At 35.8% G+C, this 72,089-nt stretch overlaps 4 protein-coding genes, 1 non-coding gene and 1 pseudogene across 6 annotated transcripts; 4 read left to right on the top strand and 2 right to left on the bottom strand.

The window, feature by feature from the left end:
• Positions 1-18,138: 18,138 nt before the first annotated feature.
• On the top strand, positions 18,139-19,898 carry LOC141676549 (plasmodesmata-located protein 2-like). 2 transcript variants are annotated; one of them, XM_074482219.1, is made up of 3 exons: positions 18,146-19,171; positions 19,322-19,435; positions 19,519-19,898. In XM_074482219.1, the coding sequence occupies exons 1-3, from the start codon at positions 18,376-18,378 to the stop codon at positions 19,524-19,526; spliced, it is 918 nt and encodes a 305-aa protein (XP_074338320.1). In that variant the 5' UTR covers positions 18,146-18,375; the 3' UTR covers positions 19,527-19,898. The 2 variants fall into 2 exon arrangements, with proteins under 2 accessions (XP_074338321.1, XP_074338320.1); XM_074482220.1 differs by lacking the exon at positions 19,519-19,898 and having other exon boundaries at positions 18,139-19,171; positions 19,287-19,418.
• Positions 19,899-24,780: 4,882 nt separating this feature from the next.
• On the bottom strand, positions 24,781-27,150 carry LOC141680247 (protein FAR1-RELATED SEQUENCE 5-like). The gene is made up of 3 exons (XM_074486526.1): positions 25,933-27,150; positions 25,508-25,616; positions 24,781-24,854 (listed from the first exon to the last, which is right to left on the bottom strand). Exons 1-3 carry the CDS (start codon positions 27,148-27,150, stop codon positions 24,781-24,783), a joined length of 1,401 nt encoding a protein of 466 aa, XP_074342627.1.
• A 324-nt stretch (positions 27,151-27,474) lies between these two features.
• On the bottom strand, positions 27,475-27,972 carry LOC141680245 (protein FAR1-RELATED SEQUENCE 5-like). The gene has a single exon (XM_074486525.1). The coding sequence runs from the start codon at positions 27,970-27,972 to the stop codon at positions 27,475-27,477; it is 498 nt and encodes a 165-aa protein (XP_074342626.1).
• Positions 27,973-43,125: 15,153 nt separating this feature from the next.
• LOC141680244 (dynamin-related protein 4C-like) lies at positions 43,126-45,345 on the top strand. The gene is made up of 2 exons (XM_074486524.1): positions 43,126-43,594; positions 43,853-45,345. Exons 1-2 carry the CDS (start codon positions 43,126-43,128, stop codon positions 45,343-45,345), a joined length of 1,962 nt encoding a protein of 653 aa, XP_074342625.1.
• Positions 45,346-46,541: 1,196 nt separating this feature from the next.
• Positions 46,542-46,622, top strand: TRNAS-AGA (transfer RNA serine (anticodon AGA)). Its single transcript has one exon. It is a non-coding gene; the product is annotated as a tRNA-Ser (tRNA).
• Positions 46,623-47,042: 420 nt separating this feature from the next.
• LOC141680243 (dynamin-related protein 4C-like) lies at positions 47,043-48,805 on the top strand (annotated as a pseudogene).
• The last annotated feature ends 23,284 nt before the right edge of the window (positions 48,806-72,089 follow it).

Genomic DNA, 72,089 nt, shown 5'->3' with positions numbered 1-72,089 from the left:
TAATATATCATATTCTTAAAGGTCCCTAGTCGAGTATTATTATATAGGACAATAATAATACATAGATAGACTAGTATGTTGTTTGACAAGATAACCACATCTCATTGGTTATAAGTATGGGGATACTGAAGTCAATACATAGGTACATGTGAGAGTACATGGTACTGGACAGACCCACAGTGAGATTCTTCATGTTTAATAAAGTCATAAGAAAGACTCACAGTGATAATGGTGTAACGATCCTTTGACTTGAAATCATTATATTTCTATACGAGGATTAATATACTTTGACTACATTAAAAGTTACTTTTGATCGGGTGATGATAAAAGTGGACATCGGGTATATCATGAGTCGTATGAGAAATATGAATGATAGATAAAGGATTTAACCCTCCTATAATTAGGAGAGATATTATTGGCCTCTTGATTGAGTGAGATTATAAAAGCATGGCCATGCTCAAATAATGATTTGTTTCAATAATCTACTCATGCATCAAGTAAACCCAGATTAAATGTTGAAGAGGATGACTAAATACATGCCTCGAGTTTAATCTATAATATGTATGGTTAAAGGGATTATATTACACGGAAAAACATTAATCACGAAAGGTTTTATCTAATCACGATTTAATTATTGTTTAATTGGGTAACAATGATGTATTACTAGATACCGCTCATTGTTTATAATTTTATTAGAGAATAAAATTATTGCCAATTAAATAATAGCCTATAGGGTCGCACAAATAGAGCACTTAATGGAATAGTTAATTTAAATTATGGATTTAAATTAATTGATGATTATTTGAATTTTATTATAATTAAGTAAGACTTAATTGAGATAATATAAATTCGAATTAAAAGGAATGTTTTTGCCCATAATAATTAAGTATGACTTAGTTATTAATTAAATAATAGAAATTCGTTTTTATTATTTAATCCAATACCTACTAGGGTTGGGCTTTGCTATTATGGGCCTTTTTAATCAGTCATTATAAATAGATAATGAGAGGTTAAAGAGGCTTGAACGTTTTTTAAGAAAACCCTAGCAGCAAAGAGAGGCAGAGGCAATTCAGATCGTCAAGAAGGAGGCTAGTACATCCATTCCGTAGTCAAGTTCGTGAGACGTTCTTGAAGGTGCTCGTGTGGATACCATAGAGGTGTTTCTCCGAGAGGTAGACACAAAGCGTGATAGCTAGGATCTCCGTTGAGTTCGTAAAAGTTAATCTCTTGAAAGGTATGATTCGTTATCTCCATAATCTGCCCATAATTATACATGGATCCTGTTTTTGGGTTTCGAATTTTTGTTTTATTTACGTTTATCCGCTGCGTTTTATGCCTTCGGAACCCAACAATGGCATCAGAGCTACGTGTATAAGGGGCTGATTTGGTTACGTGTTTACTGTATTTTTACAAGTATGCATGTGTGATGAGTCTGCCATGATAACAGTTATGTTATATGAGTCTGCCATGATAACAGTTATGTTATATGAATGATATGATGAATCTGTTAATGATCTATATGATGATACTAGTATGTTTAAGATCTGCCACAACTCATATGTATGCGATCTCTTAAAATATGTATACTGATACACGTTTTTGGTAACTGGGATATGGATCGTGTGTATACTGATACATGCTTCTGGAATAGTATTCTGATACATGTTTTTCTAGTATTCTGATACTTGATTTTGCAAAATTTCCGCCATCGGGGGGCTCGCTGCCCCCCCGAACCCCCCCAGCGACCTCACCGCGGAGGTCGAACCGCGTGGTTAGGGTTTCGTTTTTAATTTGTGCTTATGACATATGCTTTACTTATTTATTATTCTTGATTGGATCATGATAAGTGATAAATAGTATGTCATCTTTATATGATCTATCATGTTCTTTAATGGTTACTGAGCATGGTGCATAGTTATGGCCTTAAGACCTTAGTTGTAATGGTTTATTCTTTTGGTTTGTAATAAATACGACTTGCATGTCGTTTTCTATTTGTAGTTGTTTTATCTCGAATGTAACTCGAGTTCTTTTGTAAGTTCATTAGTATAATTCTTAATGTAACATCCTAGAAGGACAAGGGAAAGAGGAGGCATCCTATGGAGGCCAAGGAGACAATGGAAGCAATAGAGAAGACATATGTAATAGTTATTTTTACACCATAGATTGACCTTGATCTTTTCATTAGCCTGAAAAGATCACATAGGATTGGGCCATAACTATTGCACGTTTACTTTACGTACTTTTCATATGATGTATAAATAGTATGTGTAGAGTAGAAAAATGCATGTTTTAATTAGATTAATGATGTATGTATGTATTAGATACATCACCCATGCCATGCCTTTAAACAAGATAAAATCTGTAACGACTCAAGATTTAAAATTAACAAACGATCATGAGATTCTCGTGTTTATGAAACACGGAATAAAATACGAATTTTCTTTATTTCTGACATGGGGCGATTTTGTCAACAACGGGTTCATAGAACTTGTAAGGCTGTGGGTTTTAAGCGAGACCGATGTGACTCCTCCACTACCTGGAAATCAAACCATTGACGAGTATTGATTTGAAGTATTTTATTCAAGGAAAAATTGGGAATCTCTTTATGATGGGATCATGATCGTTCTAAATTAAAATCCCTAAGTAAAAATATTAAGTTTTAATCAGATGCTTTCCAATGAATGAACACTCATTAAATCCTAGATCGATAAGGGGAAGGGCTGTCAGTGGCAGGGGACTCCTATCTATCATGGTGAAATGCGACGAATATAAACGGTTATATTCGGACGTTGTATCATTGGGTCTAACTTAACTGAGTCATCATAATAAGGTGAATATAAACGGTTATATTCAACTATTATGAACTTAGAAGCATAGAGTTTGGTTAAAAATCTATTAGATAGATAAGATCAATTGTTGTTCACCAAATTATCCAAGAATTATATATGATATAATTGACAACTGTTGTCTACCTAAATAATCATGTTTTAAGGATACCAGTGGTTGACTTAGAACATGACGAAATATGGATCTTGGCTCACTAGAAAGATTTATGGGATATACTTTCCGAATTAATAGTTAGGGCTATTAATTTGATAAAAAAAAATAGTGGGAGATATATTACGAATATATCATAATCATATGAACATAAAATTTTAACTCAGACAATCTAATGTTTATTTTGCGCTTTTATTATTGTAGATACTGAGTAATGGCAAACAACACAAACACACTATCCGTACGTTCAGTCCTTGAGAAGGACAAGCTGACAGGAGGAAACAACTTCCTAGACTGGCAGAGGAATTTGAGGATTGTCCTCAGGCAGGAGCGCAAGCTTCATGTCATTGATATTCCTCCTCCAGGCCCCCTTCCTGAGGGTGCTACTGCTGATGAACGAGCAGCACGCACAAAGGATGAGAATGATGCAAATGATGTTGCATGTCTTATGTTGGCAACTATGAGTGCTGAGCTTCAAAGACAACATGTGCATATGGATGCATATACTATCAATGAGCACTTGCAAAGCATGTTTGCAAGCCAAACTCGTCAAGAAAGGTTCAACACGAGTAAGTCACTTTTTAATTGCAAACAAGGGGCAAGTGAACCAGTTGGCCCACATGTTCTGAAGATGATTGGTTACATTGAGTACCTTGAAACTTTGGGTTTCCCGATTGGTCCGGAAACTGGTATTGACCTAATCATGAATTCTTTGAACAACAAATTCACTCAGTTTGTTGTGAACTACAATATGAATGAATTTGACAAAACACCTACTGAATTGTTGCATATGTTGAGAACATATGAGACCAACATGAAGACAGCTGAACCTGCTCCCATACTGATGGTGGGAAATAAAGGTAAGGCCAAAGGGAAGGGAAAATGGAAGGGTAAGAAGAAGATTGGATCTGATTCTACAACCAAGCCAAAGTCAGGTCCCAAACAGGCTTTAAAGCCTAAAGGTGGTGTGGCCAAGGGTGAATGTCACTACTGTAAGAAAGATGGTCACTGGAAGAGAAACTGTCCAATTTACTTGGAGGATCTGAAGAAAAAGAAAGCAGTTCAGATTTCTGGATCAGGTATTTATGTTATAGAAGTCAATTTGTCTATTTCTACATCCTGGGTATTTGATACTGGATGTGCTTCTCACATTTGTATAAATGTGCAGGGCCTGCAGAGAAGTAGAACTCTGGCTAAGGGAGAAGTGGACCTAAGAGTAGGCAATGGAGCAAAAGTTGCTGCTTTAGCTGTAGGGACTTATTATTTATCTATGCCCTCTGGGCTTGTTTTAGAACTAGAAGACTGTTTTTACGTGCCTGCGATTCGCAGAAACATTATTTCTGTTTCTTGTTTGGACAAGAAAGGTTTTTCGTTTACAATAAAGAACAACAGTTGCTCTTTTGCTTTGAATGATTTAACCTATGGTGTTGCGCGTTTATTTAATGGTTTATATGTTCTTGATTTAGATAACCCTGTCTGTAATATAGAAAACAAACGACTTAAAATAAATGACTCAAATCAAACATACCTCTGGCATTGTCGTCTAGGCCACATAAATGAGAAACGCATATCCAAATTACATAAGGATGGATACTTGGATAAGTTTGATTTTGAATCATACCAAGAATGCGAATCTTGTTTGCTTGGTAAGATGACTAAAGCCCCTTTCACTGGTAAGGGTCAAAGGGCCACTAAACGTCTGGAGCTAATACATAGTGATGTATGTGGCCCAATGCGTGTAATGGCTAGAGGAGGCTACTACTACTTCATAACATTTACTGATGATTTTAGTAGATATGGATATGTATATCTTATGAAGAACAAATCCGATTCTTTTGAAAAATTTAAAGAATACAAGGTTGAAGTAGAGAAGCAAATTGGCGGAGATGCAAGTATTAAGATCTTACGATCCGATCGTGGGGGTGAATACTTAAGCACCGAATTTAGAAAGTATTTGAAAGAGTGTGGTATTGTATCGCAACTCACTCCGCCAGGAACACCTCAATGGAATGGAGTTTCAGAGAGGAGAAATCGCACCTTGTTGGACATGGTGCGATCGATGATGAGTCATGCAGATCTTCCAATTAGTTTCTGGGGTTACGCTCTAGAAACAGCGGCTTTCACACTTAACCGTGTTCCTACTAAGAAGGTTCAAAAGACTCCATATGAGATATGGAAAGAGAAACGGTCAGGCATGAACTTTATGAAAGTTTGGGGATGTAAGGCATTTGTGAAACGTCAAGAATCTGACAAGCTTGGACCTAAATCCGAAGAGTGCATTTTTGTAGGATACCCTAATGAAACAAAGGCGTATTATTTTTATAGTCCTTCTGAGCAGAAAGTGTTTATTGCTCGAGATGTTGTCTTCATGGAAAGAGATTTTGTTTCCAAAAGAAACAGTGGGAGAACTATAGATCTCGATGAAGATCGAGAACCGCAAAATAGCATTGAACCTGAAGTGGAACAAGAGCAGAATAATGATAATGCTCAACAAACACAGGTTGTTCGTAGATCTGGTAGATTTCGCCATGAGCCAGAGAGATATGGATTTCTCATGACTCAGTGTGGTGATTTGATGCTCATAGATGAAGATGAGCCTCTCACATACCAAGATGCTATGAACAGTCCAGACTCTAAGAGATGGCTTGAAGCCATGAAATCCGAGATAGATTCCATGTACGAAAACCAAGTATGGACTTTGGTTGATCCACCTGAAGGGGTAAAACCCATAGGGTGCAAATGGGTTTTTAAGAAGAAAAAGGGCATGGATGGAAATGTTCAGACCTATAAAGCTAGGCTGGTTGCAAAAGGTTTCAAACAAATTCATGGTATTGACTATGATGAAACTTTCTCACCAGTGGCTATGGTCAAGTCTATAAGGATTTTACTTGCCATTGCAGCATTCCATGATTATGAAATCTGGCAAATGGATGTCAAAACAGCCTTCCTTAATGGAAGCCTTGAAGAGGATGTGTACATGACACAACCTGAGGGTTTTGTCGATCCAAGGAATGCTGGCAAGGTATGTAAATTGCGTCGATCCATTTATGGATTGAAGCAATCCTCTAGGAGATGGAATATCCGTTTTGATGAAATAGTCATAGAGTATGGCTTTGTTCAAAACGAAGATGAACCGTGTGTTTACAAGAAGGTTAATGGGAGCTATGTGGCATTCATAGTACTATATGTTGATGATATACTACTAATGGGGAATGACATACCTTCTCTAAAGGCTGTTAAGACGTGGTTAGGGAGCAATTTCTCCATTAAAGACTTAGGAGAGGCATCCTACATTCTAGGAATGAGGATCTATAGAGAAAGATCTAGAAGGATGATCGGTCTAAGTCAGAGCACATACATTGATAAGGTTTTGCATCGTTTTGGAATGCAAAATGCAAAAAGGGGATATGTCCCTGTGTCTCAAGGGATAACGATCTCTAAGGACCAATGTCCGAAATCATTGGATGAGAAGGACCACATGAATAAAGTTCCATATGCTTCAGCAATTGGATCTATCATGTATGCAATGGTATGTACTCGCCCAGATGTCTCGTATGCTTTGAGCATGACGAGCAGATACCAGTCTAATCCGGGTGAAGGTCACTGGACGGCAGTTAAGAATATTCTTAAGTACCTGAAAAGAACTAAAGATTCATTCTTGGTGTATGGAGGAGAAGAGAAACTCGTTGTAAAAGGTTACACCGATGCAAGTTTCCAAACAGACAGAGATGATACTGTATCACAGTCTGGTTTTGTGTTTTGTCTAAACGGAGGTGCTGTAAGCTGGAAGAGTTCAAAGCAAGAAACAGTAGTTGATTCTACAATGGAGGCTGAGTACATTGCAGCTTGTGAAGCAGCTAAGGAGGCCGTTTGGATTCGAAAGTTCATTTCTATTTTGGGAGTGGTTCCATCGATCGCAGATCCCATTGATCTATACTGCGATAATAATGGAGCCATTGCACAGGCTAAAGAACCTAGATCACACTCCCGGGCTAAACATATACTCAGGAGATTTCACCTTATTCGAGAGATTAATGAAAGGGGTGATATACACATATGTAAAGTGCACACAAATGATAACATTGCAGACCCACTGACCAAAGGCTTGTCGCAGCAGAAGCACGATGGTCACACTAGTTCCATGGGTATTAGATATATGGGTGATTGGCTCTAGTGCAAGTGGGAGATTGTTAGTGTAGGTGCCCTAGAGGCAATACATTATTCTTTTATCTTTATGTCAGTTGATCATTCAATAAATGTATTTATTATGACCTTAATTACTGCGATATTTTGTTAGCATAATAAATGTCCTTAGAATCATGATACAAATTGTATAGTTTAAGTACATGACTTGAACTTGAGATTATATAATATATCATATTCTTAAAGGTCCCTAGTCGAGTATTATTATATAGGACAATAATAATACATAGATAGACTAGTATGTTGTTTGACAAGATAACCACATCTCATTGGTTATAAGTATGGGGATACTGAAGTCAATACATAGGTACATGTGAGAGTACATGGTACTGGACAGACCCACAGTGAGATTCTTCATGTTTAATAAAGTCATAAGAAAGACTCACAGTGATAATGGTGTAACGATCCTTTGACTTGAAATCATTATATTTCTATACGAGGATTAATATACTTTGACTACATTAAAAGTTACTTTTGATCGGGTGATGATAAAAGTGGACATCGGGTATATCATGAGTCGTATGAGAAATATGAATGATAGATAAAGGATTTAACCCTCCTATAATTAGGAGAGATATTATTGGCCTCTTGATTGAGTGAGATTATAAAAGCATGGCCATGCTCAAATAATGATTTGTTTCAATAATCTACTCATGCATCAAGTAAACCCAGATTAAATGTTGAAGAGGATGACTAAATACATGCCTCGAGTTTAATCTATAATATGTATGGTTAAAGGGATTATATTACACGGAAAAACATTAATCACGAAAGGTTTTATCTAATCACGATTTAATTATTGTTTAATTGGGTAACAATGATGTATTACTAGATACCGCTCATTGTTTATAATTTTATTAGAGAATAAAATTATTGCCAATTAAATAATAGCCTATAGGGTCGCACAAATAGAGCACTTAATGGAATAGTTAATTTAAATTATGGATTTAAATTAATTGATGATTATTTGAATTTTATTATAATTAAGTAAGACTTAATTGAGATAATATAAATTCGAATTAAAAGGAATGTTTTTGCCCATAATAATTAAGTATGACTTAGTTATTAATTAAATAATAGAAATTCGTTTTTATTATTTAATCCAATACCTACTAGGGTTGGGCTTTGCTATTATGGGCCTTTTTAATCAGTCATTATAAATAGATAATGAGAGGTTAAAGAGGCTTGAACGTTTTTTAAGAAAACCCTAGCAGCAAAGAGAGGCAGAGGCAATTCAGATCGTCAAGAAGGAGGCTAGTACATCCATTCCGTAGTCAAGTTCGTGAGACGTTCTTGAAGGTGCTCGTGTGGATACCATAGAGGTGTTTCTCCGAGAGGTAGACACAAAGCGTGATAGCTAGGATCTCCGTTGAGTTCGTAAAAGTTAATCTCTTGAAAGGTATGATTCGTTATCTTCATAATCTGCCCATAATTATACATGGATCCTGTTTTTGGGTTTCGAATTTTTGTTTTATTTACGTTTATCCGCTGCGTTTTATGCCTTCGGAACCCAACAGCTTATGATATGATTGAACTGATGGATGCTAATGAATATCAGTATCCAACCCAGAGATATCCACAGGGAAAGGTAGCAGGAGTTCTTGAAGTGGATACAGCTACGGCTATCACTGCTCAACTAAAGGCGTTGTCTATGAAGATCGATTCTCTGGCTAACTATGGTGTTAAGCAGATAATTAGTGTTTGTGAGCTGTGTGCAGGTCCGCATGCGACAGAACAATGCGCTATATCTAGCGACTCAGCTCAGTTTGTGAGCAACTTTCAGAGATCGCAACAACCAGTTCCAGACACTTATCATCCTGACAACTGGAATCATCCTAACTTCAGCGGGAGCAACAATCAGAATGTGATGCAACAGCCATTCCAGCCGTTTGGAAATAAGCTGTTCAACTCTCTTGGTTTTCAGCAACAACTCCAACTTCAACAACAAACTAATGATGCAGGTTTATCTTCAAATGAAAAATCTGAATTGGAGGAGTTGAGGCTTATGTGCAAAAACCAGGCTCTTATATGCCAAAGCCAGGCTGTTTCTATCCAGAATCTGGAGAACCAAATAGGGCAAATTGCTAATGCCTTATTGAATCGACCACCAGGAACGCTTCCTAGTGATACAGAAGCCAATCCAGGAAAGAGGGAAGTTGAAGAACATGTGAACGCCATCACCTTAAGGTCTGGAAAGGTCGCAAGCCCCCAAATTCAGCAAGACGAAGAGCCTGAAAAATCTCAAGATTCAGAAAATGCAGTTGTGGCTGAAGAAGATGTGCAGAAGGGAGTAGAGGTGGAACCAAGGAAGACTACTGTGGAACACACTCCTCCTGAGGGTAATACAGGGGAGAAACAGATCTATCCTCCACCTCCTTTTCCTAAAAGGCTGCAGAAAAAAAAGCTGGATAAGCAGTTTGAGAAGTTTCTGGAGGTGTTCAAGAAACTTCATATCAACATACCTTTCGCTGAAGCTCTTGAACAGATGCCTAGCTATGCGAGGTTTATGAAAGGTATTATCTCTCGGAAAGTGAAGCTCGATGACTTAGAGACCGTTGCTCTAACGGAGGAATGCAGTGCTGTGCTGCAACAGAAGTTGCCTCCGAAGCTTAAAGATCCTGGAAGCTTCACTATTCCTTGCACCATCGGAAACTTGTCGTTCGACAAGTGTTTATGTGATTTAGGAGCTAGCATCAATCTGATGCCCTTATCTATCTTCAAGAAGCTTGGTCTGCCTGAGCCGAAACCAACATACATGTCATTGCAACTAGCTGACCGTTCCATCGCTTATCCACGAGGTATAGTGGAGGATGTCTTGGTCAAGGTGGATAAACTCTTCTTCCCTGCTGACTTTGTAATTCTTGATTTCGAGGAAGATAAGAAGATTCCCATTATCTTGGGAAGACCATTCTTGGCTACAGGCTGAACTATGATCGATGTGCAAAAAGGAGAGCTTTCGATGAAGGTTTACGATCAAAAGGTCACTTTTAATGTGTTCAAGGCAATAAAGTTACCCACAAAAAAAGAAGAGTGCTTTAAAATAGAGCGGGTCGACTCAGTTTTTGAAGATGAAGGAGTAGTGGAGCAACTGCAGGTTTTGAATGCACCTCCGTGGAAGAGGAAGTTGGATATGCCATTCGATTCTCTTGGGTTAGCAGAGCTGAAAATTTCTCAGGAGCGTTTTGAACCATTTACTCAAGAAGCTCCCACACTTGAGCTCAACCCACTACCAGATCACTTGAGTTATTCATTCTTAGGTGCACCCCCTGACAAGGGGTTGGGATATATCTTTGATGTTGTAGAGGGTAGCCGAACGGATCCTCCAGTGCTTATAGAGGGTTCTTCTCATGTGCAGTAGGTAGTTGATAGGATTGGTGTTGGTGATGAGCAGTACAGGCGAGTAACTAGGCGTATGGAGGCCATGCATGACATTCACCGTCATTTTACGGCATATTTGACACATGCTTTCGGTACTGTTGTTCGAGACACTGGTGGCGAGGTTGATTGGCCACCTGATCCTCCACCCGAAGAGGGTGATCTGTTCGACGACTAGGTATGCCTGAAATCCTTATTATTACCTTCAATGAGGACATTGAAAATTTTAAGTTTGGGGGTGATAATGTAAGGATTAGTAGTGTGTGTCCATATAGATTCATATAGATTCATGTTGCATGTTTAGTTGTAGTTCATTCATATTTTTGCATGATTGTTCATTTAGGACATATTTGTTTGTTTTTATGTAATTTCATATAGTTGCATTTGCATGCATATTTAGCATGATCCCTTAAGATGAACTATGATATTTGATAAGTTGATGTTGATTTGAGTGTGGTGATGAGGAATAGAGGGATGTTTAAGTCCTAATGAATTGATTTGCATGCCAGAAACAAATATTTTCACAAAGTCTTATAGGGTTGCTTTTGATCTAAATCATGATCATACTTGTTTGTTGTTGAGATTTAATCACTTGGTTATATTTAGAATTTGTGATATTCTCGTAGTGACGTAAAAACACTGATTCTTTTTATCTGGAGAAAAACTTGGATTTCATTGCTAGTTGTTGTAAGGCTAGGTGTCAAATGGCTAGTAGCCGGCTCATATTTTTATGAGTAGTCTAGGGTTGAATGAGATGGAGCGAAACGCACTCATTCAGAAATTGTTGAAAAAAAAGGAAAAAAAAAGAAAAAAAAAGGAATAAAAGAAAGAAAAAAAGTATGTGTTTATGCATAATTGATCAAGAGTGAGCTCTTTAATACTCGAGTTATTAAGTTCTAGGGGACTTTGTGCCTAGTGACCTAAGGCTTTTATAGTCTGGGATCCGCTAACCTAACGCTCGCTACATGGGTATTATTGTATAAGTCTTTTGGGACCTCATTCATTGCACGATCAAATAAGCATCTTTGCTATGTGTTCAATAATAGTGTGAATCCTTGTATAACTCTAGTAGAAAGTAGGTGTTGTGAGTCATAATGCGTTTATTGTCTATTCTGTTTATAAACTTTTGATTGTTTCGATGATAGATAAGTTATGGTTATTGATCTAGTATCGAGAGTATATCTGTTAAGCATCCACACATGCACGTTTCTGGTTTGTGAGTTGGTTTGTGGGATTTATTCGAACTCTATTTCAAGTTATTGCATTCTTAGAGGCATTGGTTTATTCATTTGGTTATGGTTATTCTGAGGGGATCGATTGCATTATCATTTAGTTACATTCACATAGTTGCATTCATGCATTAGGTTTATTTTATAGTTTTGAGTCTGTTTATGCTTGAGGACAAGCATCGATTCAAGTTTGGGGGTGTGATAAGTGGATTTTATATCCACTTGGAACGCTTTATTACAAGCTTAAATTGGTGTTTTGGACTCAAGTTGTTGGTATTTTGATGTATTTTTGTGTTATTGCATTTCAGGTATCAGTTAAATGAAGAAAAGAGCTTTTAAAGGAAATATGATGAAAAGTGATCAGAATTGGAAGCCAAGGCTATTGTCAAGTTGTAGAGAATCTCAATAACTTCGCGTGGGCAGTTGAATCGCCTAATTCTGACGAGTAGAACTCAAGTTATGGCCAAAACAAGTTTCATCAGAATAGTTTTTCCAGTCAGTAGCTGCGCGCCCGCGCAAAGAGCTGCGCGCCCGCGCAAAGAGCTGAGCGGCCGCTCAGGAGGCGGCTGGTCGCTGATTTCGCTGAAAAAACCTTTTTTGAGTAGAATTTGACGATTTTAAGGGTCCAGGTCCACTAGGGGCGTATATATACTTAAAAAAAAGGGTTTTCATCATCCGGGAAGATTGGGATACCAAGGAGAAGACCTAGAAGCACAGAACAACTCCGAAAAAGAAGATCTTGTTTTCAACTTGTGATTCTTTGAATTAGTTGTAACTTTGGATGCTCGTTTTCGTTCTTGTTGAACCTAGATCTCGTTTATTCGTACTTTGATTATTATTTAGTTTATTAAGACCTTGTTTATACCATGCTTTTTTATGAACCCATGGTGATGATAAGTTCTATTATGGGCTAATCGTTGTCATGGGATTCTAGCGGATTTACTTATGGATTTCAATAATTAATTGTTTCGATATCTTGGTGTGTGGTGATTGATTGATATCCTAGTATTGGTTGTGCTTATTCGTCTTATGTGCGTAGCTAACATATAAGATAGCGTGTTAGTCTCTATTGAAGCGACAGTGAATATAGAGGTTTAGAACTTGTCATGCTAGCATAGGTTCTTGTATGTGTATACATGATTCGTAGGTAACTCTAACCGTTTTACTTGCCCTATGTAATCAAGATAGATAACTTGTTCTTAAACCGTTATGTTGTCAAATTCTATAGACATATAGGGTCTCAATATAATTGGTGCATATTCAGCTTCTATCTCTTTTGTGGATGTCTGGTAGAATGGTACTCGTGCAACGAAAGTTGGCGTTTATCAGTTTCGTGTTATCTGATTAGTGTCATCACCATCACATGCTAAGGTTAAGAACGAGAAGGCTATTGAATGAAGTATTTAATGAAGTTAGGATCCCATGTTTATCATATATATTAATTTAACTTCAATTCTCTTAGTTAATGTTATTTAGTATAATCTCTTAGTTTAATAAAAACCCAATTTATTATTTGTCTTAGCATTGAGCGATAACCTTACATTGTTGCATAGGTGCATAAATTGAACTTAACCTAAACCAGTATCTGTGGGAACGAATCTGATTTATATCTTATACTACTTGCGAACGCGTATACTTGCGTGAATATTAGCGCGTGTTTTCGCCCTAACAATGGTTTCCAGTGGATTTACTACTGGGCCTCGGGATGAGAAATCTAAGCCCATTAGGTTTCTTATTCCCTAATTACTGCGTTGGCTTGATTCCCTATAAATAGGGATACACAGACAAATTGCAAGGGGTCGGAAGCGAGAGCCTTAAGGAGCCACCATCAACCCTAAGCAATCTCAGCCCCCAATTCATCACATCCACCGCACTCCGCTGAGTTTTCAAGAAAAAAATCACAATCATACATCTTGATTCAGGTGATGAATATCAAACTTTGTTGTTACCAAAATCCTCCGTCAACGATTCTTAATATAGCAATTTCAAGCCAAATTACCTAAAAATCACATTACAGAAAATTGGTCATCTATATCACACAAAAATACATTTTTAAGTTATGTTTACATAAATTACAATATTAAAAAATAAGAAACAAAACAATACTGCATGCATTAGTAGCATGCCCAACTAAGCGACACGTATATTTTTCATGTGTTTGTCTTATGTAAATGCACTGTGTGCATGCGTGTTTGGTGCTTAGAAATGTTCTTTTGCTGATTGTGGGAATCCAATATACGACCTCCGACCTCCAACGCACTAAACTCTAATTTTTACTTTCTGAGCTACTGAAGTAACACCTTGGCCTCGTTTGTTTCGATATAACTGGACTACGTAACTTAAAGTTACTTGGATTTAAAATGAGTTGCACTGTTTGGTTTGTTGTATTTTTAAAATGGACAAGAGAATTTCAAGTTCCATGGTTTTTGTAGTTACCACAAAAAAGGGTCTTTTACTTATATTGTGATATTTAGGATATTTTATTCAAATTTTGTGAGAATATGACCATTTTTGATATTCACCCGCATATAATAAATATAATAAAGTGTAAAGTGTAATATGTGTACGTGAATTATGTGTGTCAGACCACGAATACTGAACTTTACAAACTCACAATTTGTGTACCTGAGCTGAGCACGTTTTTTTATTTATGTACTTCCGCCAATTTAACCTAACTCTGTTACTTTTTGATATTAATATTTATATTATTCCCCAACCCCATTTCTACTATAAATATAAATTATGACTATTAAGGTTAGGGTTACAAACTCTAATCAAAAGATAAGTCGGTGGTTTTGAGCTGATTTGAAAAGCAAAACACCTCGTATTTCTAATTCAATTGAAACTCTAGATAAGCTCTATCGGCATCTTGCATCTAAACGTTTAAAAAGTTAATAAATCTCAAAACCGATTATGAGGTTCGGAGGTAGGGGTGGTTGGTCGGGGTAGGGGTGGTTTGTTTCAAATATTTTTTATTGATTTTGATATTATAAATAGTTAAATCCCCTAATTTGAAATCAATTCATAAATAAATTTGTAATTTTCATATCCGATTTTCACATTATTGGAAACTGAATATTGATTGGTTAGCTTATTTTGACGATCGTTTATAACTAATGATTAGTGTACTAGTTATGTTATTTGTTGTAGCATCTTATTTGTTTAAATTTTTAGTCGAATGGTTGAGCTTTGACATTTTGCCGAATTTTAACTAAAATAATTAATGATCATCGGCTGATATTTGAGTTATGCCAATAATTAATAAATGATTAATTTAACTTGTATAAAATATCGCGTAAGGAGGATTTGACGAAAATAAACGAATTGAAAAAACATTTAAACTGCAAGGAGATAAAATGAGATTTTTTTAAAGTACGGTATTAAAGTAGTTTCACACACCTACTACCAGTGTCCCCGGCTCGGACCTATAGGGTGATTTAGGCGTTTTTTAAAAAAATCGGGTCAAAATTGGGATTAGGCGGGTTAGACTGTCAAAAATCGGTCCTTCGCGGTCTAGGCGGAAAATAATTAAAAAACATCTTTTTTATGTTTGAATAATTTTAAATCATTAATTTCGTAATTTTACACAATATCATGTCAATTTCTAATATAAAGTATTGGTAAGAATTAACAAATAATCTATTATATTTATTTTCTCACTTAAAATATAAAAATGACATTGTAATTAGTTTAAAAGTGTGAATTAAAATATAGTTAATATTATAAACTCAATAATTAGTACATAACGAATGTCAAATGTGCAGATACTGTTTAATAGCATTCTAATTTCTTTTTTTAAACAAATATTTGACATATTAATAATTATATAACTGTAAAAATTAAAAATAATATCTATATTCTTCCAATTAATAGGTCCGATTAATTTCTGACTTACCGATTAATCTCTCAAAGATACCTTCTTCACCGATCAAAACCCAGCGATTTCGGAAACGATGCCTGCTACACACAAACACAAGGACTTTGCTCTTTAGCTTAATATAAGAACATAAGTGCAAGTCAGAAGTATTGTGTGCAAAGTATACTGAAATTAAATACTCCTGTGAAGCTCCTTAATTGAGTAAAGAGAATCACTACTTTTTGCATGACAGTATGTGCAGAAAAGAATCTCTTCATATTTTCATTATATTTCAAAAAACTTATAGTCAAACATTCAAACCCTGGCGGGCTAGCTCAAGTGTTATGCCACCAGGTCAAACTTTCTTTAACCAATTTAACTTATTACCTTTCCACACAAACCAAGGCTCCCTTCACTCTCTCCTCTTTTACATACATTTCTTCAAAGTTCAACCTTTGTACCATGTTTACTTAATCACTTCAACCAACCAATATATAGGTGCCCTTCCACGGCCCCATGTAGTTCTAGCAACCATCCGCTGTATTGAGATATTGCAGCAACCCCTACAACACCTAGTATAATGAAACATTGGTGGACGACAATATTTGCCCGTTTTATTTTTTTTAATTTATTTTTTTTATTAAAAATAAATTTTTTAAATATTTTTTCGAACTTATATTTTGATATTTTTGAATTAATATTTAAACTAAAATATTTAAAATTAATATTGAATTTAAAATTAATATTGAATTTAAAATTTTTGAGTGAAAATGTATTTTTTTTATTATTTGTTCGAAATAATATTTTCGGATTTTTATTATAAGGGAATATTATGAGTTTTATGTTTTTTTAATATTGTGAGTTTTATGTTTTTTTTAATTTTTTTTATACTTGTCCAATTTAATTTATCAATTTTTAATTTATAGTAAACGAATATAATGCTAAAAATTGAAAATGTGGAAAACTAAAAAAAATGAAATTTTATCAATTTTTCATTACCTATAAAAAAATTATACAACTCAGCCCCCGGAATGCTAAACATTTTTTCGTAACAAATAAAAAAATACTCTCTGTCACCTACAACATTGTTTCATTACGGCTAGTGCAATGAAACATTGCTGGATGACGTTGTTTTAAATGTAACCGTTCTTACCCGCTTTATTTTTTCTAATTTATTTTTTTTGTTAAAAATGAATTTTTAAATATTTTTTGGAACTTATATTTTGATATTTTTGAATTAATATTTTAAACTAAAATATTTAAATTTAATATTGAATTTAAAATTTTTGAGTGAAAATGTTTTTTTTAATTATTTATTCGAAATAGTATTTTCAAATTTTTATTATAAGGGAATATTCTGAATTTTATGTTTTTTTAAATATTGTGAGTTTTATGTTTTTTTTTTATTTTTCTTGTACTTGTCCAATTTAATTTATCAATTTTTAATTTATAGTAAACAAATATAATGCTAAAAATTGAAAATGTGGAAAACTAAAAAAAGTGAAATTTTATCGATTTTTCGTTAGCTATAAAAAAATATAAAACAACTCAGCCCCCGGAATGCTAAACATTTTTCGTAACAAATAAAAAAATACTCTCTTTCACCTATAGCATTGTTTCATTGCGGCTAGTACAATGAAACATTGTTGTAGGTGGCACCTGCCGCAATATTTTATATATGTTGGGGCTAGGCTGAACACCTCGCGTAATGACGCATTGCGGGAGGGATTTTTATTATTATTTTATCCTCATTTATTTTCTTTAATTAAAAATTGTTTATAAAAAATATTTAATTCATCATTTTATATTAAGGAGTACCAATGTGTTATTATACATAATTTTGACATATTTAAAATTTAAATTACAATAGTTTGATTAGATTTTACTCAAAAAAGTTTTAGGGTGGACGACACTTCGATCAATAAACAATCATACTTGCAATACTTCATTCATACATTTCAGTTAGTATCTTAGGTTTTTTTTCATTAAAACTAATATTTTAATTATTTTTCCGATTATATATCTAATTTATTTTTAAATTTTTAACGCATTATACAATTGATAATAAATGGGAAGTAGTAATAAAATTAGAAAATATAGAATAAATGATTGTTAAAGTTAATTATATATTTTCTAACTCCGTTATTATCGGAAAAAATTAATTCATTAAAATATAATTTTTTATTATTTTAGAAATTAAATAAAAATAAAAATCCTGCCGTATTATTTCATTTTGGTAGGTACCTCGGTTAATATCTCATTGCTGGAGGTGGAGGTGTGCTGTAATGAAACAATGCAGGGCAACCGGGCTGTGGACCAAAACCCTTTCTTACCACCCTACATTCACTTATTCAGATAGTATTAAAAATTGTTTTCTTGAACCCAATCAACAGTTCATCATTCCCAAAATTAATTTTTACCATTGTTTGTACCTCTATTATTATATGGAGTATATACATTTATTGTTTATATACTCAACTTAGTCAAAAAGATGCTCCTACCTCATCTGTGCTGCACAACCAAATACAAGAGGGTCAAAACCAAGAAGCCCTTTTAAGTAGTAAAACATTCAAGAAAATCAAGATTATCAAAAACCCAACTCTCCATCCTTTACAAAATCTTGGGTCTAAATATTTTCTCAACACCTTTCATAATCAACCCATGATTTGAACTTGAAATAAAAATATACAACAAAAATAATATAAGCTTTACAAAATGAGCTTACCAAGAAGAACTTTTTGCATCCTCTCTCTTTTCTTGACAATCTTTGCAAATCTTGAGCTACTAGCAGAACCCAAATCTGGAGCAGACTACAACTCATTGGTCTACAAGGGTTGTGCAAAACAATCTTTATCAGATCCAACTGGGATTTACTCCCAAGCACTTTCAACACTCTATGGAACCCTGGTTTCACAATCTTCAAAAACCAGGTTCTTTAAAACCACAACAGGCACTTCTCAAACAACAATCACTGGTCTTTTCCAATGCAGAGGAGATTTATCAAATGTAGACTGTTACAACTGTGTTAGCAGGCTCCCAATCCTCACTGACAAGCTTTGTGGCAAGCCTGTTGCAGCTAGAATCCAGCTTTTAGGTTGCTACTTGCTGTATGAAGTTGCTGGATTTGCTCAAATTTCAGGGCTTGAGCTTCTGTACAAGACTTGTGGAGGTACAAATAATGGTGGTAGTGGATTTGAAGAGAGAAGAGACACAGCTTTTTCGACATTGGAAAGTGGAGTTACAAGTGGAAATGGCTTTTATACAACTAGTTATGAATCTATGTTTGTTTTAGGACAATGTGAAGGAGATTTAGGAACTTCTGATTGTGGTAGTTGTGTTAAAACTGCAGTTCAAAAAGCTCAAGTGGAATGTGGTAGCTCTATTTCTGGTCAAATTTATCTACACAAGTGTTTTATTAGTTATAGTTATTATCCTAATGGTGTTCCTAAAAGATCATCACCTACTTCATCTTCATCTCCATATAATCCTACCTCATCTTCCCCTTCACCAGGTACATTTGCTTTTTCTTTATTTTTCTTGTTTAATTTTGTGCTAATTAAGCTACCCTTTATTTTCTTTTGCTTTATCTTTATGTTATTCTTCTTTATGTATATTTTTTGACTTAGTTGGGGAGCCTTTAAAGTAGTTAAAGTTGATACAGATACACAGCAGAATACAGGGAAGACAGTGGCAATTATATTAGGAGGGGCAGCAGGAGTGGGATTTGTAGTTATATGTATGCTTTTTGCTAGAAGTTTATTGAAGAAAAATGATGGTAAGACAATGATTTAAAAATCTTCATTTATATGTGTGTGTAAGCATAAATTAAATTCTTATTTTGTGGGTTTTTTTGTGCAGATAATTGATAAAACGAGGATGGCTTTGGTGAACAATATGTTCAATTTTGAGGTGGATTATTATTTCCTTAATTTTTTGACAAATGAAAAAGATGGGCCATAGAGGAGAGGTGAGGTGAGGAAGGAGCCTGTTGGGAAGGAGGATTGAGAATGTATTGATGGTGGAGATGAATGTGAAAGTGAAAGATTGTAGTAATTGTTTATTAACAGAGGAGTTGAACAAAGAGGAAGGAGGTGTAAGAATGAATGTTTGTCAAAAAAGTGAGAAAAAGTGTGGGAAGGACTACTAACAAATAGGTCCTTCTTCCTTTGCTCATTGCATGTGATAGTTTTGTCTTGTTCTTTTTCATTCATCTTCAATATTACTCTTTCCTTTCCCCACTCAGATTTCATTCTTTTTAGAAATTTAAACACTGCTCTTGCATGTGCTTTGCTCTAATTCTTGTCACTAATCCTATTTTTATGTACCCCTAGTGGTCAAACGAATAATATCTGCATATATCGACTTCAAAGATTATAATACTAAGTGCATTGTGAACGTGCTTATTATTTACTTAATTTCCTTTTATCAAATTCACGGGGTACTGAATCTTTCTGCTACTAACTTTGATGTTTTTTTGTGTATTGCTCTTTTCCTGTGAGAGCTTTGTGGAGCCAAAATGTTTCATTGATGCAATGAATCAGTTGCTATATATTATTGTCATGTACATTATCATTATCATGACAAAGACCAAGACTCGCCATTTAAAACCACTTAATAAAGCAGAAATCACTGGGATGAGGATGACTATTCTGATATTAAAGGCTGATGAGAAATCAAATAGTACAGTTCATTTATATTAAGGGGGTGAAATCACGTCAAAGTGGGACTAATTGTATTCTTTTATTGACCAGGAGTATCTTACTAGTATCTTGTAAAGTTGCAATTCTATCACAAATCTGTGAATTGACTAGTACTTTTTCCTGGTTATGAATTAAGGGTCCCCTTCCCCAACCATGGCTGGTTGGAGTTTTTTCAGAGCCAACCCTTACGCAATGGTTCATTGGGGAAGGCTACCCTTCCGCAATGGTTGCGGAAGGGTCTGCTATGATTCATTGCGGAAGGACTGAAAATACCCTTTTGCCTTTAATACTTCCGCAATGATTTATTGCGGAAGTCGTGTACAGATATACCCTGCTAACCAACTGTTAGCAGTTTTATCAATTAAACAAAATTCTTGAGCGTTTTTTGGGCGATTCCGTGCGATCCTAGGGCGATTTCTAAGGCAATTGCAACTGATTCTTTTGTGTTCTTCTTCCTTGATTCAAAGGTTCTTTATTCTTCTTCCATTTTTTTCTCTTGTATACGCACAAACACACACGAGATGTATGTATAGTACACACACAAGATGTTCTTGATTATACACACATGATAATCTTGATTATTTGTGTTGATTTTGTTCTTTTTTAGTCGAATTCTATGATGATTTTATTCTTTTTAAGTTCGAATTGTAGCATGATTTGATACTTTTTAGATGGAATTATATGTTCTTCATTTTTTCTGATTAATTAGTTCGAATTAGGGTTAGTATTAATTAGCAATTTTTAATTTTTTATTTCGAATTAATTAATTTTTATTTCGAATTTGATGGGTCATTGTTTAAGTGTTGAAATTGATGATTTTTTGCTTAAGTGTTTGTGTAAAGTTGAGATTAAGCCTAGTTTGTTGTTTAGGAAAATAACATATACCATAATATTCAAAAAGTCCACCAGTTATCAATATTCAAAAAGTCCACCAGTTATCAATCAACACATTTTCAACATAATTTTAGTAGAGTGAGAGATTTAACCTGTTATACCTGAGTGCAAAGACAGACTTACAGATTTGTAGGAGTATGCTTGAAAATAGTAGAGTGATCTTAGTCTGGTGAAGAGCTTCTCAGGTGTTCCACCTTGTACCTAAGCCTGCAGCCTTAACTAGCTTCACATGACTTACCGTCGATTTGCAGAGTTTTGCTTGGCAACATTTAGATTCAGTTGAAGAATCTAGTTTACAGGTCTACATAATGAGCTAGAGAACACCAAGGCCACAAGTTCCCTTTCTTTCGATATTTTATCAACTTTGCAGCAAGATTAACAACTTAGGATAGTTTAGGAATATAAGAAGCAAATAGTAACTTTTCTGCCTGTTTTATTAGTTCTACATGTGTAATAGAATGTATTTGTGTACAGATGTGAGGCACTTTGCATTCTAATATTACACAGCACAAACTATGACGTTCAAACAAGCTGCTGACTCCTAACTTAATAATCAAATTATCTTATAATATTGTACTTGTACAAATGCTTCTGAGAAGTGAATTGTGCTCCATCCTCCCCCCAATCGTCATGTAAAGTGATATATTTTAATTTGAAATAAATTAGTTAAGAAATGAATTTAGGTTTAATTTTGAGTTGTGAATTTCATTCGAATAATTAGGTTAATATTTAAAATTAATGATAAATGGTCTGGAATAGTTATGAATAATTATTAGGTTAATTTAAATTAATAATTTCAATTAAGGATATTTCTTAGTATTTAAATATATATTTGTTTAAATACTTGTTTAATTGGGGCTAATGAAAATGACTAAATATGATTAGAATAATTAATTTGAATTTGAAATAAGGATATATTTATAGATATCCTTGTTTACACTTATTTAATTGCAAATTACTTGTTTAATTGTTAATTAATTGTTCATAATCTATCCTTGTTTAATTACTTGTGCAGTTATTTGTTTAGTTGCTTGTTATTCTGCCATTATTTGTGCATTATAATATCAAACTGAAATAATTCTTGTTTTGAAAATTGCAGATAAAATGAATATAGAATGCGGGCCTATGGATCGATCATTGCTGACCATGCAGGATGATCACATTAGTACTCTTATATGGCATGGGGGTGAGAGGGAGACGCTCGATGTTAGACAGTTGACTGCTAACATGGGTAACTGGGTATTGGATGAGGAGCAGATACATTTGCTTACAGGCTGGGGTTTCGGGGTGTTTGTTAACCCCTTAGTTGTTCCGTAGAATGATATTCGCTTGATCACTGCACTGGTGGAGAGGTGGAGGCCAGAGACTAACTCATTTCACTTCACATTCGGTGAGATGACCATTACATTGGAGGATGTTTACATGATCTTGGGGCTGCCTATTACTGGTCGTGCTGTTACCCATACGGAGCTTGATAATCCGAAACCGTATTGGGTGACCAACTGGGAGGATTTGAGGATGACTGAGAAGGAGCGGGCTGAGATGTATGGTCGAGGCGGGGTGACTCTTCACAAGTTACGCACGAGATATGGTTCTAGGCCAGAGGGGGAGCAGAGTCCAGAGTTTCTTCAGCAGGATCCTATAGTTTACACACGGGCATATCTTCTGTTTCTGATTGGAGGTATATTATTTCCTACCTCATCTCGGGATGTGGTGCACCCCCGATATCTACAGCTTATACAGGATACTGATCATATTATCGATTATACTTGGGGGGCTGCTATTCTGAGCTACTTGTATAGATGTTTGTCGAAGGCTGTGCATAAGTCTTCGGGCAGTCTGAACGGGTGTGCTATGTTGTTGATGTTGTAGGCTTGGGAGAGGGTATTGTCTGGCCGTCCGGAGATTGCACCGCGTACGAGGTTTGTGTTGCGGAGGGCTACAGCGTGGGCTAGACCGGTAGCTAACAGGAGGAGTAACCCTCACCATCATACAGGAGGTTATCGGGGAGATTTTGATAGCTTTCAGATGAGTTGGTTGACATGGCAGCCATATCGGAGGTTTTATAGGAGGATTGATTATAGCGCCGATGATTATGATACTGACATGATGGATATGTTGCATACGGCACTCGGTCGTATACCGATGATTCATTTTGAGATGGTGGAGTATGTCATGCCGGACAGGGTTCTGAGACAGTTCGGTATGCTGCAACATATTCCTGAGGAGCCGGTGGATCACGGTTTTCTACGTGTGGAGAGGTTGTCCCGTATGCAACGGGATAACCATACTGTTTTGTTGAGACAGTTTATATTGGAGTGGGATTCTTTTGTTGACACGGGTATGCCTATTATTACAGAAGGGGCTTATGTACCGATGACAGAGTATATGTACTGATATATGAGGGTGAGTAAATTGAAGATAGCACCGTTTGTAGCTGAGCATGCCACTAAGATACGGCCTCGTGATTGGTATAACCAGCAGAATATGGTTGATGCGGTATATTTTATAACTCTTCCTTAACTCTTGCATTTTTAGGAATAAAATGCCTAATAATTTCATATTTAGGACTTAAAAAAAGAATTAATGCATTTTACCCCTTGAATTGGTTAAATCTTGCATTTTTAGGAATAAAATGCCTAATTATTTCATATTTAGGACTTAAAAAAAGAATTAATGTATTTTACCCCTTGGATTGATTAAATCTTGTATTTTTAGGAATAAAATGCCTAATTATTTATCATTTTTTTTATATTTTAATTTGATTTATTATTTGCATATTTAGGATAAAATGCATAATAAAGACTTATAGAAAAGAATTCATGTCTTTTAGACCTTAATTTGATTTATTATTTGCATATTTAGGATAAAATGCATAATAAAGACTTATAGAAAAGAATTCATGCTTAATTATTTCATATTTGTTACTAATTATTTGAAATTGTAGGAGAAAGTCCTCCCGTGCTGGCTAAATTACTTGGACCCCCAGAGATTTACAAAGAAATTCATAAAGATGGCTATAGTTACGGCTCGGCCGAAGCAAGATACTGGAGTTGACTGCGGCGTCTATGTATGCAAGTATGTGGATGCCATTCTTAATGGGATTAGATTGGAGCACGCTGTCTGGCATCCATATGATGATGTAGAGACATTTCGTTATCGCATTACTTGGGAATTGCGTAGGGGGCGTGCTCGTCATTTTTCAGCATAGGGATTGACCCAAAGAAATTTGGGTTTATGATTTATTTCTTGAATTTAGAAGATTTATTGGACTTGTATTTGTATACTTATGTTGGTTCTTGTAGTAGTTTTTCGATTGTTCATGTTGGTATGAACTTATTTAGAATGGTTAAATTGTTCGTATGGATTTGGGTTGCATTTTTTATTTGGATTTGGTTTGGATTTTTGATTTGGTTAGCTTTTGAATGTTAGAATAAATGGTTAGAATGTTTATCATTTTCGATGAGGATTGGTGTTTGATTTGTTGGATTGGTGTTTGATTTGTTGGAATGGTTATGTATTTTTATTATTGAGTTTGTAGCGTAGAAACAGGGACAGGAAGACTTTGCAGGAAACTGCAGGCTGCAGAAACAGCAAAACCTGCAGTATGCAGGTTTCAGTGCCCTTCCGCAATGAATTATTGCGGAAGCAAGTACTACCCGCAATGAATCATTGCGGAAGCTTGAAACTTCTGCAAAATTCACACTTTGGTCACTCTGTTTCATTTGGTCACTGCATATGAATAAATTCGAATTAAATAATAAAAACTCTTACAATTATTGCAAAAAATGTCTAGAACACTGAAAATTTTAAAAAAATAATTTATGTATTTTTTTTCAACATTTCTCATTTTTTTTTCCATTTTATTTTGATTTTTTCCTTGAATAATATGTAATAATTTGAATTAAAAATAAAGAAAAAATAAAAATAATGGACATTTTTTAAAAATTAATTAAAAATTAGAGGAAAGACTGAAATTATCAAAAAATAGTGTCACTAATTTTTTTCACCATTTTTCTCTTTTTTTTTGATTTTTTCCCTTTAATTGTATTAATTTGAATTAAAAATAAAGAAAAAATATAAAAATGGACTTTTATTAAAAAATAATCAAAAATTAGAAGAGAGACTGAAATTATCAAAAAATATTGTCACTAATTTTTTTCACCATTTCTGACTTTTTTCCATTTAATTTTAAATTTTTTAAAAATTTAAAGTTGAGTTATTTCCTTAAAAATTCGAAGCTAAGGAAAAACAGGGGAAAACAGGGGAAACAGGGGACCTTCCGCAATGAATCATTGCGGAAGGAAAGGCATTCCGCAATGAATCATTGCGGAAGTAGGCTTTACTCCCCTGTTTTTTCAGCTATTAATTTTTTAAAATTTGTACTTATAAAAAAAGTAAATTATAGCTCCAATACATACCAAATAATATTTAAAAGCCAAATTCAAATATGACATTCCAAATTCAAATATTACATTCCATTAATTTAAATTTCTACATTCAAATAGAATTAAATCATTTAAAATTTCTATTTGGGTTTTTAAGACAACGCCTCCTATCATGTCCGGTCACACCACAAAAACCGCAATAACGGATTTTTTCAGTTGACGTCTCAATACCACTTTTAGACCTTCCTGAATTTTTCTTTGTTGTTGACGTCTCAATGCCACTTTTATACCTTGCTGAATCCTTCTTTCTTCCCTTTGTTTTGTGACATTGGAGGATTGAATATTGGATCATGTTCATCGTAAACTTGGAACTCCTCCTCCATTCTTGAATTATTTTCTTCTTCACGAAATTTTTCAATCACGTAACATTTTCCTTTCTCAATCAAATCCATGACGTAATTGTATCGTGGTTTTGAACAACTTCCAAGAGCACCCAAACCTTGAAAAGATTTACACAAAGCACTATACCTTGCCGTTGTTGAATCACCAACATCAACAAGAACGGGAGGATTATAAGGCGAAAAACCATCAATTTTATTTGCGCTCGCCGTCCATCTTGATTTGATAAAAATTGTTGGTATCATAGTTTTTTGTTTCTTGTCAAGATAGCGTAGGATATGTTTGCAAAGCATCCCGGAATGTTCAAATTTTTTACATTCACAATCAATATTTCCTTCCAAAGAAACCATTACCCGATACCTTCTTCTAAGATTCTCCGGCACATTATACTTCTCAACTAAAAACAACTTCCACATGTAATTGGAACCATCTTTGCAACTATTTACCACATAAGATGTGCTTTTTCTAAGCTCATTTTGAAATTGCCTAAACATTTCTTTTGTGTAAATAGAAGAAGTATGATTTTCCAAGTGGGAATTAAATATCAATCTCCTTTCCTTATACTCGGTCTCGTAGTCGGCTTTAACCTCATTAAAAATTTGTGTTTCCAAAGCCTTTTGTGAATTCTCAATGAATTCTTTCAACCCGGTTGAAGCTCTCACATACTCGTCAAAAAATGAATTCATGGACTCGTTTCTTGAGGTGGTGGTCATACCAGCGGAGAAATGTTGTTTTGTGTAAGCACGAATCCATTTATCTTTTATGGCATACATATCGTTTAGCCAAACACGATCCTCGAGTCCATACTTATCAACCAAAACCTCCCACTTACCAACAAATTTCGTGGGTGACAACGACTTGTACAAACAATCATTAAAATCCCCTTTAAATTCCGGATATTGTGTGTACAAAGCCGATAATTTTTTGGGAAATTTATTACTTATGTGCCACGAACATAATATGTGCTTGGTATCCGGCAAAATCTCGGCAATAGCATTTCCCAATGCTATATCTTGATCCGTAATAATAGTGAGGGGAGGTTTGTTTCCGACGGCTTCCAACCATGTCTTCAAAACCCATTTATATGAAATCTCCGTCTCATCCCGCATGAGTGCAAACCCGAACAAGATATTTTGGTAATGGTGATTGACCCCGGTTATTGGTATAAACGGCATACAATACCTATTGGTCCTATATGTGGAGTCAAATGAAACAACATCTCCAAAAATCGTGTATGCGTTCAATGATCGATGATCAACCCAAACCAAACCTCTAACTCTATTTTCTTCATCCAAATCAACTCAATAGAAAAAGTTTCCAAAACTTTTTTCTTTCAATTGTCGTAGCAATGCCATCCCACTCCCCGCATCACCGGAATCGAACACCCGTCATCGAATATCACGAATTACGTTACGAACATCTTGATTAGAAAATCAAAGTTTTTCCACACCACCCCATGTTTCACCAAGAAATCTCATCGCTTTAGCGGTTTCAATGCCCGATTTATCAAATAACTGAAGCAATGCTCGGGTAACCGGATCTATATTTTTGGACCTTTGCATGAATTGTACTTTATTCGAGGTTACCATATCATGATCATGCTCTAATTTAACTAAAGTTACTTCCCATTTATCATTTTTAACTCTATGAGTGACACACATTCGAGCACTACAATTTGTTCTCGGAATTACATCTCTAATCCTTCTTTTTTCCTTTCTTTCATCATCAACATCCAATTTCGTACTAGAACCTAGTCTTCCACCCTTACGACAAATATACAAACGAGAGGAGATACCATTATCCCGTGAATGTCTATGAGTACTCCTAATAATAATCTCAAATCCAACACTTCTACCATAATCTCTATAAAATTTTTCAGCTTCATCCAAAGTGTTAAAAAACATACCAACGCAAGGCACAACACTATTCATATTTGATTTTGAAAAACCGTATCCTTTTTTGTCAAAACTCATATCATCATTTTCATCATCATCATCAACATCATCATCACTTATATTCATTTTCTCTCTTCTCTACAAAAATCATCATCATTCATTTTTCTTTTTCCCTTACAATCTCCCTCTTCTTTTTTATGATATTTCTCTTTTTCCATATACTCAATATCATCATCATCCATATTCTTTTTTTCCATATACTCAATATCATCATCATCCATATCCAATTTTTTTTACATTTATAATTATCAACATCTATCAATTCATTAACATCATCTACAATAAGTTTACGATAAACCGGATTTTTCCCAACGGGTGTAAAATAATCAAAATCGTCATGCTCACTAGATGAACTTGAATAATTAAATAAATGAGATGTCATAGTAAAAAAAAACTTACCTCTTTTTGGCTCCAAATTGAAAAATGATAGAGAAAAATGGTGAAATTGGGTTTATAAAGCAAAAAACGAAGCTGGTAAGGTAAATTTAATGCACACTTCCGCAATGATTCAATGCGGAAGGTGTATTTAATGCTTCAGCCAACCCACGCGCTAAAACGCGCAGAAATTGTCAAAACATTAGTTCCTTCCGCAATGATTCATTGCGGAAGCAAAAGCTTACGCTATGATTCATTGCAGAAGCAGTTTTGATAATTGTTTATTTTTTGTTTTTTTTGGTGAAGAAAATAATTAGTAAAAAAAATTTAAAATTCATAACAACATTCATGTTACTTGTCAATATTACATAAATTTTTTATATCAAAAAATTATTATTTTTTAATTATTATTGTATATTTTGCCTTATTTTTTGAAAATAATACATTAAATATTTAAAAAAATTGTCTAAACATATAATACTTAATTTTAATTTGTTTTTTATAATATATAGGTATGTGAAAAAATAAATAAATATTATTTTGTTGAGAACATATATTAAGCACTTGATAAGTATTAATGGAGTACAATGTCTATTAGTAAGTTGTTTCATTTCATTTGAAATTTCTAATATTGAATGTTTCATGTTATCTTCAACATTTAAATCTCCATTATTAAATTTGATGATAAATAAATTTGAATTTATAGTTTTATGTTTGATTTTTATATTTTTTAAAAATAAAGTACTTAATAAAATTTAAGAAATAGATTTATATTGAATTAAACATTGAATAAAATTTAAAATAAAAAAAGAACCACTTCCCTTACTTACCATCATATTAGTTCGAGGGACGTATTTATTTTTAAAAAATAACATAATTGTTTTAAAATATAAATATTATTTTTGTTTTAAATTATAAATATATTTAAATCAGAAACACATTTAAAGCACATATTATTAAATAATTAAAAAAAAAACAAAATTCTTCCGCATTGTTTCATTGCGGAAGTCCTCCGCATTGTTTCATTGCGGAAGTCCTCCGCATTGTTTCATTGCGGAAGTCCTCCGTGTAAGTCATATGTCATAGCCTATTTGTATATTCGAGGATTCAACTCAACTCAAATAAGAATGTAATAAGTAAATAGTGGATCTACCGTCAGAGAGATCTCGCAAAGTAATATCTGTCAAAGGATTCAGAGACAATGTTCATCTACAGACTTGAGGAGTTAATTCACTGGAAGAAGTTCAAGAAGTTGATCATGCCTCAGTGATATAAATCAAGATCGTGGATTTAATCAAGTGACAGAGATCTCGTCAGGGTATCAATAAATTACAAGGATTTAATCTGAAGAAAATCAAAGTGTCAAAGTCAAGACATGAAGAAACGTCACGGAAGTTAGTCACTCATGAACCAGACAGTACATCGAGTGTCAGCGTTGAAGTGGTGGAATTGATTCATAATTTTCAGTGATTTTCAGAAGATTTGCAGAAGAATGGTTGCTGCTCAAGACTAGAATTAATTCTCTATTAATTAATTAAGTCATCTAATTTAATTAAGAAAATAAATTATATCTGCGAAGAATAATTTATTTATTAATTGAATTAATTGATTAATTAATTCTGAATTAATTCTAGGAATTTTAGGAATTTTCAGAAGTTTAATTGGATTAAATTCAAGCATTAAATCAGCAAGACAATTGAAAATGAACTAGCATGACAATCAGGATTGTCATACCGATTGTCATGCTAGGCCATATTCAATTGTCACACCGAAAGTTACTCTAGGAGGATGATTGTCTTGCTAGTTCATTCTGATTGTCATGCTAGTTCATTCAGATTGTCTTGCTAGTTCAATCAATTGTCCTACCGAAAGTCTTGCCAGCTATAGGATTGTCATGCCAATTAAATTCTATTCAGCTGATTGATTAAATAGAAGCAGAGAAGCAGCATCTCAAAAATAATCCAACACACAAGTCAAGAACAAAAGAGCAGCCGCCTTGAAATATAAAATCATCTTCTCTGCAGAAATTCAAGATCAATTTCTAGTTTGTTAATGTTAAATCCAAACCACTAGAATTATTTATCTTGTTCTTGTGTAACAATCTAGCGGATCAAAATCCCTAGAACTTAATCTCAAATCGCGTTTAGCATTTGATTCTAATTATTGCAAAAATAGAAAAAGTTCATGTCGAATTTATTCTAGATTTGTGATAATTGATTTGAGATTAATACCTTGTAATCGATACAGTTGTTGTAACACCTTTCAAGTTTAATAATATTTTTATTTAACTTGAATTTTGTTTCACATTTTTTTTATTCCGCATTTTATTCGATTATTTGGTAACGTTTGTATTCAACCCCCCTTCTACAAACACATTGGGACCCAACAATTGGTATCAGAGCCTTCTGATTAACGAACAAATCAAGATCCTAGACTTTTGTGATTTTTCAACTCCTTGAATTTTTATTTATTCAAAAATTCATAATGACTTCACATAAAGTTGGAACCGTTAAAATTCCACAATTTGATAAAGAGAATTATATCATGTGGAAGAAGAAGATGCTATTATTTTTACAAGTTGCAAATCCCAAATATTCAAACTTGTTAAAGAAGGGTATAAAAACTCCGATGGTTATTGAACCGGAGGTAATAATAGATGGTGTGGTGACTACTGAAGCTAGAACCTATCCAAAAGAGCCTGAAGATTTTACTCCTGCTGAGAAGGAAGAAGCCTCCTTGGATGCCAGCCTTCAATTAATATTAATTGATTCCCTTGATCCCTTGATGAACAGACATGTGATGAACTGTAAAAATTCCAAACACATGTGGGAAACTATTGAGGTGATTAATGAAGGCACAGAGGAAGTTAGGGAGAACAAGTTGGAAATCCTAACCTCTGAATATGAACATTTCAAATCAAATCCAGGAGAAGGAATTACTGAAGTGTTTGAGAGGTACAATGCGTTGATCAACAACCTGAACATCAATGTAAAGTATTATTCAATCAGGGAGGTCAACAAAAAGTTCCTTTTAACACTGCCAGCTCATCTTGAACATAGAATCACTGCCATTAGAGAAGCTAGAGATCTGAGTGAGATTTCTTTGGACAGGCTCTATGGAGTGTTAAAAACCTATGAGTTGGAGCAGATTCAACAGAAGGAAGTCTACGGGAAGGATAGAATGGTCAGCACATCTACTGCACTTGTAGCTGAAGGTCAACAACAACAACAATCTCAACAGTTAGAAAGAATGGTACAGTTTTCCAAGGGTGAGGAAAATGAGTTAGTAGCAGAATATGATCCTCCTACTACAAATCAATCAAGTGATGATTTTTATTCCTTGGAAGAGCTGGAGCAATTGGAAGATGAATCAATGGCCCAAATTGTCAAGAGATTCTCCCATGTCAGATTCAAGAGGAATCCCAAGATTAAGTACAAGTCCAACTACAACAAATTCCAGAAAGGTGGATCTTCATCCTCTAACACCAGCAGTGGTGGATACAAAACAGGGATGGTTGATTGGAGCACCATTAGATGCTATAACTGCAATGAGTTGGGACACTTTGCCACAGAATGTAGAAAGCCAAAGCAAGTAAGAAAGAACTCTGAAAGGGCTTATCTGGCAAAGGGAAGAAGCTGGGATGATACTGACAGTGAAGATGAAGATGAAGGAAATCTTGCTCTTATGGCTATTGATGGAAAAGCTTCATCGTCAAGAATAGAGGTAAAACTTTCTGATGCTGAAATGGTTTATCATCTAAGAGGTAACTTAGATTGTGCACGTCGTGATAATGAACTGTTAAGTTTACAGATCACAGACCTTGAGAAAGAGGTCAATGAATTAAGACTTGTGCACATTAATCAAGACAAATTAAAAGAACAGGTATCTTTTCTAGAGAATAGAGTTGACTGTTATAGAAAACTCGAAACTATTCTCAAAGACAAGATCACCGGTCTTGAGACTAAGGTTAGAGCCTACTTCAATTCTTGTTCGAAGGCTAAAGAGTTCTACAGTAAGCAAGCTGTTAATCAAACATCTGGAATAGGTTATGATTACAATGCTGCTATTGGAGAATTAGGCATAAACTCCCCTCCTCATGTATGTGCTAAAGGGAGGGAAGTACCACATGTGCTTAAGGGTGTTGATGAACCCCTCTATAAAGCATCAATTGCTGAACCATTTGATGCGACCTCTTCTGTTATTCATGAAGAAATACGTGCTGAAGATCATGCTAATGAGAAGATTGTTTCCAAGTCAAGTGAGTTGAAAGTTCCAGTCAAAGTTGTGAAAGCAACTGAGACTAACTCAGACACACATGAGTTGGATAACAATAATGCCATGTCTACCATACATAAATTGCCTGCTGTTAATCACTCTCATAAAGCATGTGGTGTTGCTAATTGTATGTCTTGTGCTTTTAATATGATGTATGCTTATTTTAATGGTAAGCATGTGTCTAATGATAAGACTACTCCTCGTCAGCATGTGAATAACAAGAAGCATGATAGGTCTAAGACTGCTAGTCCTTCTAAGGCTAGAAAGGAGACATTTGTGCCTAAGCTTAAACAGAAATTTGTTAAGGCTGTTTACAAGGTCAAATGTTCAGTCATTGAGAAAGTTGAGACAATTAAAATTAAAAATGTTGTTTTGCCTGACAAAGGACAGTTCTACAAGTATGCCGGGCCCAACCAAGTTTGGGTTCCGAAGAAGGTCTAATTCATTTGAAGTGCAGGGCATTAAACAGGTGTAACCGGTAGTGTGGATTCTTGACAGTGGATCATCAAGACATATGACCTGAGATAGAGCCCTGCTATCAAATGTGGATTGAGAAAGCTGGCCCCATGGTTACCTTTGGAGATAACAGCAAAGGTTTATCTGAGGGATATGGCTGTTTGCAAGCTGGGAATGTTATCATTGTAATTTTGTATATTGTGCTAGGTTATTATCAGGAAGCAGTATCTAACATATAGCACCAGTGACGAGACTTGAGAATATTACGACATATCAGGCACCTGCTGCATATTACACTTGGAATTGTACTCTAGTAAGATGTGTACAAGTGTACTCCTGATTGGTGAGTTAAAAGAAGAAGTCAGTGTACCACAGTTCATGGACTTTGCAGCTGCAGATCTATTGGACTATGCAATCTCTTCTTCACAATCTCACTTCAGGTTGGTATGAACTAGTATACTGCTCAAGCAATCGTCAAGGACATGGTATGGCACTCTAACAGAAGTTATAATTTTATATGAATAAGTAGAGTCGTCATATTAATAACTATCTTATCACTAAGCACAATCATATTGTTTTATATGTGCAGTGGTATATTGTTTATGCAACATAACAATTAGTATCTAAAGTACTTGACAAGTATCGGTCAATGATATCTTGTTAACATTATGTTGCAGATATTTGTAAGCTTTTGATATGAATGAGAATTACTTAGACTTTACCCTAAGTGATCAATGTTTTATCAAAAACTCATTCATATTGAAAAACAAAATCAAACTTCTTTCTACATTAGTGATTTCTTATGTCATGTAAAATCTTTTGAAATCACTATTATAAATCATTTTCTCTCTATTACCATATGTTCTATGATACAGGTTCAGTCTCCAATGACTTTCTTTCATTGACAGTCATGAGGTTGAAAACCCACAACGTCTATCCCAGACTGTAAAGACAAACACAAAAACAGAACCAACCAACACTCTTTTACCACTAAAAGTAGTATGAATGAGCGTGAGGGAGATAGTGCCTAGTGCACCACATAAGGAAGGTTTTGTAGTCAACCCAGTAGCTCTGTCTCCTACATAGATGAGTAGTATTTAAACCGAGACAACTGCTAGCCCCCATACATCTTCTCAAAAAGATGTAATGGCTGAAAAGGCACAAAAACAGTTACTAGATTCATTCTCTCAACAGGGTAAGTCTATTGAATTTTGCCTGTCGGCCAAGGTATCCGATGTAGTGTCACCACTTCAAACATAAACAATTCTTGATTCACAAGGAGAGGTTACACACACAAAGGATGAGTTGATGGAAACAAGAGTTTCGACCATTTTAAGGTCAGATTCGATTGTTCAAGGTTCGTTAGTGGACCAATTGCCTTTACAGGTGTTAGGAGAGGATACTGATCCAAAAGCCATATGTCAGTGGTCAGTGTCTACCTCCCCAGGCTTAAATCCCCTGGATGCATCTGCGGATAGTGGATCTGACATAGGCGCAGATCGGCAACTTGTTGACAATGATTCAGATATTACCTGATGAGTCACAAGGAAGTGTCTTCACAGACATTAGAAGGGAACTTTGATCTTTATGCTAAAATCGTTGGATCATTGTTTACCTTCCCAGAATTCAAATCTGGAACCCTAAAAGGGAAACTAGCAACTTGTAAATTATGACTCAGATTCATCTGACGAGTTTAACAAGGATGGGGATTTGTGAACTCCCATTGCACCACCTGTGACCTCCTTTAAGGATGGCTAAGGTGATTTTCCTTGCAGGTACAGCTGGATTATGGAGCTATGAGAGAAGAGTGATACACTTGTGAGAATGAGTGTAAACACGAGTGGAGAGAAGAGTGAAACACATGTGAGGTACACTAAACAGAATCACACACTCACAGTGAGGTAGAAAGAGAAACTACTTGTTATTTCTTTTCCAACCAAGTGAAATATGAGAACTCCTTCAGACGACGGCATACATTCCTTCTTTAAGGGGGAGATAAAAGCTTAAGAAATAGTTTGGAGGATTCCTCAACTAAGGGGGAGAAATAGCAGGGAGGAAGAAAAAGATCCTAAAAATGTACACTACACCACACCATTGTTGTTTGTAACTACGGATCCTATTGTACGGGAGAGGTGGTAAACACAAGGTGATTTCCTAGTAAGGGAAGAAGCAGTTAGGGGAGTACCATTGGTTTTTATCTGCGGATCCTATTGTACGGGAGAGGTGGTAAAACGAAGGTGATCTTCTTTAATCAGTTGATTCTCATAGGGGGAGAAGCAAGAGATATGGGCTTCTCAACAGGAAATGTGGTTGTACAAATGAAGATGGAACTACTTGAAGATATGTTCAGTCTAGAGGAACATCTACTTGGAATCTGGAAAATGTTAAATCTCATCCAGAACTTTTCTGCTATTTACTTTGCATGTATGTTTATATCTTTTTCTTATTTGTTAGTTGAGTTATCCTCTAGGTATTTGTGTGTTATTGTCTAACAAACAAATAGGGGGAGATTGTAAGTCATATGTCATAGCCTATTTGTATATTCGAGGATTCAACTCAACTCAAATAAGAATGTAATAAGTAAATAGTGGATCTACCGTCAGAGAGATCTCGCAAAGTAATATCTGTCAAAGGATTCAGAGACAATGTTCATCTACAGACTTGAGGAGTTAATTCACTGGAAGAAGTTCAAGAAGTTGATCATGCCTCAGTGATATAAATCAAGATCGTGGATTTAATCAAGTGACAGAGATCTCGTCAGGGTATCAATAAATTACAAGGATTTAATCTGAAGAAAATCAAAGTGTCAAAGTCAAGACATGAAGAAACGTCACGGAAGTTAGTCACTCATGAACCAGACAGTACATCGAGTGTCAGCGTTGAAGTGGTGGAATTGATTCATAATTTTCAGTGATTTTCAGAAGATTTGCAGAAGAATGGTTGCTGCTCAAGACTAGAATTAATTCTCTATTAATTAATTAAGTCATCTAATTTAATTAAGAAAATAAATTATATCTGCGAAGAATAATTTATTTATTAATTGAATTAATTGATTAATTAATTCTGAATTAATTCTAGGAATTTTAGGAATTTTCAGAAGTTTAATTGGATTAAATTCAAGCATTAAATCAGCAAGACAATTGAAAATGAACTAGCATGACAATCAGGATTGTCATACCGATTGTCATGCTAGGCCATATTCAATTGTCACACCGAAAGTTACTCTAGGAGGATGATTGTCTTGCTAGTTCATTCTGATTGTCATGCTAGTTCATTCAGATTGTCTTGCTAGTTCAATCAATTGTCCTACCGAAAGTCTTGCCAGCTATAGGATTGTCATGCCAATTAAATTCTATTCAGCTGATTGATTAAATAGAAGCAGAGAAGCAGCATCTCAAAAATAATCCAACACACAAGTCAAGAACAAAAGAGCAGCCGCCTTGAAATATAAAATCATCTTCTCTGCAGAAATTCAAGATCAATTTCTAGTTTGTTAATGTTAAATCCAAACCACTAGAATTATTTATCTTGTTCTTGTGTAACAATCTAGCGGATCAAAATCCCTAGAACTTAATCTCAAATCGCGTTTAGCATTTGATTCTAATTATTGCAAAAATAGAAAAAGTTCATGTCGAATTTATTCTAGATTTGTGATAATTGATTTGAGATTAATACCTTGTAATCGATACAGTTGTTGTAACACCTTTCAAGTTTAATAATATTTTTATTTAACTTGAATTTTGTTTCACATTTTTTTATTCCGCATTTTATTCGATTATTTGGTAACGTTTGTATTCAACCCCCCTTCTACAAACACATTGGGACCCAACACTCCGCATTGTTTCATTGCGGAAGTATTCTGCATTGTTTCATTGCGGAAGTCTTCCGCCTTGAAACATTGCGGAAGTCTTTTTCTGTTGAGTCCCAACACGTGGAGCCCACTGTGGCTGTGGAATTTTACCCATGAATTAATATTCTGAAAATATATTGAAAAAAAAACTGTTTTGAACTTGAGATGGGAAGGGGAAACCTATATGCAGCTATGAAAAGGTCTACTTGGGTTCAGCTATGATTTCCACCTGGTAATAAGATACTTATACTAGCACCATACAACAAGCATTTCCGGCTGAAGTAGAATTTTATTCATTTTTCCCAAATTCAGATTCGAGTTAACTTAATCTGCATTAACGACATGTAACGATATGATGTAGGAGAAGTTGTCCGGAGCAGCGGCAGCAGCAGCAAACTTATACTATTTCAACCACTACTGGTGGAGGATATGGAACTGCTGACAGATAGCAAAATGCCTTATAAATATAATAAAATATTATATAACATTGATTTAAAATAATATATATATATATCAACTCTAACAATATGTCTTATATTTGTATATTTTTATTAAAATAATAATATATATTTGAATTATAATTAGAGGGAAAGGAAATGATGAGAGGAGAGAGATGTGTAAAATAATTTTTTTACAAAAATAAATGAAATAGGGAATGTGACCTGTGATGGAGATTCTAGTGTTTTAAGGCACTATTAGAACATTGCTTCATCTTTTTGTGCAAGATATCTCAAATTGTAATTTAGGACAATATTTTAGAGTACTCTTGGAATTACTCATGAAATGAGAGAAATGACATAAAAGATCAAGGAGAAGCTACCTGGTAGCAGTCAGCCAAGCCGTTACTGGGAAACGTATTTGGTGTAGTGCTACGATCAAGAGTCATGACATTTCATATCCTGTCTAGTCGGTATATGGTTAATAGGCTAAAACATAATTAAACTGATTTAAAATTTGCAGCTATATTACTGTAATTAAAAAGTTTGCACTCGACTAAGTAAACTAATATAAACTTTTAATTAATTAATTGAATTGTTAAAAAGTTAGCAATTAAATTATTAAACCGATGGTCAACTTACAATTCGGTAATCAAAGTCAAAAAATTATAAAATAACACATATTTTCATTTATACATATTTATTTACTTAATTAAATTATTAATTTAGTTTTTAATATTAAAATTAACATTTGAAATCAAATTTGTATTTATCGAAAATCATAAAAATGAAAATCGTGTTTTAAATATTATATTATAATTTTTTCACGGTTAGATTTAGGCCATGTCTGTAAGTTAGCTTTTTGAGATAAAATTAGATTATTATATTAAATTAGATGTTTGTCCAGATGAAAAAGATAATATTGGTACTTGCTAGTTGGCTATTGAAATGATTTTTTGGTCCCAATAAGCTAATTTTGAAAAAGGTCCTCAGAGGAGTTTTTTCATTGACATGTGTATAATTAAAGTACAAACAACTAATTCAAATATCTATCTATTAAACACTTTCTTTAAAACAGCTAAATTGAATCAGTTATTTAAAACAACTTACCCAGTCAGCTAGTCAAAACAGTTATTTCAAAATTACAGCTAACAACTAATTCCCAAACATGGGTTTAGAGAGATTGGGAGAGTGAGATGGTTTGAGAAATTTGCAAGTTTATTTTTATTTAGTTCCCATTTATAACTTTATTTTTATTTAATAATCCTAGTTACAATTTTTTATTAATCTAGTAATGTAAATGCAAGTTGGGGTTAAGTTCAATTTTATAAGTTGCAAGTTCAGTTTTAATTATATTAATGATTCAAACAAGTTGGGGTTGAGTTCAGTTTTATAAGTTGCAAGTTCAGTTTTAATTATATTAATGATTCAAGTTTTTTAAGTTCACTAAGCCAATTGTAAGTTTTAGTTCATTTCAATTATATTTTAATCTATTAACCCATTAGACTAAACAACCAAACCTAAGACAAGAGGTCTGCAGAAACAATTACTAGACAAACTGAACTAAGATTTAAGATCATAAAATATTTGTACAACAAAAACATTATTATAAAATCAGATGTTTAGTCCCGCCTATTTGCTCACTCCATTAAAGTACGTAAAATAGTATACACGTCTGAGTCTTAATTCTCATAAATTCTTCCTGTTCCAAGTGAGGTTTCACAGAAATAGCTTAAAGTTTAACTTTCTCAGCTCCATTTGATCAATTATATAGTCAAAGCACCTTTCAAAAATCCTTACTTACCCAACAAATTAACAATTCAGGCAGAACGCTCCTTCAACTTCTGCATACAATGATACTTATATGTCAGATAAGATCGAAGAAGTAATTTCCTCATTCTGCCAGTCCTGCACGAGTACATGCAGAAAGTGCACCTAGAGGTGGCCAGACGGGCGGTTCAAACCGGCCGAACTCGCCCCGGCTCGCCAACAAAACCGTATAAATTCAATCCGTCGCGGGGCGACTTAAACTCGGCACGACCCGGGAATAGTAACGAGGCGAGTACGGGTTGAATATTTGTTAACCGCAGACCGGCACGGCACGACTCGCATCACCGGCACGGCACGACAACTTGTAGACCCGCCTGTACAGCACGGCACGCCAGCCTGTGTGAACCGCCTACCCGCGTGAACTTTCTGAACATGTAACATGCATATACTATCTGTATCTGGTTTTAATAGTTAAGTGATTATAACTTATGTTAATGTGTTGGTTCTTGTAATTGTTTGTATTTGCTACGACAAAAACGTGGTCGACTCCCTCCAAATTATGGCAGCAACGCCACTAATTACGTCTAAAATTTAACTCATTTTATCAACTAATTTATTTTTGAGATGAATATTTAATACAATTTTGGAAAAAAATAAAATCAAGATAATTATCGGTATAATTGTTAGTTGTTTACAATTTAATTGTTATAATATTATAACTAAAATAATTGCAACTTGCACAAATAGATGATAAACAAGCTGCTTGATTTTTATAATATATTATAACTAAATGAATATTATAAGCCTTCTTGCACAAACAGATTGATAAACAAGCCTTCTTGTTTGATTCTGCAACTCGTCCCAACCTGTGTCGCCCCGCAAACCGCCGACTCGCCCCGCCAACCGCAGACACGCACCGCTTATAGCCTTAAATTCTTGCAGTTCTGTCTTACATTTACCTAACCCGTGTAGCTCGTATAAACCGCAAGCTGCATGCGACTTCAACTTCCCTGACTCGGCATGAACCCGGCACGAATCGTACAGTTAAACGTGCCGTCTACGAGTCGTGAGGAGACTCGGCCCGCCAAAAACCCGGCACGGCACGTCCGGCACACTCGTTTGACCACCACTAAGTGCACCTATAAAGGCCATTTGAACCATGCAAGGGTCATTTAGTCAGAAAATTCATCATAGAATGCTGGAGAAAATGTGACTGCAGCATGTTAATAAAGTTGGTCATGGGTTCGAATACCACAGGAGGAGAATTTATGATTATGCCTCCTGAGTCAGAGCCTGTCGCTTAAATGTAGTTTAGCTTGGTTCACGTGGTTTGCAGGTAGACCTGGCCATATGTGCGGTCCGTGCGTGCTGGGCTGGGCCGCACACGGGTTGGACACTCGAAATGGTAACACTGAACCGGCCTGTTAATTAACGAACCGGGTTCGGGCCGGGCTCGAATCCAGGAAACCGAAGTCGTAACCGCACAAGAAAATAACCGCGTATGAGTTGTGCGGGCTCGTGCGGTTAACCCGCGGGCCGTGCGTGCTTTTCAAAGCACCGCCAGCATTCTCTCTTCTTTCTGCCTTTCACTTTAGAGTCTTTCACTTTAGAGTTTTTCACTTCCGTTAAACTGTACATACAAAACACACTTACTTACAAACATACATATATGTTTGACGTGGTCGAATCGAATGTTGCCATTAAACCCTAACCTCATCTTCTCTCCCTCCTCATTTCCACCTCTCTCCCCGCCGTCTTCTTCCTTCCGGTGCCTCGCCGTGGTTCCGGCCGGCCCTTCATTTCCCCGGCAGTGGTTCAGTTTCACGACCATCACCAACGTCTCCAATCTTATCAGCTTCGAAAACGACGTCGTTTGGTATATTGTTGTTATAAATGTGTTGATTGAGTTCTGTGTGTGGACCAATCTTACCGCCTTCTGCTCGAGCAGTGCGGGTTAGTGCCGGGCCGGGCTCGGTCCCGGTTTTCAAGTATTATATTCGTAACCGGCTCAACTAATTTGACGAATTGTGCGGGTTTGAACCGGCCCGATTCGGGCCGAATAATTACGGGTTTCCGTACGAACCGGTCCCGAATGTGCGGTTCAAACCCGCACATTTGGCCAGCTCTATTTGCAGGCTATTGCGTGAGCCCGTAGGGTTTATCCAGTGCGCACCCGAAGGGTAGCGGCTGCGGGTTACCTACGCAAAAAAAAATAAAAAAATTTACAAGAAAGTTGCAGGTATTATTGACTAAAGAGGGTAAAGGTTGGGGTCTTCGAACACTCGATTTGCTCAAAGGTGCTTTTTGTATGCGAGTATGTTGAAAGAAATTTAATCAACATGGAATTATATGAACGGAACAAGCAAAACGACGAGAACAAAATACATACCCAGTTTACGTCATCAGAAAGAGTTTTGAAGGATGAAGATGCACTTTGTTTGGATGCAACATATTATGGAAATGTTGCACTGTTTATGATTCATAGATGCCATGATGCAAACTTGCTAGCAATACCTGTTTTATATTTGCTAATTTGCTAGCAATACCTGTTGAAGTAGAGTCTCCTGATCACCATTTCTAACATATTGCATTTTTTCCAAGGAAAAAAAAGTTAGAGCTTTGGTGGAGCTAACTTGGGACTACGGGCTAGATGTTGATGATCAAAGTCACCCTATTGATGCATTTGAATGTTGCTGCAACAGTCCATTTTGCCGAGGCACAAGGAGAGAAGGTTCAAGATCCTTGGTAGTATATCAGGGTTAAGCACTCGAACAGCTAATATCAGGAGTTTGATCTGGCACTGAGATTCCAGGGTGCTGTAATACATGATAATGTTTTTCTAGTGCACAAGTTCCGATTTCTTTTACAGATACTTCGGAAGTCTGACATTCGGGATACATAGGAAGTCTTTTTGAACTGATTTTTTTATTTTTAGCCTCTAAACTCATGCAAAAAAAATATTTCATCCGGGGGGGAGAACTAGGTGATGCAAATTTAAAGTTTAAATACTTGTACCATATGTGAATTTACAATATATTTTGGATAATTCAAAAAAAAAAACTCATTCTTCTTCGGTATTGTAGTCGTTCTGTTTCGTATTGCTAGTGGACATGGTTATATGATCTCAAGTCTGTTAGTTTCTAATGATTTGAGTCTGTTTCTAGGTTGCATCTTTAGTCCGCACTGAGCACAAGCCACTGATGGCACATCACTATAAAAAAATTCAGTCACAAAAAATTAATTTCAGTAACACGAAATAGAAAATTTTTCTACACAGGTAGAAAAAAGTTGAAATATGCAAGTAATGATAGTGTAAAATTTTCGAGCATTAATCTTGAAATTCTTAACTCTAATGTTGATTTTCTTAACTTATGACTTTCTAATGTTCGGAACGCCACAATTGCTTATAAAATTTTGTTAATTATACCATTTACACTGGCCTCTCTGTAGAAAGAAGTTTTCGAAATTTAAGTGAACAAGTCTTAAATGTGTTGGAGCAATGAATTGTTCATGATATCCATTGAGAAGGATCAGGATACTAGGTGTTTTTTGGTCCTTCTGGATGTGGCTTAAAGAAAGTTAATGAGGATCTGTGTTTTTTGGTCTTTAATAAATTCTGGGTAGAATATAAGGCTTAACAGTTCATTGAAGAAAGTTCTATATACAAGTTAACGGAGAATCCAAAATAATTAAGTTTTACACAACGCCCCAACTCTTGGACTCCACTAAACATAATTATTGATGCTTCGTATTTCTCAGCCTGCCTTTTAATGAGCTACATTTTTCATTTTCCGAAAGGATAACAACTCTGCAAAACAGAAAGAATTTGAATAGTTTTTTACCAGTAATAAATAGAAATAATGCAGTCAGGCAAGTATTATTCATCATCCACTTTATATACGAGTTGAGAGTAACATTTTGTTGGCAGCCAAAACTAAGTAAAGCTACTAGTACTAATTCAAAAATATGATAGTTCAAGAAAATTCTGGTGACCATGTATCTGGTGTTGATGCATCCCTTGTGTCAACTTACAATGATAGAATTCGACCCCTTTTAGATGCCATCGACAAGCTTCGAAATCTTAATGTTATGCAAGAAGGGATTCAACTCCCTACTATTGTTGTTGTTGGTGATCAGTCTTCTGGAAAGTCCAGTGTCCTGGAATCTCTTGCTGGTATCAGCTTGCCGCGGGGCGACGGAATTTGTACCAGGGTCCCTCTTGTTATCAGGCTGCAGAATCATGCACAATCTGACTCGAATCTTCAGTTGGAGTATCTTACAAAAGTGGTTCCTACTGATGAATCAAATGTTGCGAAAGCGATTAACCAGGCCACTGATGAGATTGCAGGCAATGGAAAAGGGATATCTCATACACCACTGACTCTTGTTGTAAAGAAAAATGGTGTTCCTGATCTAACTATGATTGATTTACCTGGTATGATCATTCCCATAGTTCTCCAATCATTGTTTGGTAGATTTCAAAGGATTGTGTAACAAACAAAATATAAACATGCTAGTATAAAACAAAAAAAAAACCTAACATGCTATTATGACATGTTATAATTAATACAGTATTTGTTTATATATTTGTCTATTGCAACTATTAGTTTCTATCTGCAGATCTGTATAAGTAAAATTAACGAATAAATCATACATGTATATGATGTTGTCATAAAATGAAACATTTCAATAGGTATTACCAGAGTTCCGGTTCATGGGCAGCCTGAGGATATATATGAGCAAATTTCAGACATCATAATGGAATATATAAAGCCAGAAGAAAGTATTATACTAAATGTTCTCTCTGCCACTGTTGATTTTCCGACATGTGAATCTATCCGGATGTCACAGCTTGTGGACAAAACAGGAGAGAGGACTTTAGCAGTTGTTACAAAATCAGATAAAGCTCCTGATGGTTTGCATGACAAGGTGATGGCAAATGATGTGAAGATAGGTCTTGGCTATGTCTGTGTGAGGAATCGAATTGGTGACGAGTCTTATGAAGAAGCAAGGAAGAAAGAATCTAAGCTTTTTCAAGTTCATCCTCTGCTTAGAAACATTGACAAGTCAATGGTTGGTGTTCCTGTTTTGGCAGAAAGACTTGTGCAAATTCAAGCTAATATTATATCTAAATGCTTGCCGGATATTGTAAAGAAAATCAACACAAAGCTGACTGCAAATGTTTCTGAGCTCAATAATCTTCCTCGAAGACTTTCTTCAGTTGCAGAAGTGATAACTATTTTCATGAGGATTGTGGGGTTATTTAGAGAGTCTTTGAAAAAACTTCTTGTGAGGGGGGAGTTCGATGAATACCCCGATGATAAAAGTATGCATTGTACTGCTCGTTTAGCTGAGATGCTTGACAAGTTCTCAGAAGAAATAAAACTTAGTTCTAGTATTGACTCTTCAGAGAAGTTTTTGATGGCTGAAATTGAGGTTCTTGAGGAGACTAAAGCAATTGCGCTGCCCAACTTCCTTCCTCGTTCGGCCTTTGAAGCTCTGTTGCATCTAAAGATTAAAGCTATTGCGGAAATGCCAGCCAACTTTATTGCTCAAGTATGGGACTATGTTGAAACGGTTGTAATTGCTGTTGTTGGGCATCACTGTGAAAAATATTCACAATTTCAATCTCATATGACAATAGCAGCACGCAATTTGATTTCAAGTGTCAAAGAGAAGTCCAGTGAACGAGTTTTAGAGATTGTGGAAATGGAGAAGCTTGCAGGCTATACATGTGATCCTGAGTATCTGGCAGAGTGGAAAAAGCATCTGGCGTATAGTGGTAATTTGAACCAGAATAATTCAGTGGTTAATCTTGGAATTTTTGGGAACATTAATACTAGTCATCTGATGAACTATCCAGTTGGTATTAAAAGTGAAGCATTTGACTTGAAGTGTAGAGTGACTGCATACTGGAAGGTTGTTCTCAAAAGAATGGTTGATTGCATTGCTCTTCAACTGCTGCTGTCTATACAAAGGTTTGCAAATGGTGAAATGGAAGAGGAAATTGTGAGTGAAGTCATGGATACAAAAGAGGGCGGCATTGAGCGTTTGCTGATTGAAATGCCTTCTGTTGCCGTCAAGAGGGAAAGGCTGCACAAAAGTCTTAGCATACTGAAGGAATCTAGGGCTGTCCTTGCTAAGATCATGGACAAAACTGCAGTACCTAATGATTCTAGCATCTAATTAGTAGTGTGTAAGTTTAACTATGGTGCCTCGTTTCACTTACGGAAGTGGTATTATATTTAAGATATGCTCTATGGTATTGTGTTATGTACTTTCTAGTTATGTGTTTTCCAAGGATAATTAAACCAACTATTACCTAAATTAACCATATAACATAAATTTGTTCAAAGATCAGTAATAACTAGTAGCTGACTTGTGACTGGAGTTTTGTGGATAAAATGGAATCATAGAATTATGATCTATTGCTTTAAGTTTTCTAGACAGCATCAACTGAGTCGTATGTGTCTTTGTATTTAAAAGAAATATTACATATTTTCTACTTGTAGCCAAGTACATATTTTACCTTCAATCATGTTACATTCAGATAGCAGTACGATGTTCGTCAGGTGAAAGTATTGCTACTGGAGGTTGAAAGGAACATGTCTTTGATGCTTTTTTTTTGAACTGCAGTAAGGATTATTCATTTAACACGGAATGTGCAATGTAAAAGTTTGTACTTAATGAACACATGTAGGGAGAGGAGAACATAAAATTTGACTTGACACTGACCGGTTGAATCAGTTGTTTGCAGTAATCATCTTATTGCAAATGAAGTGAAAACATATATGTTTACCAGCAAACCCTTTGATTAGGCCATTACATTTGATTGACAGCTTAGATTATATGTCCTTTAACCAAAAATAGTATAAACCCAGAGTATTATTGCATCCCAGCCCTGTATTTTGGTGTAGTTTTAACATATCAGCCCTCATTCTAGCATTCCTCAGGTCTAGAACATAGCAAAAGCCATTAGAGTGAGGATGCGAACTGCAAACTATCTCCTGCAATAAGAACAATAATAACATTGTAGTAAACCTCTATCCAACAACACCCTGGTTGCTTCTTCACTATCATACATGTTTCCATATCTATCATACATGGTGATTGATGCATTAGAAATGGATCAAAGCAATCAATTTCCATCTGAAGTGCCTGGAGTAATTTGCTTCACTAGTGAATGTAGCTTCATTTAAAAAATATCTTCTTTTAGCCACATAAACACTTGTCTATTCCAGATACCATACCATTCCATGCAATTGTATCTTAAATAACAAATCTGCCTGTCACACTTTTCACAGATTCGACCACCTCTGATGAACCCATTTATTTCATTTTCTCAAGTATATCTCATGTTATTTCGTGCTATTTAATACAATGTGGTCGTGCCGGAGTGGTTATCGGGCATGACTAGAAATCATGTGGGTTCGCCCGCGCAGGTTCGAATCCTGCCGACCACGCTCTTTTTCTTTTCATTTTACCATAACAAAATTTTAGTTTTATAATATCTATTCTGAAATGATATTTTCAGCATTTTACTAGAATTAAATTTAATCAAATATAGGTTGTGTTAAAAAAACAGCAATTTAATTGTAATTGTAACATGTAAATAATAAAAACAAAAACACAATTCTTTTAAAAATTTACCATATAAACAAAGAACACAGAATTCTGTGAATTGTACAAGCACTGTCATTGTCAACTACAAACGTGTAGGGATAATTACTGGACGTAGTTAAAATGCATTAGATAACTGAGGTTTAATATAAGTTTTGTTGTTTCAGATTAACTTAAATGCAAATTGGTAGTCTTCTATTTAAAATGCTTAACGTGTGCACACATAAATAATACTAGTAATCTCCTGCAAAGTATATAGCAAAATGCTAGTTCAAGAAAATTTGAGTGACCACGTATCTGGAGTCGATGCACCACTTGTATCATCTTACAATGACAGGATTCGACCGCTTTTAGATGCCATCGACAAGCTTCGAGATCTTAATGTTATGCAAGAAGGCATTCAACTACCTACTATTGTTGTTGTTGGTGATCAGTCTTCTGGCAAGTCCAGTGTCCTTGAATCTCTTGCTGGTATTAGGCTGCCACGTGGAGATGGGATTTGTACCAGGGTCCCTCCCTCTTGTTATCAGCCTGCAGAATCATGAACTATCCGAAACACATCTTCAACTGGAGTATCTGACAGAAGTAATTTCTACGGATGAATCCAATGTAGCAAAAGCGATTAACCTGGCCACGAATGAGATTGCTGGCGATGGAAAAGGAATATCGCATACCCCTCTGACATCATAATGAAGTTTATAAAACCAGAAGAAAGTATAATACTCAACGTTTTCTCTCTGCGACTGTAGATTTCTCGACCTGTGAATCTATTCGCATGTCACAGCTTGTGGACAAAACAGGAGAGAGGACATTAGCAGTTGTAACAAAATCAGATAAAGCTCTTGCCGGGTTGCATGAGAAGGTGATGGCAGATGATGTGAAGATAGGTCTTGGCTATGTCTGTGTGAGGAATCGAATTGGTGACGAGTCTTATGAAGAAGCAAGGAAGAAAGAATCTAAGCTTTTTCAAACTCATCCTCTGCTTAGAAACATTGACAAGTCCATGGTCGGTGTTCCTGTCTTGGCAAAAAGACTTGTGCAAATTCAAGCTAATATTATGTCTAAATGCTTGCCTGATATCGTAAAGAAGATGAACATGAAGCTGAATGCAAATGTTTGTGAGCTCAATAATATGCCTCAAAAACTGTCTACTGTTTTCATGAGGATAGTTGGATTATGTACAGAGTCTTTGAAAAAACTTGTTTTAAGAGGTGAGTTCGATGAATACCCGGATGACAAACAAATGCATTGTACTGCTCTTTTAGCTAAAATGGTTCAGAAGTTCTCGGAAGAAACTAAAACTTAGTTCTGGTAATAACTCCCCGGAGAAGTTTTTGATGACTGAAATTGAGATTGTTGAGGAGACTAAAGCAATGGCGCTGCCTAACTTCCTTCCTCGGTCAGCTTTTCATGCTCTGTTACAGCTTAAGATTAAAGCATTTTCAGAAATGCCCGCCAACTTTATTTCTAAAGTATGGGACTATGTTGAAACAGTGGTAATTGCTGTAGTTGTGCATCATTGTGAGAACTATCCACAATTTAAGTCTCTGATGACAAGAGCAGCACGTGATTCGATTTCAAGTGTCAAAGAGAAGTCCACTGAACGAGTCTTAGAGATTGTGGAAATGGAGAAGATTACAGAGTATACATGTGATCCTGAATATCAGGCAGAGTAACTTGAACCAGGGTCATTTAGTGATTAATATTGAACCTTTTGGGAAAATTGATATTAGTCATTTGCAGAATGACTGCCTATTGGAATGTTGTCCAAAAAAGGATGGTCGATTGCATTGCTCTACAGTTGATGATGTTTGTACAGAGGTTTGCTAATGCTGAAATGGAAGCGGAAATTGTGAATGAAGTTATGGATACAAAAAAGGGTGGCATCGAGCGTTTGCTGGTTGAAATGCCTTTTATTGCTGCCAAGAGGGAAAGGTTGAACAAAAGTATAAGCTTACTTGAGGATTCAAGGGTTCTTCTTGCCAAGATCATGGACGAAATTGCTGTGGCTGATCCTCACTTGTAGTTCTAGTTCTACTTTTTAAATGCAAATTTATTATTCTCTATGTCACATTCAATTCACTACATGTTTCTTTTAATATTAGGGACCTTTGCCCTCATGCTACGCGTGCTAAGAAAAAAAAATATTTTTTTTTATTTTTCTGATTCGCACTAAATAAATTATTTTCCATTTTTTTTATAATTTGAATAATTTATTTTTTGCTAAAAAATAATATTGTCAAGTTTAGGTAAAAGTCTGTCAAATAATATTGCCATGAATAGTTTAGACAATACCAAAATTAATTAATGTTTTGACATAACATATTCTGCATGTTTTGACATGGTCGTAGTGTTAGAAAATGGAACCAACTTGAGATACAACAGAGATTCATGGGCATTAATATAAATTCATGGCCATGAATTTTTTCTGGGATACAGCATTCATGGCCATGAATTTTTTCTAGTTTTTTTTAACAATAACTAATAGTTGGAAGTTTGTTCCTTTCTAAAAGGACTTAAACTTTCATGTTTGGATCTAAGACATTTTCTTAGTGGAATCCATAGATAAATGGAGTTGTAATGACTAGCTTGAAATGGGTTTGTGGTCGATTAAATTGTAAAAACTTGAGTACCACATTGATATGGTAAAAGAGTGTTGGTGGCTTTATATTGTATAACATGCAAGTGTAGGGCACAACTACTAAGGCATGTGGGTCTGCATGGATGTTGTGTGGGCCTCGCACGCACACACGCGTCGCCGCCTCGCATCGTCACGCCGCGCCATGCCACGAGTGGGGTCGAAGGGTGAATGTCTCGGCGTCTCGCGTACGCGGGGCTGGGCGGGGCTAGGATTTATGGGCTTGGGCCTGTCTAACCGTTACAATTCTAAATAATATTCATATTGAAATATGTTTTAAGAAAAAGATTTATTTTAATTGAAACTGATCAGTTACGTTTTTAGGATTTTAATTAAGAAAAACCTTTGTGAGATTAACAGATAGATATACCTGTAAGAAACCCTAGCAGCCTCCTGATCTCATCTCCCTTGTCTCTCTCTGAATTTATACATACATACATAGGTTTTCTGAGCGACTGAGGTCTGATCGCCGTTGAACATTGTGCTGTTGTGAGATCGGTGTTCTGTTGTTGTTTTATCCTGAGAAGGTTTGTTAGGAATATATGTACATTAGTTTGATGATATGTTTAACAAAACACTTAAGTAGAAATCTAGTGTTTGTAGCCTCAACGGATAAGACCACTTTGGCTATCCGTTGATGGTGTAGCTTTACTTAGAAATAAGTCTAGTGTTGTAGCACATTTCAGTCTCTGAATTTGAGATATAATTCTTAAATGTTGAGGGAAATTATAAGTCATGTTGACTACTAAAGGATATGCAGATAGAAAGGCCAATTGTAAATATTTCATGCCTTGTAATTTTGTATAAATGAAATGGTGTAAACGGATAACTTAAAGACCTTCAACGGATGAGAAACAAAGCTTCAACGGATGTCTCTAAAGCTTCAACGGATAACATCCTTCAACGGATGAGTGCATCAACGGATAGAGCTTCAACTGCTAACACATCAACGGATAAAGCCATCAACGGATGAAGGCTTCAACGGATGTTCTGTTAAATAGCAGTTGACAAGTGGTAGTTGTACCTACAAACAGAGGCACATGGGTTGACAGAGACAACTGAGATGTGGTAGCCTATTTCAGGAACATCAGAAAAAGCAGCCGTTCTACTCTAGTATAAAGAGGCAATAGTCAATAATGCACTGGAGTAAAATGGAGAAGAAACAAGTGGAGAACTTATTTTATTATTGTACTTTTTATTTTTGTCTTCACTTGTAAACTTGGTGTTATATAAACCAAGTAGCAGCTAGTAATTAGAAGAGAATTTTTCCAGAGCTATTTAGAAAAATCTTGAGAAAAATTATCTAGTTTGTACTAGGATGCAGCTGTGATCAACTTCTTGAATCACAGATTTTCTGAAATACCATCTCTGGTGGAACAACAAATCCACCAGAAAAGTTTTTAAGGTCTGTTGTGTTCTGTACTTTTGTGCTTGAATATATATCTGTCTGTATTAGCTTAAAGCAATTCACACACTTGTTTATCTTAAACACAAAGCCTTTGAAACTGCTCAAAACTTGAAAAAGTTTTGAGATTTACATTCAACCCCCCTTCTGTAAATCTCATTGTTAGTTCACTAGGAATAACAATTGGTATCAGAGCAGGCTCTTGACACACAAAGAGTTTAAAGTTCTTGGAAACTAACAAAGATGAGTAAGAAGGATATTGGAGTAAAAATCCCAGTTCTTGACAAAGACAGTTATCACCATTGGAAGGTGAAAATGCACCTTCATCTACTCTCCCAAGATGAAGGTTATGTAAACTGCATTGAGAATGGTCCTCACATTCCCCACAAAGTAGCCACAGTTGCTACAGCCACAATTGTTGTTGGTCAATCCATTCCAAAACCTAGAGTAGAATGGACAATGGAAGACACAGAAGAAGTCCACAAGGATAAGAAGGCTATGAACATTTTGTTTAATGGTCTTGACAAGGATATGTTTGATAATGTGATAAATTGCACAACTGCCAAAGAGGTTTGGGACACAGTTCAGCTACTGTGTGAAGGTACAGAACAAGTAAAAGAAAACAAAATGCAGCTTCTCATTCAACAGTATGAGTATTTTCATTTTGAAGAAAATGAATCTTTAAATGACACATTCAATAGATTCCAAAAGCTGTTGAATGGACTGAAGCTGTATGGTAGAGTGTACCAGGTGAAGGATTCAAATCTTAAATTTTTAAGATCCTTGCCAAAGGAATGGAAACCCATGATTGTCTCCTTGAGAAACTCTCAAGATTATAAGGACTTCACTCTTGAAAGATTATATGGAATCTTGAAGACTTATGAACTAGAGCTGGAACAGGATGAGGTATTGGAGAAGGGAAGAAAGAAAGGAGGTTCAGTTGCCTTGGTAGCTGAAAATGAGAAAGAATGCAGACAAGAAACTGTGAGATCAACATTAAACTCCAAAGATGGCACAAGCAAATCAGAATCAAGCAAGGGTAAGGAGCAAGTTGCTGAGAATGAAGACAACTCCAGCCAAGATGACTCTGATGGTATTGATGAGCATCTTGCATTTCTGTCCAGAAGATTTGCAAAGATGAAATTTAAGAAAAACACTAGAGCCACTAAACCTCATAAGAACATGGTGGACAAATCCAAGTTCAAGTGTTTCAATTGTGGTATAAGTGGACACTTTGCAAGTGAGTGCAGAAAGCCAACTACTGAAAAGAAGAAATTTGACCAAGTAGATTACAAAAAGAAATATTTTGATCTGCTCAAGCAAAAAGAGAAGGCTTTCATTACTCAAGAAAAAGACTGGGCAGCTGATGGAGAAGAAGAGGATGAAGATGTGGAATATGTCAACTTGGCTCTCATGACTGATTCTGAGGAAAATGAAGTTAGTTCATCAAGCAACCAGGTAATCACTACTGATTTAACACAGCTTACTAAAGAAGAGTGCAATGATGCTTTTAATGACATGTCTACTGAATTGTATCACTTGCGTGTGTCTCTTAAATCTCTTGCTAAAGAAAATAGTAGGATTAAAGAGAACAATCTGTTTTTAAGTAATAGAAATGCTGTGTTAGAAGATAAGTTGATTGACCTAGAGAAAACTAAGCTACATTGTATATCTGTTGAAAATGAACTAACTGAATCTGTTAAGAAAGTAGAAATACTTTCTAATCAATTAGAGAGAGAGCAAGAGGTGATTAAAGCCTGGAAGACATCTAGGGATGTTAGTGCTCAAATTGTCAAGGTACAAGGAATTGAATCATTTTGTGAGGCTGCCTGGGATAAAAACAAAAAGAAAATGGAATTAATTGATGGGCTGTCAACGGATGTGGAATCAACGGATGATGAAAATTATCCGTTGAAGGAAGAAAAGGAGCATCCGTTGAAGGTTCCTCAATTAAAACAGGCAGATGTTTCTAAAAGTGAAAATCTAAAGAAACTCAACAAAAAATTTGGTTCAACTTCCAAGAACTTTGTCAAAGAAGAAGCAAGCACATCCAAAGATTTCAGTAAGGTGAATATAGGACACATGACCTTAGAACAGTTAAAGAATAGGCTCAAAGTGGTTGAGGATAAAAAGGAAACTAAAAGGAAATCTAATAGAAATGGGAAGGTAGGGGTTAACAAACATAACAATTACACACCTGATAAGTATGCTCCTAGAAAAAGCTGTATGCATTGTAATAGTGTTAATCATCTATCTTCTAATTGCAAATCTATTAAGAAAACTCCCATACCTGTACCCTCTTCCATGCCTAATATGTCTGCATCACCTCTGCATGCTATGCCTGTTATGTCTCAACAGAATCCTTATGCACATTTTGCAAACATGCCATATTTTAACAATCCTTATCTTGCTGCATTTAGTATGCCTCAAATGCCATACAATATGCCTATGTGGAATAACATGTTTGCACAATCCATGCCTTATCAAATTCCAAATGTGCTGAATGATTCTGTGACTAACCCTACACCTCAACAAACTACATCTAAGATCAAGGTTGACTTAAAGTTACCTAAGTCTAAAGATGCAGGAGGAATGAAGTCTAGGAGAAAGGCTAACATGAATGGACCCAAGGAAACTTGGGTACCAAAATCAACTTGATTAATTTTATGGTGTGCAGGGAAATAGAAGAAATCTATGGTACTTGGACAGTGGTTGTTCAAGACACATGACAGGAGATTTCTCCCTGCTCACAGAGTTTAAGGAGAAAGCTGGCCCTAGCATAACCTTTGGAGATGACAACAAAGGGTTTACTATGGGATATGGCTTGATTTCAACAAGGAATGTCATCATTGATGAAGTTGCATTAGTTGATGGTCTCAAGCACAACTTACTGAGCATCAGTCAACTATGTGATAGAGGGAATACAATTTCCTTCAATTCTGATGCCTGTGTTGTCACCAGTAAGAAAGACAACAAAGTGGTTCTAACTGAAGTTAGAAAAGGAAATGTGTACTTAGCTGACTTCAACTCTACTGATGCAGAATCTATTACTTGTCTCTTCAGCAAAGCAAGTCCAGTTGAAAGTTGGCTATGGCACAAGAAGCTATCTCATTTGAATTTCAAGACAATGAATGATCTAGTCAAAAATGACTTAGTTAGAGGAATTCCTCTTGTGAATTCTCAAGGGATGGTTTGTGTGATGCTTGTCAGAAAGGGAAACAAAGGAAAGCATCATTCAAAAAGAAGCTTGAAACAACAATTAATGAACCATTACAGCTGCTACATATGGATTTGTTTGGACCAGTCAATGTATTGTCAATTGCAAGAAAAAGATATTGCTTAGTGATTGTAGATGATTTCTCAAAGTTTTCATGGGTCTATTTTCTTGGATCAAAGGATGAAGCAAGTGAAATCATTATCAATCACATCAGGCAAGTCAATAATCATCCTGACTTGAAGGTTAGGAATATCAGGAGTGACAATGGAACTGAGTTCAAGAATTTAACAATGAGGCTGTTCTGTGAAGAAAATGGAATCATGCATGAGTTCTCAGCTCCAAGAACACCTCAGCAAAATGGGGTAGTTGAAAGAAAGAACAGATCTTTAATTGAGGCTGCTAGAACAATGCTTGAAGAATCAAAGTTACCAACATATTTCTGGGCTGAAGCTGTTAATTGTGCCTGCTACACTCAGAATATTTCTTTGATCAATCAAGCTAAAGGCATGACTCCTTATCAGTTGTTCAAAAGAAGAAAACCAACTCTAAACTTTCTTCATGTCTTTGGATGTAAATGCTTTATACTGAGAAATCAATCTGACCATAAAGGGAAGTTTGATGCAAAGGCTGATGAAGGGATATTTGTTGGTTACTCAGCTGGAAAATCTTATAGGGTCTACAATCTAAGAACCAATATTGTTATGGAATCTGTGCATGTTGTGTTTGATGATAAAAAGATTGATGGACTAACAGATGAGGGACACCATGAGAGACTCAAATTTGACAACATTGAGATATATTGTGATGATAGTGAAGAGGAGACTGATGGAGATGACACTTCAAAAGGGATTCAAAACATGCCCTTGGATAATGCACAAAATTCTGCATCCGTTGATAGAGGCAATGCAGTATCCGTTGAAAGACATAATGCATCATCCGTTGAAGTACAAAATGAAGCATCCGTTGATCATAGTTCATCAACGGATAATCGATTTACATCATCAGTTGATAGAACTCCAAGTTCCCTGCAAAGGACCAACAACTCAGGGGGAGTTTCAACTAATCAACACTCTGTCTCACATCATGACAATACTGAGGCCACCTCATCTAGAGTATATCTTCCACCTCAAAGGAAATGGACCAAGAATCATCCCTTTGAACTGATCATTGGTGATGCATCATCTAAAGTGCAAACAAGAAAAGCTACTCAAGATGAATGTCTGTATAGTAGTTTTCTATCTCAGGAGGAACCTAAGAAAGTGGAAGAAGCTTTATTGGATCCAGATTGGATATTAGCTATGCAGGAAGAGCTGAACCAATTTGAGAGAAACAAAGTTTGGAAGCTGGTACCCAAACCAAAGAACAAGAGTCCTATTGACACAAAATGGGTATTCAGAAACAAGATGGATGAAAATGGCATTGTCATAAGGAATAAAGCCAGATTGGTTGCTAAAGGCTATTCTCAACAAGAGGGAATAGATTTTGATGAGACATATGCTCCTGTTGCAAGACTTGAAGCCATCAGAATTTTTCTAGCCTATGCAGTCCATGCCAATTTCAAAGTCTATCAAATGGATGTCAAGAGTGCATTTCTAAATGGGAAATTGGAGGAAGAAGTTTATGTAAGTCAACCTCCAGGGTTTGAAGATCCAAATTTTCCAGACTATGTGTATTATTTGTTGAAAGCACTCTATGGACTGAAGCAAGCACCTAGAGCCTGGTATGAAACCTTATCAAAATTCCTTTTGGAGAATCACTTCACTAGAGGTACTGTTGATAAAACTCTCTTCTTTAGGAATGTTAATGGCTCTAGTATACTTGTTCAAATTTATGTAGATGACATAATATTTGGATCTACAGATGATAAGCTTTGTAAAAAGTTTGCTAAGCTAATGCAAAGTAATTATGAAATGAGCCTGATGGGAGAACTAACCTATTTTCTTGGTTTACAAGTTAAACAAGTTAGTGATGGAATTTTCATTAGTCAAACTAAATATATTTATGATCTTTTAAAGAAGTTTGACTTAATAGAATGTTCATCTGCAAAAACTCCCATGGCTACTGCCACCAAACTTGAATTAAATAAGACTGAAAGGTCTGTGGACATTACAAGTTATAGAGGCATGGTTGGTTCACTTCTATATTTAACTGCCAGTAGACCAGATATAATGTTTTCTACATGTCTCTGTGCTAGGTTTCAAGCTGATCCTAAAGAATCTCACTTAGTAGCTATTAAAAGAATTTTCAGATATCTCAAGGGGACTCCAAATCTAGGAATTTGGTACCCTAGAGAGTCTGGTTTTGATCTAATTGGCTACTCAGATGCAGACTATGCAGGTTGCAAAATAGACAGGAAAAGTACAATAGGCTCCTGCCAATTCCTGGGAAACAAGCTTGTATCATGGTTTAGCAAAAAGCAAAATTCAGTCTCTACTTCTACAGCTGAGGCTGAATATATTGCTGCTGGAAGTTGCTGCTCTCAAGTGTTATGGATGAGGAATCAACTCCTTGATTATGGACTACATGTTGATAGAATTCCTATTTTTTGTGACAACACAAATGCCATAGCCATAATAGAGAATCCTGTGCAGCACTCAAGGACCAAGCAGATTGATATCAAATACCACTTCATTAGGGAACATGTGATGAAAGGTACAGTGGAACTTCATTTTGTTCCAAGTGAACAACAAATTGCAGACATATTTACCAAGCCACTTGATGAATCAACATTCACAAGATTGGTAAGTGAGCTAGGTATGCTTAATTACTCTTAAAATTCATGTCCTCATTGCAATTTGAATTGAAGCCTGAAATGTATTAGCTGCAAGAACAAATTTGATTTTTAACATAGATTATTCCATCAACGGATATTCCCTATCCGTTGAAAGTCAAAATTGTTCTGTCAACGGATGTTCATTATCCGTTGAAAGTCATATACATTTCTGGAATTTTTATCCGTCAACGGATAAAACTGAAGTGCTCTTCAACGGATGACAGTTTACCTTATCCGTTGAAATATCACATCAGTCGATTCAAGTGTTTCACAGCCGTTGATTCTATTGTCTTAACCGTTGATACTCATACATACAGCTGTATGTATTTGTTTTAAAGGTAGTTATCAGAATACTTACAGTTTATTCTTAAACGGCTGAAATTCACTTACACATATTTATTGTTTAATCTCTTATTTATGTTTTTTTTTTGAGAAAGTATATAAGCCCTTCTGATTTTTCATTTTTACTTTACGCTTTCTTGAAATTTCAAAGCTTTTACCATTTTCTCTCTGCAAAACCTTCAAGTTATTCTCTGCAATTTCTACTCACAACAATGGCACCAGTAGTAAAGATTATGTCTCAATCTGGGTTCATCTATGAGAAGAACAATTTCATAGCTTTAGTAGAAAAGAATGAAGCCCACTCAGATTATCACAAAATGATGGACTTCATCAAAAACTGTAAACTTAGCTATGCAATGCTGGAAGCCCCAACGATTTACTGTGAAGTAGTTGAGGAGATTTGGACATCTGCTGAGTTCAACTCCATAGATATGACTATCTCCTTCACTCTCAAAGGTAAAAATCATTGTGTTAACTGTGATGACTTACTAGCATGTTTTAAATTACCTGAGAACAATGCCATGACACCACACACTGATAATGATGTATCCAGCATGTTAGATTCCATAGGTTATTCTCTTAACTCTGCTAGTTTAGGGAGTATTAGAAGAAAAGGCCTTAGGAAAGAATGGAGTTTTCTTGGGGATGCCTTTATCAAGGTTTTCTCTGGGAAAATTAGCAATTTTGATGCCATAACTTCATCTCTTGTTAATTTGCTCTATATGCTTGTTTCTGATAGGTATTTTAATTTTAGCAACTATATTATGCTAGAATTGGGTACTAGATTAGGTAACAAAGCTAATAGACCTAATAACATCTATTATGCTAGATTTTTTATGTTATTGGCTAACCATGTTGCTGAAGGTTTGGTCATTATGAATGAGAATAATAAACTCAAGTGCTGGGCACAAGAGAAAAGAGTTCTTGCAGATTTATTGAGAATGGATCTCAACAGCAGTGTGCCATTGGTATATTTACCAATCATGAATGCACCACAGGTAGGTGAGGTAAGTGCTTCTACAACTCCTACTTCTTCCAACCCCTCTATTTCTTTATCTTCTAGTGTGGCCATGGAATCTGTGACAATGCCCCAACAGATTCCTACCAAGGTCACCAAAACTAAACTTTCAAAATCAAAGACAAAGAAAACCACCTCTGTTGTTTCTCAAAAGACAACAGTTGTAACACCTACCATTAACCCTGAGGGGAGTGAACAGGGTGTGAGTGGTGAGGGGAGGGGTGAACATCAAAGAAACCCCCAGGATAAGGAAGGAGAGAAAAGTGCTTCCCAAGCTAGCCAAGTCACAGTTTCTCAAAAAGCTGTGGTGGTTGAAAAGGTTACTAGCATATCCCTAGCTGCATCCTCCCAAAAGGATGTAACTATTGAAAATAGTTCCCAACCAGGAACACACAAACGAGGGAGGGACACTAAAGCCAAACACTCACCAACAAAAGCCTTTATTAGAAGAAAGAGAGCTAGAACCCAATCTTCTACACAGGGTGCACACACTGCACAGATACATCCATCTGTATCTATGCCTTCTCAAACTCAGTTTGATGTGGCTCCAACAAATGTGGAGTCACAACCCCATTCTCTCACAATTAACACACATCAATCACCACACACTTCCTCACCATCTCTAGATGTGGATATGTTATTCCCATCAATTCCTGATTCTCCCTCTTTACAACTCAGGGAGGAGCCCCACTCAAATACAGGTGATCATCATCTTTTAGATGATTTGTTGGATCACCCGCAAATTCTTTCAGATGTAATTGAAGGATCTGTGTCACCAAAACTCATATCAATCTACACAGATTCAACAGTTATATCACTTTCAATTTCTACTTCTTTTCCTTCTTCAACGGATATCACTCATCCGTTGACAAGTGGTTATTCTTCAACGGATAAGCTTAACAGCAGTTATCCGTTGATACCATCAGTTTCACCTTCAACGGCTATTCCTCATCCGTTGATAGTCTCTACACACACAACTGAAATAATTCCAAGTGTAGAAGACTTGATTACTGTACAATCACTTCTAGGACTGAGGGAAGGGAGTGACAATTTGAGTGAGAGGCTGGGTTGCTCCCAGGAAAAAGGAGAGATTGAGAGCTCAAATATGCATGCTATTTCTTCCAGCATGGCAAAAGTAAGTGAGAGGAGTACCACCTTAGTAGGTGAAGGTGAGGGAGTGAGTTGTGTGAGCCAGGGGGAGCCCCTGATGCAAGAACATAGAGAAAATGAGAGAAAGGCATGTACAGCAGATATAAGGATGGATCCAGCCATTGCGAATGAGTCAATGATTGTGAATGATGCTGAAAAGGAAAGACAATTTCAGCAACATTACAAAGCTGTAATTGATAACATTTCCTTGGATGCTGACACTTTTACTCATCCTGTTTCAGCCTATGAAGTATTGGCTGCACAGGGCAATGTGGAGGCAGAAAAGACACTACATCTAGTACATACAGCAGCATCTCTTCAAAGGGACAAAACTGCTATTAACAAGATGCCTTCAACAGCTGGTGAGTCATTTGAAGAATTTGGAGTAAATTCTGATGATGATGACTTTGTTTCTTCTGATGGAAGCATGAACTTAGGGGGAGATGAAGGCCCTAGTTCTATTCCAAATCTACCTGAATGGGCCTTCACAAAGGAGTCTACAACAGGGCAATTCAATGTCTCCTTAGTCAAACAAATCAGTACTATCAAACAGGCCATTCAGAAAACTTCTCATGCTGGTACAAAGGCAATCCTTACAGCTCACTTGGACTCACTGCATCTCATGAAGTTGTAGCAAGTAAGACAGAATCTAAGTGTGGATGAACTCAGAAAGAATATTGCTGACTTGAAATCCTACAATTCTGAAAAATTAGATTCAGTCATGCCCTTTGGTACAATGCAGGACATTTTGTTGAGATTGAAAAAGGAATCACATACTGAAAAGAGGCTGGCCAAATTGGAAGACAGAGTTCAAGTTATTGAAGATTCTGTGGCCACCATTCTTCACAACCAACAATCTCAAACAAATCTACTTATGCAGCTGGCAAAAGCACAGGGCTTGACCCCTCTCCTTGATGATAACTAAAAGGGGGAGAGTAAAAGGGAAGGGGAAGGAGAGCCATCTACAAAAATCCAAATATCTAAAGTGCTAGTTCCTGCCATCACTACTTCTCCAATCATTCAAATCAAAGGAAAGCCTGATGGAATTGATTTAATCCAGCTAGCAGCAGCTGAAATTCAAGTGAAAGAGCAAAGGAGGAGAATTGATGAAAGGATGCAACAGCTGTTTGGCTCAACACACGATAAATCAATATCTGTGAAACATAGCACAAAGGTTGAACCAATCAATATGGAGCACAAGCCAGAAAGGAGAAATAAGGTTGGAGAGACTTCTTTCAAGAATCTAAAACCTATGGTTCTCAAGCCCAACACCAGATCCAGCAAGGACTCCACAAAGAACCCTCTAGACTTTGCTCAGATGAAAGAAGTGGACTTTCCTCTTCCAAAGCCTGATGAAGACAAAGTTTTGGGTACAAGCATCATAAAACACAAGGAGACCATGGATGAGGCAGTAAGGAGAAATATGGCTATTATCTTTAGAGAGGGAAAGAGCATATGTGTGATGCAAGGACATCCCAAATTCTCAATAGCCAAGAGGGAAGAAACCAAAAGGTTAAAGAAAGAAGCTGAAAAACTCAAGGCTGACAAAAGAGCACAAGCAAAGCTTGAACAAAAGCTAAAGTCAAGTCTAGTTGAAAATGAGAAAGGAATTGAAGTCAGGGGTGAAGACAAGATTGCAAACTTAGATGAGGTTTTTGGGAGTATATTTGGTGAAAGCATGGAGGAAAAAGAGAAATGGCAGAAGGGAAACAGAAGAAAGGCCAAGGCACATAGAAGGAGTGAAGGCAACACTGAAGAAACTAAATCTCTACCTTCCATACCTGAACCCTTTGTTGCTGATCCCACTATAAACATCCATGGTGAACCAATCATCCCAAAAGAGGAACCTATTGATTGGGACACCATCAATTTGCCTACCTTTTTAACCACTCTTCCACTACCAAAGAAACAGAAAAGAAAATCCAAATCTACACCTCCCCTAAACTCTAAGAAATTCACTCAAAAACATAAACCTAACCCTAAGCCACCCATTTCTAAAGATGATTATGTTCACATCTGTGACATAAAATAAATTTCAGACATTAAACTTTATCTGGATGAGCTGGAGGATGTAAGGGGAATTGTTGCTTACAGACAGCTACCAGAGAGATTGGTGTTCAGATACAAAGGAGTTGGGGAAAGAACATGGCCTCTCTACAGGATTCTGAATGAAGGCTACTCTACCTTGATCAGAGTCTTTTCAGCCATACAAAAGGATTCTGGCTTTACCAGAACTGCCAAGACTGAAATTCTCAACTAGATTGCCAACATAAGGACACTTGGAGGGAGCCCAATGCTTTGCCCAGAACCTTACTCATTCAAGAAAGGGGAACTACAATTCACAAATCACCTCATTGGTTGATGGAATTCAGAGATGATAAAGGAGTCAGAAGATTTTTCAGACTTGAAGACCAACTCAAGATTGCCAGCAATGAAACTCTCAAAGAAATGCAATCTAAGTTGGATATCAGTGATGAAGATGAAGCTGAATTCTTCAGACAACTCCAACTCCAAATTGAGGAAAATGACAAAGGGTTAGGAAAGAAAACCAGGGATCAAAGAAGAAAAAGATGATTTGCTCAGGCTAGAGGAGCACCCTTGGAAACACTGTAAATCTTCAATTACCTTCTAGTACATACACTTTTGCAGCACTTTTAAATTTCTACTTAGTTTCAGTTCATATATTTGTTAAGTGTTTTGTTATCATCAAGTTAACCTTGAATTTATGTCTACAATTCTTATAGACATAAATAGGGGGAGATTGTTAGGAATATATGTACATTAGTTTGATGATATGTTTAACAAAACACTTAAGTAGAAATCTAGTGTTTGTAGCCTCAACGGATAGCACGGATAAGACCACTTTGGCTATCTGTTGATGGTGTAGCTTTACTTAGAAATAAGTCTAGTGTTGTAGCACATTTCAGTCTCTGAATTTGAGATATAATTCTTAAATGTTGAGGGAAATTATAAGTCATGTTGACTACTAAAGGATATGCAGATAGGAAGGCCAATTGTAAATATTTCATGCCTTGTAATTTTGTATAAATGAAATGGTGTCAACGGATAACTTAAAGACCTTCAACGGATGAGAAACAAAGCTTCAACGGATGTCTCTAAAGCTTCAACGGATAACATCCTTCAACGGATGAGTGCATCAACGGATAGAGCTTCAACTGCTAACACATCAACGGATAAAGCCATCAACGGATGAAGGCTTCAACGGATGTTCTGTTAAATAGCAGTTGACAAGTGGTAGTTGTACCTACAAACAGAGGCACATGGGTTGACAGAGACAACTGAGATGTGGTAGCCTATTTCAGGAACATCAGAAAAAGCAGCCGTTCTACTCTAGTATAAAGAGGCAATAGTCAACAATGCACTGGAGTAAAATGGAGAAGAAACAAGTGGAGAACTTATTTTATTATTGTACTTTTTATTTTTGTCTTCACTTGTAAACTTGGTGTTATATAAACCAAGTAGCAGCTAGTAATTAGAAGAGAATTTTTCCAGAGCTGTTTAGAAAAATCTTGAGAAAAATTATCTAGTTTGTACTAGGATGCAGATGTGATCAACTTCTTGAATCACAGATTTTCTGAAATACCATCTCTGGTGGAACAACAAATCCACCAGAAAAGTTTTTAAGGTCTGTTGTGTTCTGTACTTTTGTGCTTGAATATATATCTGTCTGTATTAGCTTAAAGCAATTCACACACTTATTTATCTTAAACACAATGCCTTTGAAACTGCTCAAAACTTGAAAAAGTTTTGAGATTTACATTCAACCCCCCTTCTGTAAATCTCATTGTTAGTTCACTAGGAATAACAAGGTTATTGCAGGCTCTGGACACAGTAAGTGAGGGCAATAAACTCTTTAAGAACAGCCTCTTTCTCTTGAGGTATTGGTGACCCAGCTGTGTTGAAAGCTTCATTATGATAAGCTTTCTTTCTCGTCTTCTTTTTATTTAATAGTTTCTGATTATATTATATGTTTGGCCTTCGTGACTTGTTTTCGTTATTGATGGTTTTGGCTTGTTCTTGTTATTGAATATATAACTGTCTCGTTGTGTTAATTTAGTCATAGTACTATTGATTTTCCCAATAATCTAACAATCTTGAAGAGTTTACTTTTTATATTGCAATTTAACAAGATGGTTAACGAAAGTGAGACTCCTGTTAATGTTGATGAGACTCTTGTTGATGGTGGTTCTGGTTCTGGAGTTACTGCGTCCATCATAGACAGGACCACGTACAGATTTCCTCAGCCTATTAATTTATCGGGCATGCCTGATAAATTCAGTGGGGGGCTTCTTTTTCTCGCTGGAAGAAAAAGATGAAGCTCTGGTTAACTGTTAAGGGTCTATGGCCGGTGGTGCAATATGATCCTCCTGTTGTGGATCAAGAAAAGATGAACAAACCATGTTGGTCTTGTGGACAGGTCGGTCACTGGAGCAAGGACTGTCCAAGTAAGAAAGCTAAGAAAGCTGGAGTGGTAGCTCAAGCAAATACTGTGCTTGGACTTGGAACCACGAGTGGGCCTATAGCTAACATGGTCATTGGTGAGGTTGTTGCCTCTGAAATCGATGATGGGTATGTTACTTACAATCATGTACTACTTTCCACTTATCTGTCACATGAGTAGTTGATTGATACTGGAGCTAATGTATATATTTGTGTTGATATTAGCTTGTTTGTATTTTATCAACAGACTCATGGAGTGACAATGACGATGGGGAATTCTAGTGCTACACAAATGCTTGGAATAGGAAATGTGGACCTGAAATTTGCTTCTGGGCGGATTCTATCTCTCACTAGAGTGCATCATGTTCCCTCTATTCGTAGAAATATTATTAGTGGAAGCTGTTTAGTTAAAATGGCTTTGAACTTTCTCTGAAATGTAATAAAGTAGTTATTACGCATAATGGTACATTTTTTGGCAAGGGTTACTTGTCTGACGGTTTATTTTTAATAAATGTGGAGCCTGTTTTGGGAAGTTTTATTAATGATAATGTTGCACCTTCTGTTAATTGTGTAAAATCATCTGATTTGTGGCACTTACGACTTGGTCATTTAAATTTTGGTGCTCTAAAAGAATATGATGAATTTAGAGTTGATTCCAAAGCATGCCATTGATAAGAAAACTAAATATCAAGTATGTGTGACTGCTAAACTAACAAGAAAACCATTTCATAATGTTGTACGGGATTCTGGCTTGTTAGATTTAGTATACACAGACATATGTGCATTTGGTGGTGTGTTGACTAAGGATCATTGTAGATATTTCATTACCTTTATAGATGATTGTAGTAGATATTGTTATGTTTATTTGCTTAAACATAAAGATGAAGCACTAGATAAATTCATTATGTTTAAAAATGAAGCTGAAACACAAACTGGAAAAGTACTTAAATGGTTGAGATCGGATAGAGGTGGTGAGTATACGAGTACCTCGTTTAATGAATTTTATGCAAGCAATGGTAAAGTTCATGATGTGACTCCACCATACACACCTGAGTCTAATGGGGTGGCAGAGCGAAAAAACAGAACTTTTAAAGTTATGATTAACAGGTATGCTGATTATTTCGGGGTTGCCTAAGTACATGTGGGGAAAGGCTCTGAATACGGCTTGCCATATTCTGGACAGAGTCCCTCTGAAACACATGGAAAAGACTCCTTATGAAATATGGAGAAAGCGTAAAACTAGTTTGAATTACCTTCGTGTATGGTGGTGCCTTGCCAAGGTGCTTGTCCCTGAACACAAGAGAAAGAAACTAGGACCAAAAACTGTTGATTGTGTCTTTCTGGGCTATCTTGAAACCACAATTGCTATGAGATTTTTAGTCTTAAAATCTGACATAGATGGTATTGTGGCAAATGCGATAGTTGAGTTTCGTGATGCAACATTCTTTGAGGATGTGTTCCCTATGAAGACTGGTATACCTCAAGGTACTTCTGATGATGATCCCACTCGCACATCGAGTTCCATTCCCAATCATGTGGAAAGGATGTCAAATATGGGGGCGGATCCTGGTAGAAGCTCTACTCCTAATGAAGTAGAGGAACCTAGAAGGAGTAAGTGTGCAAGGGTAATCAAGGACTTTGGAAGTGATTATGTCACTTACAATGTCGAGGAAGAACCTTTAACTTTTCGTCAGGCCATGGATTCTTCGGAGTCGAGGCACTGAAAAGACGTTGTGAAGAGTGAGATGGACTCTATTGTCTCTAACAGAACATGAGAGTTAGTCGATCTCCCTCCTGGCTGTCCTACTATATGATGTAAATGGATTTTCAAGAGGAAGTTAAACCCTGATGGCTCAATAGATAAGTACAAGGCTAGGCTAGTTGCTAAGGGCTTGAGGCAAATAGAAGGAATTGGCTATTTTGATACATACTCTCCTGTTGCTAGAATGACAAAAATCAGATTGCTTATTGCATTGGCTTCCGTACATGGTCTTATCATCCATCATATGGATGTAAAGACAGTTTTTCTTCATGGTGACCTTGAAGAAGAGATTTATATGGATCAACTTGAGGGTTTTGTTGTTTCTGGTAACGAAAGGAAAGTATGTAAGTTAGTTAAATCCATTTATGGCCTAAAACAAGCTCCTATAGACTGGCATAAGAAGTTTGATGAAACTATTTTAGGCTTTGAGTTTTTAGTTAATGAAAGTGACAAGTGTGCCTACTATAAGGTTAGAGGAAATGAATGTGTGATTGTGTGCCTATATGTGGATGATATTTTGTTGTTTAGAACCAATATTGAGATTATTAACGAGACAAAGAGTTTCTTCAAAAGGCACTTTGAGATGAAGGATATGGGTGAAGCTAGTGTGATTCTTGGGATCAAGTTGACTCGGCTAATTGATGGAATAACCTTGTCACAGTCTTATTATATAGAGAAATCTATACTTGAGAAGTATGGTTATTCAAATTGTAGAATCGCTAGTGCTCCATTCGATCCTAAAGTTGGCCTTATCAAGAATAGTTATGGTGTTCCTGTGTCTCAGTTAAGGTATTCTCAGATTATTGGTAGTTTGCAATATCTTGCTAATGTGACTAGACCAGACATTTCTTATTATATTTCTAAGTTAGCTAGATATACAAGCTATCCGAACAAGACTCATTGGGAGGCACTGGATAGAGTTCTTAGATATTTTAAGGGAACTATTTCCCTTGGTTTGCATTACCGGAGATTTTCGGGGTACTCGAAGGGTACAGTGATGCAAGTTGGATAACTAAGAAATCCAGTTCTAATGGAGTGACTGGATATATGTTCACCCTTGGGGGTGCAACAGTATCCTGGAAGTCTTTTAGACATACTTTAATTACTCAGTCTACTTTCGAGACTGAGTTGTGTGCATTGGATACCACGGGGACAGAGGCTGAATGGTTACATGGACTGATGTCAATGTTACCTGTAGAAAGCAAACCGCTTCCTGCCATTTTTGTTCATTGTGATAGCGATACAACTATCGACAAAATCATAAGTGTGAAGTATAATGCTAAAATAAAGAGACATATCCAAGTTATACTTAAGTATATAAGGGGTCTTGTGTCTGATAGGATTATTTCTATAGAGTTCATAGGAACTCAGGATAATATAGCAAATCCTTTGACTAAGGGGCTTGAGCATGTTGTGGTCCTTAAGTCGAGGTTGGGGATGGGACTGATAACCCATCATGGTTCATCTACAGTGGGAACCCAATACACCTGAGAGGAGATCCCTCGAAGTGTATTCAATGTGGTAATAACAAGTTGTAAGGATGAATCGGTAGTACCTTTACTATATATAGATTGATACTTCATATTTGAGTCTATCCCCTGGAAACCTCAAAAGGTACTGAAACTGCTAGTAAAGCAAGAGTTTTTAGAACTTTGAATGGGGTCAAGTCGTAAGACGATATGTTAGCAGTACATCTTTGGAGATGCCCAGCTAAGCGAATATTATTGTGAGGTCGCAAGCGTTATTCCTCGAAGCATTCGATGAACAGGATCGAGACACAACCATAACGTCTCAAAGCCGTAGATCTGAACATAGCCTTTGACTTGTCATCGTCTATGGAGTATGGTTACACTGCACGGATAAAGATTCAAGGTGAAATATTCCATCTATATCTAGTAGCCATCGAAGTAGAGGACTTAGGAGGGTTCAAACCCGGAAGGGTACCGACTCGAAAAACAAGTCATGATAAAATCAGGTATGTATTTCTGTATGAATTTGTGGGGGATTGTTAGAAAATGGAACCAACTTAAGACGCAATAGAGATTCATGGGCATGAATATAAATTCATGGCCATGAATTTTTTCTGGGTTTTTTTTAAAAAATAACTAATAGTTGGAAGTTTGTTCCTTTCTAAGAGGACTTAAACTTTCATGTTTGGATCTAAGACATTTTCTTAGTGGAATCCATAAATAAATGGAGTTGTAATGGCTAGCTTGAAATGGGTTTGTGGTTGATTAAGTTGTAAGAACTTGAGTACCACATTGATATGGTAAAAAATGTTGGTGGCTTTATACAGTATAACATGCAAGTGTTGTGCACAACTACTAAGGCATGTGGGTATGCATGGGTGTTGTGTGGGCCTCGTACGCACACACACACACGCGCCGCCGCCGCCTCGCCTCGCCTATCCACGACACGACACGACACGGGTCAGGTCGAAGGGCGATTTGGGCGAATGTCTTGGCGTCTCGCGTACGCGAGGCAACCTGGGCGAGGGATTTTACTATTTTTTTAATTAAATAAATATACTATTTTTTTAATTAAATAAATAGTGACTTAAATATTATGTGTTAATTTTTTTTATAAGAAACCCTAGCAGCCTCCTGATCTCATCTCATTTGTCTCTCTCTGAATTTATACATATATACATAGGTTTTCCGGGCGACTGAGGTCTGATCGCCGTTGAACATCGTGCTGCTGTGAGATCAGTTTTTTGTTGTTGTTTTATCCTGGGAAGGTTATTGCAGGCTCTGGACACAGTAAGTGAGGGCAATAAACTCTTCAAGAACAGCCTCTTCCTCTTGAAGGATTGGTGACCTAGCTGTGTTGAAAGCTTCATTACGATAAGCTTTCTTTCTCGTCTTCTTTTTAATTAACAGTTTCTGATTATATTCTGTGTTTGGCCTTTGTGACTTGTTTTCATTATTGGTGGTTTTGTCTTGTTCTTGTTATTGAATATATAACTGCCTTGTTGTGTTAATTTAGTCATAGTACTATTGATTTTCCCAACATATAGTCACATTGAATTATTCTTTATCTCACATTCAATTCACTACATGTTTCTTATAATATTCGATACATATTTTAAAGTGAATATAAAGTATACTTCCCTCATTTATTTTTAAAATTTTCTTTTTCTGTATTAAACTATAAACATTAAATTTTTATTAAAAAATTATCAAAATAATTTATATAATTATACTTTAGAGGAACATTAAAATGCGTGTTGAACTCCGTATCCCTAATGGACAACCCCAATGGGACTGAGGGAGTACTAATTATATTTGTTTTTTACACAAAGTCGTGGCATCCTAGTTAGAAAGCACTGTTGTAAAAAGTCATCGATTTTATCGATTAATCACCCAATTAATTATTTCAATATGTTCTGCCGATTCGATTTGTAATCCGATTAATCAGTGCACTTTTTTCTTAAATTAATATATTTAGTTTAATAAATTAATTATTTTTATATTTTAACAAACACGTTCGATTAATACTCTGATTAATCTGAATCATCAATTATCCGATAAATATTAAAAAATTGCTTAATCGAATAATACCAATTTTCGCTTTTTATAACAATGTTAGAAAGTGGTCATGTTGGGTTCTCTTTATGTGTTTCGGAAAAAGCAGAGAATTCACAGTGATATCCAAATTAGGAGCGTCTCCAAGAAAAACCCCTATTTTGACTTTCTTGAATATAATAAAATAATTGTTACCTAAAATATAGAAAATCAAAAAGTTATTTTACTCCAATAATGTTACATATACTTATTACCTATAATTTAAAAAATAATATTTATTTAACATCTTAGGTAATATAGATAAGGAATGAGAGAGGCTGGATATATATATATATATATATATTATATTTTAAGGAATAGATGGTGATGTGACATTCAGGGGAATTGAAAGAGAAGTCAGTTTTTTTTATAGAGAAGTCATTTTACTTGTAGAGAAGTCATCTCACTTATAGAGAAATCACTTTGTCTGTATAGAAGTCAAATACATATAAAGAAGTGGAGATATTGACAAGTCAAATACATGTAGAGAAGTGGAGATGTCGACAAGTCAAATGCATGTATAGAAGTGGAAATATCGAGAAGTCATTTTACATCACGATATGGACATCTTTATATACTTTGAATATCTCGACAAAAACTTCAATTACAGAGTGTATCTATCATGAAGATTTCAGATTACCAGTCAACAAACCATTTCATCATTAAAATGCAAAGTCTACAAATGAAGGTTGAAGAGTGCAAGATCAAGGGCCAAGATGAACTAGATAAAGGAGTGTAGCAAACTTGGAAGATAATATGCAGATATGCAGCGCTTGAAATAGAAATAGACAAAAAAAGCTTTAGAAAATATGTTAGTCTATTTTAGTGCAATCTCTTTAAACTATGCATGCTCATCTATAAAGCATGTCACGAGTCCTTTGTTCCAGTGGCAACTAAACAGTCTAAATTTTCTTGTATTCTCTCAAGTAAAAACTAAGTTCTTTAATATCAAGAACTTAGATTTGTAGCACAACCCAATTGATTTTAAATAAAAGTCAAGTGAGTTTTGATAAATATTTTTCTGCATCATTTACAGTTAATAGATTATCACTACAAAGTACTTTAGTTGTTAAGTTCAAAGTAAGCCAAACACTAAACTTTATTTCTTGAAAATAGTTAATAAAGTTTGTAAGTAAAAATCAAGAAACACTTATTCACCCCCTCTGTGTGCATTTCATACTTAACAACCAGGATCCTTCTAAAACAGTTGTGAATTTTCATAATTTAAGTATAATAATATAAATTATTGATGAATTACCAAGTGTTTGTCAATTTTTCTTGTTCATGAATATTTGTCGGTGCAATATTTTTTTGGGTAATTTTTTTGCATAAAAAGAAAAAGGAAATACAAAAAGAAGAAATTTATCCCGAGACAAGCTAAGGGACTTCACATCTGAGAGAAACTACAGAACACAATCATTAAGCAAATTAAAAACAACTTTTAAACCCGACTATAACTAATCATCCCTTGCCCATATTTGAAAGAAATTATGAACTTGACATTCTTTATCAAACCAACTTGAAGACTTTAATCTACTCCTGAGGAGAAGATTCCCTTGATGAACTAAATCCATAGGGGCGGAACAAGCTGAATCACGGTACCTTCTATCTCTCTCTCTCTCTCCATATTAAGTAGAAGCCAATTTGAAATAAAAGTGCATGGATAGAGTGCTGAAGATTTGAGGCATCAAAATTATCTAGTTCTAGCATGAGACGATCCCATGAATCTGGCATAACATTGCATCGGTTATTGATTACTTTAGAGAACATAAGCTGGGTAAAAGAGCACTCAAGGAACATGTGGTGAGAGTTTTTAGTGCCATTAATACAAAAATAGCAAGTTTTGTCTGAAACCATGCCATAGGTGAAAAAGTTTTGATAGTGTGTTAATTCGATCATGCATAATGATCCAGTGAAGGAAAGAATATCTTGGGACATATAGACGATGACACACACTAGCTGTCCAAGGAAGCACCACCTTGTGATTTCTAATAGCCTCCCAGATGTGGGAAATCTTTACTTTGATGCAAGAAATCCCATCCCATTTAAGAGAGTTACAAGAGTGTGTATTAAGGGGAGTTGTGTACTCGAAATCTCGCATCCACATCATAGGGCCAATCGATAAAGGAAGAGACCAACCTGTGGTGTTAATGATGTCTGCCACTTTAGCATTTACATCCAAGTCAGATTACAGAATTTGCTTATCCTGATTAGAAGTACAAAAAGCCATGTTATTACACCAGGGATCAAACCAAAAAGAAGTTTGTTCACCATTCTCGATAATGTAACCAAAGTGAGAAAGAATCAAGGGACGTAACTGTAGAACTAATTTAAAAATCTAGGAGCAAGACTGAGAGCGTAAAAAGGTCCAAAAAGAAGAGCCTTTAAGAATAAATGAACGAACACAAGAAGCCCAAAGCAATTTTGAAGAAGGATTAATGATGAAAATAAAATATTTAATAATTAATGCACGATTACAGTCATATAAGTTCTTCATACTTAAATCTCCTTCTTTCTGAGTCTTGTGACTGTACTCCATGCTACTTTAGTTGTTTTGCCTGAACTATTACCATTCCACAGAAAATAGGAGAGCAATGATTGGACTGAGTGAATCACTCCCATGGGTAAGATAAATTGGGCTGACCAAAATGCTTGAATAGCAAACAAAACTGATTATTAGTTGGAGTCTCCCTGCATAAGGTGGAAACCATCCGGTTTGCAACATCCTGGAGTACATTTGCAAAATATCAATTACTCTTCGAGTGATTAGCTTTAAGACATGGGAAAGATGAGAGATTATCCAACACATTCGTAATCAACTTTAATGAACCTTTATCACCATGACAGAAAAGAATCAGGTCATCTGCAAAGCATAAATGGTTGAGCTCTAAATGTTTAGCTCGAGAGTGAAATTTAAAATTTGGGTTCTTCTAGAAAGCATTTAACATAGTAGAAGCACATCCATGGAAATTATGAAAAGAA

This window comes from Apium graveolens, chromosome 8 (genome assembly GCF_009905375.1).
Source record: "Apium graveolens cultivar Ventura chromosome 8, ASM990537v1, whole genome shotgun sequence".
In the NCBI taxonomy this organism is placed as follows: domain Eukaryota; kingdom Viridiplantae; phylum Streptophyta; class Magnoliopsida; order Apiales; family Apiaceae; genus Apium; species Apium graveolens.
Note: the sequence above shows the minus strand (reverse complement) of the source record. Positions and strands in the feature narration are given on the sequence as shown.

What these genes read in the sequence shown, in the direction of transcription:
- LOC141676549 (XM_074482219.1), top strand. Translation starts at nt 18,376, where the DNA reads ATGAGCTTACCAAGAAGAACTTTTTGCATCCTCTCTCTTTTCTTGACA. An exon ending in CTCATCTTCCCCTTCACCAG is followed by an intron (nt 19,172 to 19,321) that starts GTACATTTGCTT and finishes AAGTTGATACAG; the next exon opens with ATACACAGCAGAATACAGGG.
- LOC141680247 (XM_074486526.1), bottom strand. Translation starts at nt 27,150, where the DNA reads ATGCGGGATGAGACGGAGATTTCATATAAATGGGTTTTGAAGACATGG. An exon ending in AGAAAGAAGGATTCAGCAAG is followed by an intron (nt 25,617 to 25,932) that starts GTATAAAAGTGG and finishes AAAAATTAATAG; the next exon opens with CTGAAAAAACAGGGGAGTAA. An exon ending in TGTTTCCCCTGTTTTCCCCT is followed by an intron (nt 24,855 to 25,507) that starts GTTTTTCCTTAG and finishes TGCATACTGCAG; the next exon opens with GTTTTGCTGTTTCTGCAGCC.
- LOC141680245 (XM_074486525.1), bottom strand. Translation starts at nt 27,972, where the DNA reads ATGAATAGTGTTGTGCCTTGCGTTGGTATGTTTTTTAACACTTTGGAT.
- LOC141680244 (XM_074486524.1), top strand. Translation starts at nt 43,126, where the DNA reads ATGATAGTTCAAGAAAATTCTGGTGACCATGTATCTGGTGTTGATGCA. An exon ending in AACTATGATTGATTTACCTG is followed by an intron (nt 43,595 to 43,852) that starts GTATGATCATTC and finishes ACATTTCAATAG; the next exon opens with GTATTACCAGAGTTCCGGTT.